This window comes from Aegilops tauschii, chromosome 3 (assembly GCF_002575655.3).
Source record: "Aegilops tauschii subsp. strangulata cultivar AL8/78 chromosome 3, Aet v6.0, whole genome shotgun sequence".
NCBI lineage: Eukaryota > Viridiplantae > Streptophyta > Magnoliopsida > Poales > Poaceae > Aegilops > Aegilops tauschii.
This window is the reverse complement of record NC_053037.3, coordinates 466,140,898-466,212,986: the sequence shown is the minus strand read 5'-3', so window position 1 is coordinate 466,212,986 and position 72,089 is coordinate 466,140,898. Positions and strand designations below refer to the sequence as shown.

At 46.7% G+C, this 72,089-nt stretch overlaps 3 protein-coding genes and 1 pseudogene across 5 annotated transcripts; 1 reads left to right on the top strand and 3 right to left on the bottom strand.

Annotated features, from left to right (window-relative positions):
- Positions 1-18,620: 18,620 nt before the first annotated feature.
- On the bottom strand, positions 18,621-29,860 carry LOC109780232 (F-box protein PP2-B10-like; annotated as a pseudogene).
- Positions 29,861-30,227: 367 nt separating this feature from the next.
- Positions 30,228-30,656, top strand: LOC141043029 (uncharacterized). Its single transcript, XM_073511946.1, has one exon. The coding sequence runs from the start codon at positions 30,228-30,230 to the stop codon at positions 30,654-30,656; it is 429 nt and encodes a 142-aa protein (XP_073368047.1).
- An 18,914-nt stretch (positions 30,657-49,570) lies between these two features.
- On the bottom strand, positions 49,571-53,639 carry LOC109780314 (jasmonate-induced oxygenase 2). 3 transcript variants are annotated; one of them, XM_020338907.4, is made up of 4 exons: positions 53,422-53,639; positions 52,412-52,971; positions 50,605-50,941; positions 49,571-50,043 (listed from the first exon to the last, which is right to left on the bottom strand). In XM_020338907.4, the coding sequence occupies exons 2-4, from the start codon at positions 52,939-52,941 to the stop codon at positions 49,774-49,776; spliced, it is 1,137 nt and encodes a 378-aa protein (XP_020194496.1). In that variant the 5' UTR covers positions 52,942-52,971; positions 53,422-53,639; the 3' UTR covers positions 49,571-49,773. The 3 variants fall into 3 exon arrangements, with proteins under 3 accessions (XP_020194496.1, XP_020194495.1, XP_020194494.1); XM_020338906.4 differs by having other exon boundaries at positions 52,412-52,968; positions 53,418-53,638; XM_020338905.4 differs by having other exon boundaries at positions 53,418-53,637.
- A 5,474-nt stretch (positions 53,640-59,113) lies between these two features.
- Positions 59,114-66,109, bottom strand: LOC109780316 (calcium-dependent protein kinase 3). Its single transcript, XM_020338908.4, has 7 exons — positions 64,514-66,109; positions 63,097-63,240; positions 62,855-63,007; positions 61,625-61,740; positions 61,343-61,510; positions 59,630-59,860; positions 59,114-59,542 (listed from the first exon to the last, which is right to left on the bottom strand). The coding sequence occupies exons 1-7, from the start codon at positions 65,181-65,183 to the stop codon at positions 59,393-59,395; spliced, it is 1,632 nt and encodes a 543-aa protein (XP_020194497.1). The 5' UTR covers positions 65,184-66,109; the 3' UTR covers positions 59,114-59,392.
- Positions 66,110-72,089: the final 5,980 nt, after the last annotated feature.

Below are 72,089 nucleotides of genomic sequence, written 5' to 3'. Positions count from 1 at the left end.
AAATATGTATAGAATATGTTGATCCTGTATTAAAAATGTTAATCTTGTATTTGAAAAATGTTAATCAAGCATTTAAAAAATATTAAATGTATATTTTTTTAGGGAACCTATGAAAGCTTTATTCAACAAAAGCATTCTTGGGGCAATCTGCTAGAGACTACTCACCAAAAACAAAGGAGTATTCAGTAACAAATGATCAAGCATTCAAAAAATATAAATCTTGTATTTGAAAAATGTTGATCAAGCATTTAACGTTTATAAAGTGTATGGAAAAAGTTGACCACATATTCGAAAAATGTTAATGTTGTATTAAAAAAATGTTCAACGTGTATTAGAAAAATGTATTAGATATGTACCAGAACATGTACAATGTGTATGGAAAAAAAGAAGACAACAAAAAAGTATAAGTTTTCAGAAAATGATAACCATGTCTTTAATTTTTTAACTGATATATAAAAAATGTTTCCAATGTATACGAACAATGTTGAATGTGTACGGAATTTTTTTTACATGTGTTGAACAAAAAAAGTAAGGCGACGAAAACCGAAATATAAAAAAGAAATAAAAAATAAAAGGCAAACAAAGCAAAAGAAATAAACAGTGAAAGATAATAAAAAAATAAAGAAAAGAAAAGAATCAGTGAAAACCGATAAATAACAAAGTAAACCGGTGAAAAACAATAAATCAGAGAGAGAGAAAAACCAAAAACCATTCAATAAATATAGAAAACCGAAAGAACAAGAAGAAAAATGAAAAGAAAAAAATCTACATGAACTTGCGAAGCGAATGGGACGAACGCATCGAGTGTAATTACGGGCGAACGGAATTGGTTGGGCCTATGCTGTAGCGAGTGGGGGGAAGCCTTCAGCGAGCCGGTCATACATCTCAATATAAGCGAGATATAGCCCTGGCCCAACAGCCAAGAATTTTCACTCCCCTCGCCATGCTGCGAGGTGGGGAAAACCCTCCATCTTCGTGTTGGAAATATGCCCTAGAGGCAATAATAAAATGGTTATTATTATATTTCCTTGTTCATGATAATTGTCTATTGTTCATGCTATAATTGTGTTATCCGGAAATCGTAATGCATGTGTGAATACATAGACCACAACATGTCCTTAGTGAGCCTCTAGTTGACTAGCTCGTTGATCAACAGATAGTCATGGTTTCCTGACTATGGACATTGGATGTCATTGATAACGGGATCACATCATTAGGAGAATGATGTGATGGACAAGACCCAATCCTAAGCATAGCACAAAGATTGTGTAGTTCGTTTGCTAGAGCTTTTCCAATGTCAAGTATCATTTCCTTAGACCATGAGATCGTGTAACTCCCGGATGCCGTAGGAGTGCTTTGGGTGTACCAAACGTCACAACGTAACTGGGTGACTATAAATGTACACTACAGGTATCTCTGAAAGTGTCTGTTGGGTTGACACGGATCGAGATTGGGATTTGTCACTCCGTATGACGGAGAGGTATCTCTGGGCCCACTCGGTAATGCATCATCATAATGAGCTCAAAGTGACCAAGTGGTTGGTCACGGGATCATGCATTACGGTACGAGTAAAGTGACTTGTCGGTAACGAGATTGAACAAGGTATTGGGATACCGACGATCGAATCTCGGGCAAGTAACGTACCGATTGACAAAGGGAATTGTATACGGGATTGATTGAATCCTCGACATCGTGGTTCATCCGATGAGATCATCGAGGAACATGTGGGAGCCAACATGGGTATCCAGATCCGCTGTTGGTTATTGACCGGAGAGTCGTCTCGGTCATGTCTGCATGTCTCCCGAACCCGTAGGGTCTACACACTTAAGGTTCGGTGACGCTAGGCTTGTAGAGATATTAGTATGCGGTAACCCGAAAGTTGTTCGGAGTCCCGGATGAGATCCCGGACGTCACGAGGAGTTCCGGAATGGTCCGGAGGTGAAGAATTATATATAGGAAGTCCAGTTTTGGCCACCGGGAAAGTTTCGGGGGTCACCAGTATTGTACCGGGACCACCGGAAAGGTCCCGGGGGTCCACCGGGTGGGGCCACCTATCCCGGAGGGCCCCATGGGCTGAAGTGGGAGGGGAACCAGCCCCTGGTGGGCTGGTGCGCCCCCTTGGGCCTCCCCCTGCGCCTAGGGTTGGAAACCCTAGGGGTGGGGGGCGCCCCACTTGGCTTGGGGGGAAGCCACCCCCCCTTGTCCGCCGCCCCCCTTGGAGATTGCATCTCCCAGGGCCGGCGCCCCCCCAGGGGCCCTATATATAGTGGGGGGGGGAGGGAGGGCAGCCACACCACAGCCCCTGGCGCCTCCCTCTCCCTCCCATAACACCTCTCCCTCTCGCTGAGCTTGGCGAAGCCGTGCCGAGATCCCCGCTACTTCCATCACCACGCCGTCGTGCTGCTGGATCTCCATCAACCTCTCCTTCCCCCTTGCTGGATCAAGAAGGAGGAGACGTCTTCCCCAACCGTACGTGTGTTGAACGCGGAGGTGCCGTCCGTTCGGCGCTCGGTCATCGGTGATTTGGATCACGACGAGTACGACTCCATCAACCCCGTTCACTTGAAGCTTCCGCTCGCGATCTACAAGGGTATGTAGATGCACTCCTCTCCCTCGTTGCTAGATGACTCCATAGATTGATCTTGGTGATGCGTAGAAAATTTTAAATTTCTGCTACGATCCCCAACAGTGGCATCATGAGCTAGGTCTATGCGTAGTTTCTATGCACGAGTAGAACACAAACTTGTTGTGGGCGTAGATGTTGTCAATTTTCTTGCCACTACTAGTCTTATCTTGTTTCGGCGGCATCGTGGGATGAAGCGGCCCTGACCGACCTTACACGTGCGCTTACGTGAGACAGGTTCCAGCGACTGACATGCACTAGTCACTACTGGAATCAGCTAATTTGCCATCTGCCAGCTCTTTGCCGTCTGCTAGCTGACGGCAAAGAAGCTCTTTACCATCAGCTACCCAGAAGCTGACGGCAAAGAAGCTCTTTACCATCAGCTACCCAGAAGCTGACGGCAAAGAAGCTCTTTGCCATCTGCGGGCTCTTTGCCGTCCGCCAGCGGACGGCAAAGAATCTTTGCCGTCCGCTGGCAGACGGCAAAGAGAGAGGTGGCCCCCACCCCCCGCCCGTTTGGGAAAAACTTAATGCCCCACCTCTTTGCCGTCTGCCAGCAGACGGCAAAGAGGCAAAAGGGCGGACGGCAAATAGTGGCGGACGACAAAGAGGAGACTACCTAACGGCCCGTACCCCCCCGCCCGTTACTCTCTGTTCTCTCCCTCTCTCTCCTCGCCGACGCGCACTACATCCCACCACACATCCCACCCCACAGCCGCCGCGCGCCGCGCGCCGCGCACCGCCGCCCCCAGCACTCGCCGCCGCCCGGTGCCCCGGCCCCACCGCCCCGGGGCCCCGTCGCCACCCCGCCCCGGGGCCCCGTCGCCCCGGCCCCCCTGCGCCCCACCGCCCCGGGCCCGGCGCCGCCGCCCCAGGCCGCCCCGCACCTCTCCTCCACCGGCCACCTCCTCCACCGCCCCGCCCCCCTCCTCCACCGGCGACCTCCTCCACCGGCCCTGCCTCAGGTGAGCTCTACCCCTTTTTTCCTTTTTTTTCTTCTGTTTTTTTAGTTTTAGGTTTAGTTTTAGTTTAGTTTTAGGTCCGCAAACAACACACTAAAAAAAGTTCGTACATAAAGTCTAGTTCGTACATAAATACTAAAAAAACTACTCGGCGTCGCTATCGAGGTCAATCACGGCCGGGCCGTTGCCGCCGTCATCGTCGCTGCTGGACCGGTTCGCGACGTCGTCCCAGTCCACCGGGACGTCGTCCGAATCCTCTTCCTGCTCCGCCGCCGGCGCCTGCTGCCACTCCTGCTGCCACTCCGGCGGCGCCATCGCCGCCTGCTGCGCCGCCTCCTCCTGGGCCTCCAGCGCCGCCGCCGCGGCGGCCTCCTCCGCTGACTACGCCAGGATCGCGAGGAGCCCGGGCGTGTCCTCCGGGTCGCCGTCCTGCTGGAGCGCCGCCTGCTCCGGCGGGATCACAACGTCGGCCGGGGCTGCTGGGGCGGGGTGGGAGCGGGTGCCCTGCGCGGCTGGGAGGGCCCGGCTCCACCAGAGAGATCACCGACAGGGAGCCCTCGGGCGGCGCGCTTGAAGGCGCCGATGACGTCGTCGAACCGCTTGCCCTTCCAAAAATGGCGGCGGCCCTTCCGGTTGTAGCGTCCCCCGGGGTGCGCGCGAAGCTCTACCGGCGTCGCCGGTACGCCCTGCGTGGGGAATCCGTCCGCGGAGATCCTCCACGGCCGCGGCCGCTTCGCCGCCGGCGGCACGTAGAGGCAGAACCGAGCGAGGTCCTCCGTCTGCCCCAACGTGAGGCTCGACGGCCAGTGGCCACCCGGTGCCGCGCCGTCAATGTCCGAGTCGCTGGACGCCATCCCGCGAAGAGAACGCGCGTGTGAAGAGGGAGAGGAGGGATGGACGGGCGGTGTGACCAAACTCGCCGTGCAGGGCGGGTTTTATAGCGCCGGGAATTAATGCGGCAGGGAGGCGCCGGGCCGCGGAAGATGAGATGGCGGCGTGCGGAAGACGAGATGGCGGCGTTGACCGCGAGGCATCGGGGCACGCGGGGCAGGCGAGGCGGCAGCCGGCAGCGCGGCAGGCGTGCAGCGCGGCAGCGGGAAGCGGGGGGCAGGAGGCGTCGGGGCACGCGGGGCAGGCGAGGCGGCAGCGGGCAGCGGGGGGCAGGCGGCAGCGCCTCAGCGGGGGCGGCCGACGCGACGCGACGCGGCGGCCGAGGCGGACGTGGCGCCGCAGGCCGAGGCGGAAGCGGGGGCGGCCGATGCGGCGGGCGAGGCGGAAGCGGACGGCAAAGGCACTAGAAAGTTTGCCGTCCGCGGCGGACGACAAAGGCCTGCCGTTAGCCACTTAACGGACTGAGAGCACAATTATTGCCGTCTGCTCTCTTTACCGTCCGCGGCAGACAGCAAAGGGCCTTTGCCGTCAGCCGCCAGGAAGCAGACGGCAAAGCAGTTGTTTACCGTAGCCTACTTTGCCGGAGCCTTTTGCCGTCCGCGGCTGACGGCAAAGGCCTTTGCCGTCCGCCGTTCATGCCTTTGCCGTCCGCCATGGCAGACGGCAAAATAGCTGATTCCTGTAGTGAGTTGCATAAGGTGGCTAGCGGGTGTCTGTCTCTCCCACTTTAGTCGGAACGGATTCGATGAAAAGGGTCCTTATGAAGGGTAAATAGAAATTGGCATATCACGTTGTGGTTTTGGCGTAGGTAAGAACCGTTCTTGCTAAGAAACCTATAGCAGCCACGTAAAAACTTGCAACAACAATTAGAGGACGTCTAACTTGTTTTTGCAGCATATGCCTTGAGATGTGATATGGCCAAAAAGGATGTGATGAATGAAATATATGTGATGTATGAGATTGATCATGTTCTTGTAATAGGAATCACGACTTGCATGTCGATGAGTATGACAACCGGCAGGAGCCATAGGAGTTGTCTTTATTTTTTGTATGACCTGCGTGTCATTGAATAATGCCATCTAAATTACTTTACTTTATTGCTAAACACGTTAGCCATAGAAGTAGAAGTAATCGTTGGCGTGACAACTTCATGAAGACACGATGATGGAGATCATGGTGTCATGCCGGTGACGAAGATGATCATGGCGCCCCGAAGATGGAGATCAAAAGGAGCAAAATGATATTGGCCATATCATGTCACTATTTGATTGCATGTGATGGTTATCATGTTTTACATCTTATTTGCTTAGAACGACGGTAGCTTAAATAAGATGATCCCTCGCAATAATTTCAAGGAAGTGTTCCCCCTAACTGTGCACCGTTGCGAAGGTTTGTTGTTTCGAAGCACCACGTGATGATCAGGTGTGATAGATTCTAACGTTCGAATACAACGGGTGTAAGCCAGATTTACACACGCAATACACTTAGGTTGACTTGACGAGCCTAGCATGTACAGACATGGCCTCGGAACACGGAAGACCGAAAGGTCGAGCATGAGTCGTATAGAAGATAGATCAAGATGAAGATGTTCACCGATGTTCACTTGTCCGTCTCACGTGATGATCGGACACGGCCTAGTTGACTCGGATCATGTTTCACTTAGATGACTAGAGGGATTTCTATCTGAGTGGGAGTTCATTGAATAATTTGATTAGATGAACTTAATTATCATGAACTTAGTGTGAAATCTTTACAATATGTCTTGTAGATCAAATGGCCCACGTTGCCCTCAACTTCAACGCGTTCCTAGAGAAAACCAAGCTGAAAGATGATGGTAGCAACTATACGGACTGGGTCCGGAACCTGAGGATCATCCTCATAGCTGCCAAGAAAGATTATGTCCTAGAAGCACCGCTAGGTGAAGCACCAATCCCAGAGAACCAAGACGTTATGAACGCTTGGCAGCAGCGTGCTGATGATTACTCCCTCGTTCAGTGCGGCATGCTTTACAGCTTAGAACCGGGGCTCCAAAAGCGTTTTGAGCAACACGGAGCATATGAGATGTTCGAAGAGCTGAAAATGATTTTCCAAGCTCATGCCCGGGTCGAGAGATATGAAGTCTCCGACAAGTTCTTCAGTTGTAAGATGGAGGAAAATAGTTCTGTCAGTGAGCACATACTCAAAATGTCTGGGTTACACAACCGCTTGACTCAGCTGGGAGTTAATCTCCCGGATGACGCGGTCATTGACAGAATCCTTCAGTCGCTTCCACCGAGCTACAAGAGCTTTGTGATGAACTTCAATATGCAGGGGATGGAAAAGACCATTCCCGAGGTATATTCAATGCTGAAATCAGCGGAGGTGGAGATCAAAAAGGAACATCAAGTGTTGATGGTGAATAAAACCACTAAGTTCAAGAAAGGCAAGGGTAAGAAGAACTTCAAGAAGGACGGCAAGGGAGTTGCCGCGCCCGGTAAGTCAGTTGCCGGGAAGAAGCCAAAGAATGGACCCAAGCCTGAGACTGAGTGCTTTTATTGCAAGGGAAGTGGTCACTGGAAGCGGAACTGCCCCAAATACTTAGCGGACAAGAAGGCCGGCAACACCAAAGGTATATGTGATATACATGTAATTGATGTGTACCTTACCAGTACTCGTAGTAGCTCCTGGGTATTTGATACCGGTGCGGTTGCTCAAATTTGTAACTCAAAACAGGAGCTGCGGAATAAGCGGAGACTGGCGAAGGACGAGGTGACGATGCGCGTCGGGAATGGTTCCAAGGTCGATGTGATCGCCGTCGGCACGCTACCTCTACATTTACCTACGGGATTAATTTTAAACCTCAATAATTGTTATTTAGTGCCAGCTTTGAGCATGAACATTGTATCAGGATCTCGTTTAATGCGAGATGGCTACTCATTTAAATCCGAGAATAATGGTTGTTCTATTTATATGAGAGATATGTTTTATGGTCATGCCCCGCTAGTCAATGGTTTGTTCTTAATGAATCTCGAACGTGATGTTACACATATTCATAGTGTGAATACCAAAAGATGTAAAGTTGATAACGATAGTCCCACATACTTGTGGCACTGCCGCCTTGGTCACATTGGTGTCAAGCGCATGAAGAAGCTCCATGCAGATGGACTTTTGGAGTCTCTTGATTACGAATCATTTGACACATGTGAACCATGCCTCATGGGTAAGATGACCAAGACTCCGTTCTCCGGAACAATGGAGCGAGCAACCAACTTATTGGAAATCATACATACTGATGTGTGCGGTCCAATGAGTGTTGAGGCTCGCGGTGGCTATCGTTATGTTCTCACTCTCACTGATGACTTGAGTAGATATGGGTATGACTACCTAATGAAACACAAGTATGAAACCTTTGAAAAGTTCAAGGAATTTCAGAGTGAGGTTGAGAATCAACGTGACAGGAAAATAAAGTTTTTACGATCAGATCGTGGAGGGGAATATTTGAGTCACGAATTTGGCACACACTTAAGGACATGTGGAATAGTTTCACAACTCACGCCGCCTGGAACACCTCAGCGAAATGGTGTGTCCGAACGTCGTAATCGCACTCTATTGGATATGGTGCGATCTATGATGTCTCTTACCGATCTACCGCTCTCATTTTGGGGCTATGCTTTAGAGACTGCCGCATTCACTTTAAATAGGGCTCCATCGAAATCCGTTGAGATGACACCGTATGAATTGTGGTTTGGGAAGAAACCTAAGCTGTCGTTTCTAAAAGTTTGGGGATGCGATGCTTATGTCAAGAAACTTCAACCTGAAAAGTTCGAACCCAAGTCGGAGAAATGCGTCTTCATAGGATACCCTAAGGAAACCATTGGGTATACCTTCTACCTCAGATCCGAAGGCAAGATCTTTGTTGCTAAGAACGGATCCTTTCTGGAGAAAGAGTTTCTCTCGAAAGAAGTAAGTGGGAGGAAGGTAGAACTTGATGAGGTGATACTCACCCCTTCCGAACCGAAAAGTAGCGCAGCGCGGGAAGATGTTCCTGTGGTGCCTACACCGATTGGGGAGGAAGTTAATGATGATGATCATGAAGCTTCAGATCAAGTTACTGCTGAACTTCGTAGGTCCACAAGGACACGTTCCGCACCAGAGTGGTACGGCAACCCTGTCATGGAAATCATGTTGTTAGACAACGGTGAACCTTCGAACTATGAAGAAGCGATGGCGGGCCCGGATTCCGACAAATGGCTAGAAGCCATGAAATCCGAGATAGGATCCATGTATGAAAACGAAGTATGGACTTTGTCTGACTTGCCCGATGATCGGCGAGCCATAGAAAATAAATGGATCTTTAAGAAGAAGACAGACGTGGATGGTAATGTGACCATCTATAAGGCTCGACTTGTCGCTAAGGGTTATCGACAAGTTCAAGGGGTTGACTACGATGAGACTTTCTCACCCGTAGCGAAGCTGAAGTCCGTCCGAATCATGTTAGCAATTGCCGCATTCTATGATTATGAGATATGGCAAATGGACGTCAAAACGGCATTCCTTAACGGCTTTCTTAAGGAAGAATTGTATATGATGCAGCCGGAAGGTTTTGTCGATCCTAAGAATGCTAACAAGGTATGCAAGCTCCAGCGCTCCATCTATGGGCTGGTGCAAGCATCTCGGAGTTGGAACATTCGATTTGATGAGATGATCAAAGCGTTTGGGTTTACACAGACTTATGGAGAAGCCTGTGTTTACAAGAAAGTGAGTGGGAGCTGTGTAGCATTTCTCTTATTATATGTGGATGACATACTATTGATGGGAAATGATATAGAATTCTTGGAAAGCATAAAGGCCTATTTGAACAAGTGTTTTTCAATGAAGGACCTTGGAGAAGCTGCTTATATATTAGGCATCAAGATCTATAGAGATAGATCAAGATGCCTCATTGGTCTTTCACAAAGTACGTACCTTGACAAGATATTGAAGAAGTTCAATATGGATCAGTCCAAGAAGGGGTTCTTGCCTGTATTGCAAGGTGTGCAATTGAGCACGACTCAATGCCCGACCACGGCAGAAGATAGAGAAAAGATGAGTGTCGTCCCCTATGCCTCGGCCATAGGGTCTATTATGTATGCCATGCTGTGTACCAGACCTGATGTAAACCTTGCCGTAAGTTTGGTAGGAAGGTACCAAAGTAATCCCGGCATGGAACACTGGACAGCGGTCAAGAATATCCTGAAGTACCTGAAGAGGACTAAGGATATGTTTCTCGTTTATGGAGGTGACGAAGAGCTCGTCGTAAAGGGTTACGTCGACGCTAGCTTCGACACAGATCTGGATGACTCGAAGTCACAAACCGGATACGTGTATATTTTGAATGGAGGGGCAGTAAGCTGGTGCAGTTGCAAGCAAAGCGTCGTGGCGGGATCTACATGTGAAGCGGAGTACATGGCGGCCTCAGAGGCAACACAAGAAGCAATCTGGATAAAGGAGTTCATTACCAACCTAGGGGTGATTCCCAATGCATCGGGCCCGATGACTCTCTTCTGTGACAACACTGGAGCTATTGCCCTTGCCAAGGAGCCCAGGTTTCACAGGAAGACCAGGCATATCAAGCGTCTCTTCAACTCCATTCGTGAAAATGTTCAAAATGGAGACATAGATATTTGTAAAGTACATACGGACCTGAATGTAGCAGATCCGTTGACTAAACCTCTCCCTAGAGCAAAACATGATCAACACCAGAACTCTATGGGTGTTCGATTCATCACAATGTAACTAGATTATTGACTCTAGTGCAAGTGGGAGACTGTTGGAAATATGCCCTAGAGGCAATAATAAAATGGTTATTATTATATTTCCTTGTTCATGATAATTGTCTATTGTTCATGCTATAATTGTGTTATCCAGAAATCGTAATGCATGTGTGAATACATAGACCACAACATGTCCCTAGTGAGCCTCTAGTTGACTAGCTCGTTGATCAACAGATAGTCATGGTTTCCTGACTATGGACATTGGATGTCATTGATAACGGGATCACATCATTAGGAGAATGATGTGATGGACAAGACCCAATCCTAAGCATAGCACAAAGATCGTGTAGTTCGTTTGCTAGAGCTTTTCCAATGTCAAGTATCATTTCCTTAGACCATGAGATCGTGTATCTCCCGGATGCCGTAGGAGTGCTTTGGGTGTACCAAACATCACAACGTAACTGGGTGACTATAAAGGTACACTACAGGTATCTCTGAAAGTGTCTGTTGGGTTGACACGGATCGAGATTGGGATTTGTCACTCCGTATGACGGAGAGGTATCTCTGGGCCCACTCGGTAATGCATCATCATAATGAGCTCAAAGTGACCAAGTGGTTGGTCACGGGAGCATGCATTACGGTATGAGTAAAGTGACTTGCCGGTAACGAGATTGAATAAGGTATTGGAATACCGACGATCGAATCTCGGGCAAGTAACGTACCGATTGACAAAGGGAATTGTATACGGGATTGATTGAATCCTCGACATCGTGGTTCATCCGATGAGATCATCGAGGAACATGTGGGAGCCAACATGGGTATCCAGATCCCGCTGTTGGTTATTGACCGGAGAGTCGTCTCGGTCATGTCTGCATGTCTCCCGAACCCGTAGGGTCTACACACTTAAGGTTCGGTGACGCTAGGGTTGTAGAGATAATAGTATGCGGTAACCCGAAAGTTGTTCGGAGTCCCGGATGAGATCCCGGATGTCACGAGGAGTTCCGAAATGGTCCGGAGGTGAAGAATTATATATAGGAAGTCCAGTTTCGGCCACCGGGAAAGTTTCGGGGGTCACCAGTATTGTACCGGGACCACCGGAAGGGTCCCGGGGGTCCACCGGGTGGGGCCACCTATCCCGGAGGGCCCCATGGGCTGAAGTGGGAGGGGAACCAGCCCCTTGTGGGCTGGTGCGCCCCCTTGGGCCTCCCCCTGCGCCTAGGGTTGGAAACCCTAGGGGTGGGGGGCGCCCCACTTGGCTTGGGGGGGAAGCCACCCCCCTTGGCCGCCCCCCCCTTGGAGATTGCATCTCCCAGGGCGGGCGCCCCCCAGGGGCCCTATATATAGTGGGGGGGGAGGGAGGGCAGCCACACCACAGCCCCTGGCGCCTCCCTCTCCCTCCCGTAACACCTCTCCCTCTCGCTGAGCTTGGCGAAGCCGTGCCGAGATCCCCGCTACTTCCACCACCACGCCGTCGTGCTGCTGGATCTCCATCAACCTCTCCTCCCCCCTTGCTGGATCAAGAAGGAGGAGACATCTTCCCCAACCGTACGTGTGTTGAACGCGGAGGTGCCGTCCGTTCGGCGCTCGGTCATCGATGATTTGGATCACGACGAGTACGACTCCATCAACCCCGTTCACTTGAACGCTTCCGCTCGCGATGTACAAGGGTATGTAGATGCACTCCTCTCCCTCGTTGCTAGATGACTCCACAGATTGATCTTGGTGATGCGTAGAAAATTTTAAATTTCTGCTACGATCCCCAACACTTCGTGGGCGTATACAGAAGTTTTATTTGGGCGGTTTCTTCCGTTTTCATCGGCAATGTCTTGGCGGAGGGTGGGGTGTCGACGGGAATAAAGGAACTCTACAACTTCCCCTGATGTGGCGAAGTGCCACGGAGCCAGAGAGTTTGTGCCTCTGCATGTTTGGTGTGTCCGTTCTTGCAAATTTTATGTTTATGTCCATCAAATATGTTTACATCTATTTGATGAGTTTTTTTCATGGAAAAACTTCTAATCTATTCATCTATAATCATGACAGTATAACGAACATAGGAAACAGTAAAAATTACATGATAAGTTTGTGTTAGTGTTTTCTGTCTCTTTTGTTGATGCAATTCGTTGTAATTTTTGAGTCATGCTTTGGTGCTTTATTGAAGATCCCGTGGTTCGACATCTGTACTTTTAGGGGGTTATCTCAGGTCCTAGTACATTCAACACGCATGGCTTCCCATCCTTTACAACGGGCAACACAAGAGGTTTTCTGAAATCTATGAAGGTAGTCAAGTTCGTGCAGGTGTACCAATAGTGGTGTCGCTATTCTGGTCTCACTGCACTCCGCACTGGTGCTAGGAGCACCACCAAGGTGGTAGTACACGGGAGTATTTGCGTTTGCACTGCGATGGCGATGGCGACCAGCTACCTCTACCTGGCCCAGAACAGGCCGTGGGGATGTCTCTCCCGTTGTTGTGCCTGTCTCTGCATGCGCCTCTGCTTTGTCGTTTGCCTTGTTGTTGTTGGCACCCCTGCCCGCCGGTACAAGTACCGAGCAGTACGAGTATAGTCACCCACTAGGTAGAAAGTGCGGCTTGCCGCACCCGGCAGCACCGCTGCCGGGTACAACGCCCCTTAGCGCGGTGTCTGCTCATCGCATTGTCCCAACGCTTAAACATAACATTTTGTGTTTCCAAAGAGAATTAGAGTGATTGCTCAAGATGGATTAGTCCAATACAGTAAATTTACATCAGAAATAGAGCATTGACATTGCTCGGGACGTCTGTTTCCAGCAGAGAATTTTGTTAAAGTATTGCCAAAGGTAAGGCAAACATGACACATTTGGTCATTACAACATTGGTCCAATTCATAATGCTCAATATAGACAAAAGGACCCAATTTATGTTTGGGCGCAAAGTCTGCCTATCTAAAGGAATGATCCACCGTCTGGTATTTATCAAGGATGTAATCCAATACAAAGTACTGTACAAAGCAGGACATGGATCAATAGAAATCATCAAAATCCGGGAGTGGTTTGATAGAGAGCATCAAGATCTAGTAGAAGACATCAAGATTTACGATATAAGACAATCCAGGCAAATAACTGGTTTGCATAAAAATAATGTACAAAGCATCAAGATTAATAATAACATAGTAAGGGCAGCTTGTCACGCGTGGCCTATAAAAATTCAGTACAAAGCCTTCTTAGTCTGCACAAAACATATATCATCATATACCAGAATAGTTGCATTCTGCAATGCTAATCCATGCACTAATGTACCATGCTCAATATCACAATAGAAATTTCAATCAAAAATATACTACAGAGATCTAATTCATGGCATTGACACATCCCAGGACACAGGATTTCATTCAAGTGGCTTTTAGGTCACTTCCATTCTGCAAAATATGAGGGAAAGAGAAAGGATGTAGGTCATCGGCGGTTAGTACGACGACGTCCTTGATGGCGCCATCTGGTATATGGTGATGGTGGATTGTGGTCTTCATGGACAGTAACTCACCAGGTAAGGTAACCATGACCTCGTCTGACTCAATCGGTGACCTGCAAGCCAAGACAATGGAAAGAGTAACTGTCAGAGAGAGACAGAGATGCTTTGTAATGAGATGTGACGCCCCCGATTTGACCGTACACTAATCATGCACGCAAATGTGTACGATCAAGATCAGGGACTCACGGGAAGATATCACAACACAACTCTAAAACATAAATAAGTCATACAAGCATCATAGTACAAGCCAGGGGCCTCGAGGGCTCGAATACAAGTGCTCGATCATAGACGAGTCAGCGGAAGCAACAATATCTGAGTACAGACATAAGTTAAACAAGTCTGCCTTAAGAAGGCTAGCACAAACTGGGATACAGATCGAACGAGGCGCAGGCCTCCTGCCTGGGATCCTCCTAACTACTCCTGATCGTCGTCAGCGGCCTGCACGTAGTAGTAGGCACCTCCAGTGCCGTGGGTGTCGTCGTCGACGGTGGCGTCTGGCTCCTGGACTCCAGCATCTGGTTGCGACAATCAGGTAGATAGGAAGGGGGGAAAGAGGGAGAGAAGCAACCGTGAGTACTCATCCAAAGTACTCGCAAGCAAGGAGCTATACTACATATGCATGGGTATATGTGTAAAGGGGCATATCAGTGGACTGAACTGCAGAATGCCAGAATTAAAAGGGGGATAGCTAGTCCTGTCGAAGACTACGCTTCTGGACATCTCCATCTTGCAGCATATAGAAGAGAATAGAGTGAAGTCCTCCAAGTAGCATCGCATAGCATAATCCTACCCGGCGATCCCCTCCTCGTCGCCCTGTTAGAGAGCGATCACCGGGTTGTATCTGGCACTTGGAAGGGTGTATTTTATTCAGTATCCAGTTCTAGTTGTCATAAGCTCAAGGTACAACTCCGGGTCGTCCTTTTACCAAGGGACACGGCTATTCGAATAGATAAACTTCCCTGCAGGGGTGCACCACATAACCCAACACGCTCGATCCCAATTGGCCGGACACACTTTTCTGGGTCATGCCCGGCCTCGTAAGATCAACGCGTCGCAGCCCCACCTAAGCACAACAGAGCGGTCAGCACGCCGGTCTAATCCTAAGCGCGCAGGGGTCTGGGCCCATCGCCCTATGCACACCTGGGGCCACTGGCAGGGGCACTGGGGTGGCCCCAGGCCAGCCACGTCGGCGGCCGGCGCCGGAGCAACGCCGGCGACCAAACGCACGGCGGCGCGGCTCGGGAGGGGTACGGGTTTCACATACAGGGGGTCTTCGGGGGCGTGGCTGGGCGCGTTCGACGCGGCTCGGCGTCGCGCGTCCAACTGCGGTGGTCGGAGGGGCTGGAACGGCCGGGGACGACCGCTACGAGCTCGCCGGCGGCGAGGTGCTACGGGCGTCCGACGGAGGCTGCGTTAGAGCGCGCGAACGGCCGAACTAAGTAGCTAGGCGGGTGCGGCACGGTGCGGTCGGGCTAGCGGGCCTACGCCCGTGACCATTTGGTCACCGGAGACCCGCCGGCGGCGAGCTCCGTGGCGCGGCGTTCGGGCGCGCGTGGGGGAGCAGCTACGGAACGCGGGCGAGCTAACGGAGAGGGGGAGGGGAAGCGGGAGCTCACAGCGGAGCCGTAGGGAGTGGCAGTGAGCTCGGGGAGGGCGCGGGGTAGCCGGAATCGGCGACGATCGACGGCGGCCGTGCGGGGAAGACGCGCTCGGGGAGGTCGGTGCAGTGGCGCTCGGCTCGTTCCCGATGGCGTAGTCGACGTAGTCGACGGCGGGGAGGCGTTCGGGCACGTCGTCGGGGCAATCGGGGCACGGTGGCCGCGAGTTCGACGGTGAACGACGGCGAGCACGCGCGGGCAGAGGGGATCGTAGGGGAGAGGGAGGTGGATCTGGCGGGGGAGAGGCGCAAAGGCCGAGGGCTGAGCGGGGGCGAGTGGGAGAGAGGCTCGAGGAGGCGGGGGGGGGGGGGGGGGGGGAGCTGGCGCCCTTATCCTCTCCGGCGTCGGTGCCGGCGAGGTGGTCGGGCGGGAGCGCGCCCCTGTTCCGACCCCGGTCGGGGGAACAGGGAAGGGGACGCGTGGGAGAGGTGGGCTGGGCCGGGGGTCGGGGGTGCGGCCCAGTTTGGGCCGGGGGTTCGGTCCAGGTGGGCCACGGGTCCAGTGGGGGGGTGGGCTTCTCCTTTTTTTTCTTTTTCTCTGACTGTGTTCTGTTTTCTGTTTTCCTTTTATTTGTTTATTTTCTTTTCTGTTTTATTTCATTTAAAAGTATTTAGGTATTTTATAAAAATGTGTTTTCTCCACCATAATTACCAGTGTAATATTTGGCACCCACTGAACATTTTTGTTTGAGTTTTTGAAAACTTTTATTTTTCACTTTAATTATATTTGAAGTTTGAACTAGGAGTTTGAAAAGGAAGGTGATTCAAATGTGATCAGCCCTGTTTAGCAACATGATTAGCTTAATCACAGGGAGTTACTGTAGCATGATTCCCAGGGTGTTACATGAGAATTGTGGTTCTAGGAAGCAAAACCAACAGGAGAGATAAGAAGGAAGAATACTGGTAAAACAACATGAGAGATAAGAAGGTAGAAGTAGTCAACAACAAACTATAGCATTATTAATCACAGAACTATTCTTGGCCAGTACAACTAAATGCATGTTTTACCAATGTAAATAGAGAAACACATTTGCCGTATATATACACCATAATCATGAGGTAGTAGCGATGGATTGTTCCAAAGAGGGGCCTCAGTCAAACCAAATCAGGAGCTCTACGTTCATAAATTAGTTCAAATGAAAATTATAGTACATGCATGGTAACAATGGCAGAAGGGGGAAACATCAACAAAAGCAATTATTTATGCTGGTAAAACATGCCAATTGTAATGACCAAACTCGAGAGTACTGTAATGAATACCAATTAGAAACGGTGGGCTATATTGAGAGAAAATGGGGAAGGTCTACACATCTGCACAGGTCAAGCAAATCACATCTGAATAAAAATCCTCCCAGAGTTCATATAAAGGGTGTGGAAGCTACCACAACTTCCTGATGTACTAATAATCATCTAATACAAATAAACAATGCAGAAAAACCTCTTTTACGTGAACCATAGAGAATAGTGAGAGATGGATGGTGATAGTAGAGAACAAATTACCGGCAGTGGAGATTAGGGTTTGCGTGGAAATCTTATGTTGCAGAAGGAGTGAGTGGGGTTATCTGTTGAGCTGGTCAGGATCTCTCCGCACCCCTGTTGTACGCCGATGAGGCAGACGGGCCATCGAAGATGCCCTGCCAAGTATGAATTTTGACTGACCGAATGTAGTGGCATACAAATAATAACTTGAACGAGGTTGCGACGGTTTGCCTCTTGATTTGGGATGTGATGGCGAGGAAGGAAGGGAGAGTGGGGGAGACGAGCGAGACACCAAGAAGTTGTTACCTGTCGAGAAGGGGTAGACATGTGTTTCTCCTCACTGACCGATAGTACTCAGGCCACCAGCAACATGCCGTCGAGGGCACTGTCCTCGATCTTTGCCTATGGATGTGCCCCCTCCATTGCAAACTCGTTGCTAAGCTTCTCCTGGGAGATGAGGAAGAAGGAGTCAAAGCACGGTACCAACAAACTGGCTGTCAGCTGAGAGTGGTACGCAAGGAGCAACTGAACCTGTGGGGCATCATGTCGTACTCAATCCATCGATCTGCTCCTGCGAGGAAACGACTGAACCGGCGGGAGTAGACCACGGAGGCTGAGCCGGTCCCTCTCCATAATCGAGAACGCCGTTGCCTACAGAAGTATCACTTAATCACTGAACTCAGTGTGTTCCAGTCACTTAATCACTTAAACAAATATAAAGTTGCTCAATTTAGCAACATATCTCAATAGGGAAATACCTCATGTGAAGAACATTTATTTCAGATATGTCATTGATGCATGTATCATCTGCAAGCTTTACCACCGGCCAGACCCCTAAAAGCAGAAATAAATAGAAGTAAGACAACATAATAACTTAATAAGGGAACTTCTTTATCTTGGTATTAGAGAAAATAAAATCCTACATAAATGGAAGAGGACAACATAATGAAACAACAAAATCCTACAAATGGAAGAGGACAAGGTAATTGTATCCCCTGCTTGAGAAATAATTACTCCCTCTGTCCCCCAATATAAGATGTTTTTGATAGCTTGCAAAAACATCTTATATTGTGGGACGGAGGGAGTACTTATTAAAGCCAAACATCAAACATCAAGCACAATATGGTACTATAATTGTTTTTTCAACAATGATGTATCACACCAACAAAATGCATGCATCGATGAGATATCTACATAATAAATATGAAGATAATCAACCAGTTCTTTCATTGTAGAAATACATGAAGTATGCTCTGCTTTATGGACAAAAACGTCCACATCTGGACCAAAACATCACCTAGATATAATCAGCTAAGAAATTGGCTATTTTTAATGCACAAAAAGCAAATGCAATCAACTTACTATGAAGGCACAAAAAACCTCAGGTCGCCCGAAAACTTGGTCATACCGTATATATACTCAACTTGCATATTGTTTATGTATATACATATTACAGCGAGGAAAGGGTAAAAAATAGAGGAAGGTTTTATTTTCTAAGCTACTAATATGGCAAGAAGATAATTGGGATGACACTGTAACTATATTATAGATTTTCTGTGCCAGCAAGATCTCATCGGTATAAAGAGAATGTCAAAAGAATTGCCCGGTATTGTACATTCATGGCACGACATCCCGGCCTACCCACGCCCTAAGGGTTATCCCACCATGGATCCCCATCTTTCGCGCCCTAAGTTCACTTAGAACCAACTAACCTGGTACTAAACTAAACATCTAAATCATCTCTTCAGAGAGCAGACACAGAATAATCTACGTGCTAGAAATAGGGAAATGGGACATCTGTTAGCTTCCACTGCCCACCTTTCTTACGTCTGATCTCTATGCCCTGCACGATGAGGCCCCTCTTCCACTGCCCACCTTTGGTCTCCGTCAGGCTGAAGGACACCTCGCCGTCATCGCCCCCCTCATTGAAAAACTTGCCCAACTCTAGCTCCATCCAGCCGTCGGCTCTTTTCTGAGGCAGCGTGACATTCTCTCTGTGAGATACTACGCGGTTGTTCCACCTCGCCCAATAGTTCTCTAGCACCACATCCTCCTCGTTGTCCTCATCCCCGTCCTCCCCCTCGTCTTGTATGCAAACCTTGCGGGTTAAGTTGGTTGCTCCGGAACTGACCGATGCCTCCTAGTCGGGAAAATCCAGACCATAGTTTCTTTTGGTCGACTTGAAGACCATGTAGGCAGCATAGGTTGTGTCTTGGGAGAGCATCTTGCTATTTATCTTCCCACGGATCTCTAACCAGCAAACATCCCTGAGTTGAGCACCTTCGGAGAACCTGTCGTAGACATAGGGTCAGAACTTGCAAAAGAAGGCAAAAACCAATCAACAGCGTAAGTTGTGAAGGAAATATGCCCTAGAGGCAATAATAAAGTTGTTATTTTATATTTCCTTATATCATGATAAATGTTCATTATTCATGCTAGAATTGTATTAACCGGAAACTTGATACATGTGTGGATACATAGACAAAACACCATGTCCCTAGTAAGCCTCTACTAGACTAGCTCGTTAATCAAAGATGGTTAAGTTTCCTAACCATAGACATATGTTGTCATTTGATGAACGGGATCACATCATTAGGAGAATGATGTGATGGATAAGACCCATCCGTTAGCATAGCATATTGATCATTTAGTTTTATTGCTATTGCTTTCTTCATGTCATATACATATTCCTTCGACTATGAGATTATGCAACTCCCGGATACCGGAGGAATGCCTTGTGTGCTATAAAACATCACAACGTAACTGCGTGATTATAAAGATTCTATACAGGTATCTCCGAAGGTGTTTGTTGGGTTGGCATAGATCGAGATTAGGATTTTCCACTTCGAGTATCAGAGAGGTATCTCTGGGCCCTCTCGGTAATACACATCATAAGAAGCCTTGCAAGCAAAGTGACTAGTGAGTTAGTTGCAGGATGATGTATTACGGAACGAGTAAAGAGACTTGCCAGTAATGAGATTGAACTAGGTATGAAGATACCGACGATCGAATCTCGGGCAAGTAACATACCGATGGACAAAGGGAATAACGTATGTTGTCATGACGGTTCGACCGATAAAGATCTTCGTAGAATATGTAGGAGCCAATATGAGCATCCAGGTTATGCTATTGGTTACTGAACGGAGAGGTGTCTCAGTCATGTCTACATAGTTCTCGAACCCGTAGGGTCCGCACGCTTAACCTTCGATGACGATTTTGTATTATATGAGTTATGTGATTTGGTGACCGAATGTTGTTCGGAGTCCCGGATGAGATCACAGACATGATGAGGAGTCTCTAAATGGTCGAGAGGTAATGGTTGATATATAGGACAATAGTATTCGGACACTGGAAGTGTTCCGGAGGGTACCGGGTACATATCGGGTCACCGAAAGGGGTTTCGGGCACCCTTGGCAAAAGATATGGGCATTATGGGCCAAGAGGGGAAATGCACCAGCCACAAGGGGCTGGTGCGGCCCCCATATGGGCCGGCCTAAGTGGAGAAAGGAAAAGGGGAGGAGGAAAGGAAATAGAGGGAATAGGATTCCCCCTTCCTTCCCCCTCTCCCCTCTTTCCTTCCCACCTCCGAAAATAAGGAAAGGGGGGAGGCCGAAATGGAGGAGGCCCCCAAGTAGGATTCCTCCTACTTGAGGCGCCCCAAGGCTGCTCCCCTCCCCCTCCCACCTATATATACATGGGGAGGGGCGCCTAGAACACACACCAACAATTGTTAGCCGTGTGCAGCGCCCCCCTCCACAGTTTACGCCTCCGGTCATATTCTTGTAGTGCTTAGGCAAAGCCCTGCGCGGATCACTTCACCATTACCATCACGACGCCGTCATGCTGACGAAACTCTCCCTCGAAACTTTGTTGGATAAAGAGTTCGAGGGATGTCATCGAGCTGAACGTGTGCAGAACTCGGAGGTGCCGTACGTTCGGTGCTTGATCGGTCAAAACGAGAAGAAGTTCGACTACATCAACCGCGTTGTCAAATGCTTCCGATTTCGGTCTACGAGGGTACGTGGACACACTCTCCCCCTCTCGTTCCTATACATCTCCTAGATAGATCTTATGTGAGTGTAGGAATTTTTTTGAAATTGCATGCTACGTTTCCCAACAGTGGCATCCGAGCCAGGTCTATGCATAGATGATATGCAGGAGTAGAACACAAAGAGTTGTGGGCGGTGATAGTCATACTGCTTACCACCAACGTCTTATTTTGATTCGGCGGTATTGTTGGATGAAGCGGCCCGGACCAACCTTACATGACCACGTTCATGAGACCGGTTCCACCGACAGACATGCAACTAGTTTTGCATAAAGGTGGCTGGCGGGTGTCTGTTTCTCCAACTTTAGTTGAATCGAATTTGACTGCGGCCGGTCCTTGTTGAAGGTTAAAACAACAAACTTGACGAAACACCATTGTGTTTTTGATGCGTAGGTAAGAACGGTTCTTGCTAGAAGCCCGTAGCAGCCACGTAAAACTTGCAACAACAAAGTGGAGGACGTCTAACTTGTTTTTGCAGGGCATGTTGTGATGTGATATGGTCAAGACATGATGTGATATACGTTGTTGTATGAGATGATCATGTTTTGTAAAAGTTATCGGCAACTGGTAGGAGCCTTATGGTTGTCGCTTTATTGTATGAAATGCAAACACCATGTAATTGCTTTACTTTATCACTATGCGCTAGCATTAGTTGTAGAAGCAATAGTTGGCGAGACGACCACGACGCAATGATGGAGATCAAGGTGTCGAGCCGGTGATGATGGAGATCATGACAATGCTTTGGAGATGGAGATCAAAAGCACAAGATGATGATGGCCATATCATATCACATATTTTGATTGCATGTGATGTTTATCTTTTATATGGATCTTATTTTGCTTAGTACAGCGATAGCATTATAAGATGATCCCTTAACCAAATTTCAAGGTATAAGTGTTCTCCCTGAGTATGCACCGTTGCGAAAGTTCTTCGTGCTGAGACACCACGTGATGATCGGGTGTGATAGGCTCTACGTTCACATACAACGGGTGCAAGACAGTTTTGCACATGCGGAATACTCGGGTACAGACATGGCCTCGGAACACTGGAGACCAAAAGGTCGAACGGGAATCATATAGTAGATATGATCAACATAGAGATGTTCACCATTGATGACTACTCTATCTCACGTGATGATCGGACATGGTTTAGTTGATTTGGATCACGTATCATTTAGATGACTTAAGGGATGTCTATCTAAGTGGGAGTTCTTAAGTAATTTGACTAATTGAACTTAATTTATCATGAACTTAGTCCTGATAGTATTTGCATATCTATGTTGTAGATCAATAGCTCGCGATGTAGCTCCCTATTTATTTTTTATATGTTCCCAGAGAAAACTAAGTTGAAAGATGATAGTAGCAATGATACGGACTGGGTCCGTGATTTGAGGATTCTTCTCATTGCTGCACAGAAGAATTATGTCCTTAATGCACCACTAGGTGACAGGCCTATTGTAGGAGCAGATGCAGATGTTATGAACGTTTGGCAAGCTTGATATGATGACTACTTGATAGTTTAGTGCACCATGCTTTACGTCTTAGAACTGGGACTTCAAAAATGTTTTGAACGCCACGGAGCATATGAGATGTTCCAAGAGCTAAAATTGGTATTCCAGACCCATGCCCGTGTCGAGAGGTATGAGATCGACCTCTGACAAGTACCTTGCCGACAAGATGGAGGAGAATAGCTCAGCTGGTGATCATGTGCTCATAATGTATGGGCACTACAATCGCTTGAATCAAGTGGGAGTTAATCTTCCAGATAAGATAGTGATTGACATATTCTCAAGTCACTATCACCAAGCTACTAGAACTTCGTGATGAACTATAATATGCAAAGGATGACGAAAATGATTCCTGAGCTCTTCGTGATGCTGAAATCGGCGAAGGTAGAAATCAAGAAAAAGCATCAAGTGTTGATGGTTAACAAGACCACTAGTTTCAAGAAAAAGGGCAAAGGAAAAGAAAGGGAACTTCAAGAAGAATGACAAACAAGTTGCCACTCCCGTGAAGAAGCCCAAAGCTAGACATAAGCCTGAAACTGAGTGCTTCTACTGCAAAGGGAATGGTCACTGGAAGCGGAACTATCCCAAATAAGAAGGATGGCAAAGTGAACAAAGGTATATTTGATATACATGTTATTGATGTGTACTTTACTAGTGTTCATAGTAACCCCATGGTATTTGATACAGGTTCAGTTGCTAAGATTAGTAACTCGAAACAGGAGTTGCAAAATGAACTGAGACTAGTTAAAAGCGAGGTGACGATGTGTGTTGAAAATGGTTCCAAGGTTGATATGATCACCATCACACACTCCCTCTACCTCCGGGATTAGTGTTGAACCTAGATAAATGTTATTTGGTGTTTGCGTTGAGCATGAATATGATTAGATCTTGTTTATTGCAATACAGCTATTCATTTAAGTTAAATAATAATTGTTATTCTGTTTACATGAATAAAACCTTCAATGGTCATACACCCAATGTGAATGGTTTATTGAATCTCAATCGTAGTGATACACATATTCATAATATTGATGCCAAAAGATGCAAAGTTGATAATGATAGTGCAACATACTTGTGGCACTGCCGTTTAGGTCATATTGGGTGTAAAACGCATGAAGAAACTCCATGCAGATGGACTTTTGGAATCACTTGATTATGAATCATTTGATACTTGCGAACCATGCCTCATGGGCAAGATGACTAAAACTCCGTTCTCCGAAACAATGGAGTGAGCCAATGACTTATTGGAAATAATACATATCGATGTATGCGGTCCGATGAGTGTTGAGGCACATGGCGGGTATCGTTATTTTCTGACCTTCACACATGATTTAAGCAGATATGGGTATATCTACTTAATGAAACACAAGTCTGAAACATTTGGAAAGTTCAAGGAATTTCAGAGTGAAGTGGAGAATCATCATAACAAGAAAATAAAGTTTCTACGATCTGATCGCGGAGGCGGATATTTGAGTTACGAGTTTGGCCTTCATTTAAAACAATGTGAAATAGTTTCACAACTCACGCCACCTGGAACACCACAGCGTAATGGTGTGTCCGAACGTTGTAACCGTACTTTATTAGATATGGTGCGATCTATGATGTCTCTTACCGATTTACCACTATCATTTTGGGGTTATGCATTAGAGACAGCTACATTCACATTAAATAGGGCACCATCTAAATCCGTTGAGACGACACCGTCTGAACTGTGGTTTGGCAAGAAACCTAAGCTGTCGTTTCTTAAAGTTTGGGGTTGCGACACTTATGTCAAAAGGCTTCAGCCTGATAAGCTCGAACCCAAATCGGAGAAGTGCATCTTCATAGGATACCCTAAGGAAATAATTGGGTACACCTTCTACCACAGATCCAAAGGCAAGATCTTTGTTGCCGAGAATGGAACCTTTCTAGAGAAGGAGTTTCTCTCGAAAGAAGTGAGTGGGAGGAAAGTAGAACTTGATAAGGTAATTGTACCTTCTCTCGAATTGGAAAGTAGCACATCAGTGAAATCCGTTCTCGTGATGCCTACACCAACTAGAGAGGAAGCTAATGATGATGTTCATGAAACTTCGGATCAAGTTACTACTGGACCTTGTAGGTCAAACAGAGCACGTTCCGCACCAGAGTAGTACGGTAATCCTGTCCTGGAAGTCATGCTATTAGACCATGGCAAACCTACGAAATAGGAAGAAGCTATGATGAGCCCAGATTCCGATAAATGGCTTGAGGCCATGAAATCTGAGATAGGATCCATATATAAGAACATAGTGTGGACTTTGGTTGACTTGCCCGATGATCAGCAAGCCATTGAGAATAAATGGATCTTCAAGAGGAAGACGGACGCTGATGGTAGTGATACTATCTACAAAGCTCGACTTGTCGCAAAAGGTTTTCGACAAGTTCAAGGTGTTGACTACGATGAGATTTTCTCACTCGTAGCGATGCTTAAGTCTGTCCGAATCATGTTAGCAATTGCCACATTTTATGAAATCTGGCAAATGGATGTCAAAACTGCATTCCTTAATGGATTTCTTAAAGAAGAGTTGTATATGATGCAACCAAAAGGTTTTGTCGATCCTAAAGGTGCTAACAAGGTATGCAAACTCCAGTGATCCATCTATGGACTGGTGCAAGCATCTCAGAGTGGTGAAGCCTGTATTTAAAAGAAAGTGAGTGGGAGCTCTGTAGCATTTCAGATATTATATGTGGATGACATATTGTTGATTGAAAATGATATAGACTTTCTGAATAGCATAAAAGGATACTTGAATAAGAATTTTCCAATAAAAGACCTCGGTAAAGCTACTTATGTATTGGGCATCAAGATCTATTGAGATAGATCGAGACGCTTAATAGGACTTTCACGAAGCACACAGCTTGACAAGATTTTGAAGGAGTTCAAAATGGATCAGTCAAAGAAGGAGTTCTAGCCTGCATTGTAGAGTGTGAAGTTGAGTAAGACTCAAAGCCCGACCAGGGCGGAAGATAGAAAGAGAATGAAAGTCATTCCCTATGCCTCAGCCATAGGTTCTAAAAAGTATGCCATGCTGTATACCAGACATGTTGTGTGCCTTGCTATGAGTTTGGCAAGGGGGTACAATAGTGATCCAGGAGTAGATCACTGGACAGCGGTCAAAATTATCCTTAGAGGACTAAGGAAATGTTTCTCGGTTATGGAGGTGATAAAGAGTTCGTCCTAAAGAGTTACGTCGATGCAAGCTTTGACACTGATGTAGATGACTCTAAGTCTCAATCTAGATACGTATTGAACGTGGGAGCAATTAGCTAGAGTAGCTTCATGCAGAGCATTGTAGACATAGAAATTTGCAAAATACATACGGATCTGAATGTGGCAGACCTGTTGACTAAACTTCTCTCACAAGCAAAACATGATCACACCTTAGTACTCTTTGGGTGTTAATCACATAGTGATGTGAACTAGATTATTGACTCTAGTAAACCCTTTGGGTGTTGGTCACATGAAGATGTGAACTATTGGTGTTAAATCACATGGCGATGTGAACTAGATTCTTGACTCCAGTTTAAGTGGGAGACTGAAGGAAATATGCCCTAGAGACAATAATAAAGTTGTTATTTTATATTTCCTTATATCATGATAAATGTTTATTATTCATGCTAGAATTGTATTAACCGGAAACTTGATACATGTGTGGATACATAGACAAAACACCGTGTCCCTAGTAAGCCTCTACTAGACTAGCTCGTTAATCAAAGATGGTTAAGTTTCCTAACCATAGAGATGTGTTGTCATTTGATGAACGGGATCACATCATTAGGAGAATGATGTGATGGACAAGACCCATCCGTTAGCATAGCATATTGATCGTTCAGTTTTATTGCTATTGCTTTCTTCATGTCAAATACATATTCCTTCGACTATGAGATTATGCAACTCCCGGATACCAGAGGAATGCCTTGTGTGTTATCAAACGTCACAACGTAACTGGGTGATTATAAAGATGCTATACAGGTATCTCCGAAGGTGTTTGTTGGGTTGACATAGATCGATATTAGGATTTGTCACTCCGAGTATCACAGAGGTATCTCTGGGCCCTCTCGGTAATACACATCATAAGAAGCCTTGCAAGCAAAGTGACTAATGCGTTAGTTGCAGGATGATGTATTACGGAACGAGTAAAGAGACTTGCCGGTAACGAGATTGAACTAGGTATGAAGATACCGGCGATCGAATCTCGGGCAAGTAACATACCGATGGACAAAGGGAATAACGTATGTTGTCATGACGGTTCGACCGATAAAGATCTTCATAGAATATGTAGGAGACAATATGAGCATCCAGGTTCCGCTATTGGTTACTGACCGGAGAGGTGTCTCAGTCATGTCTACATAGTTCTCGAACCCGTAGGGTCCGCACGCTTAACGTTCGATGACGATTTTGTATTATATGAGTTATGTGATTTGGTGACCAAATGTTGTTCGGAGTCCCAGATGAGATCACGGACATGACGAGGAGTCTCTAAATGGTCGAGAGGTAAAGATTGATATATAGGACGATCGTATTCGGACACCGGAAGTGTTCCGGTGGGTATCGGGTACATATCGGCTCACCTGAAGGGGTTTCGCCCCCCCCCCCCCCCCCCGCCAAAATATATGGGCCTTATGGGCCAAGAGGGGAAACGCACCAGCCACAAGGGGCTGGTGCGCCCCCCATATGGGCCGGCCTAAGTGGAGAAAGGAAAAGGGGAGGAGCAAAGGAAATAGAGGGAATAGGATTCCCCCTTCCTTCCCCCTCTCCCCTCTTTCCTTCCCTCCTCCGGAAATAAGGAAAGGGGGAGGCCGAATTGGAGGAGGCCCCCAAGTAGGATTCCTCCTACTTGGGGCGCCCCAAGGTTGCTCCCCTCCCCCTCCCACCTATATATACAAGGGGAGGGGGCGCCTAGAACACACATCAACAATTGTTAGCCGTGTGCGGCGCCCCTCCACAGTTTACGTCTCCGGTCATATTCTCGTAGTGCTTAGGCGAAGCCCTGCACGGATAACTTCACCATCACTGTCACCACGCCGTCGTGCTGAAGAAACTCTCCCTCGACACTTTGCTGGATCAAGAGTTCGAGGGACGTCATCGAGCTAAACGTGTGCAGAACTCGGAGGTGCCGTACGTTCGGTGCTTGGTCGATCGAAACGAGAAGAAGTTCGACTACATCAACCGCGTTGTCAAACGCTTCCGCTTTCGGTCTATGAGGGTACGTGGACACACTCTCCCCCTCTCGTTCCTATACATCTCCTAGATAGATCTTGCGTGAGCGTAGGAATTTTTTTGAAATTGCATGCTACATTTCCCAACAAGTTGAAGACAACCATCTAACACAGAAGCAAAATTCCATGATTTATTCAGTATATTTGAACCGACCACACCAAGAACAAGATAATAGCACAGAAACATTCATAGTACAAAATACTCAAAAGAACTCGGTGTGAACAAACAAGGTACATCGACTCACATTCTTTGCACAAAGTGTGGACTATGTGTTGTTCATAGAAACAGAGTTGTAAAGGACCTTTTCTTTTGAAAGTAAGGAAAACAAGTCGGCTTATGTGTAATGTGAAGCAACGAGGACTTGGCATGTACAGCCAAATGAAATTGACCTCAATTTAGTCTTTGTCAAGCAGTTTCTAGATCACCAAAAGGTGAAATTGACCGCGCCAGAATCCCATTTTTGGGTTTCGGGTTTTGATTGACCGGACCATCCTACCAGTTACACAGATGTAGGCTGCAGCAATTAACTCGTCAGATCAATTGCAATCGAACGAGTGAGACCACGAAACAACAGCACCACGCAGACGAACCTAGAGTCTTAGAGTGGGATCCAGGTCCAGTACTGCGGCGTGTCGCCCCACACAATGAACAAGTTCCTGGCGGACAGCATGTAGCACTTGGTGCCGGTCTCCCTATCCAGCCACACGCTCTGCGGGCGCACATGAATCTCGGCCGCCGCGGCTGGATTTTGCCGTCGCGAGTCACACAGCTGGGCGGAGGAGGCGTCGGGGTTGCACTCCCACACCGTATCGTATGATGGGGTGGTGGCCCGCGCTCCTTCCGAGCATAGGGGAGGAGGAAAGGACGAGGCGGCGGGGGCGACCGAGCTCGGCGGGGAGAGCGGCGGCGGACAGCTGGGCGGCAGGAGAAGAACGGCGAGGCGGGGAGGACAGGACCACAATGGGGAGGGGATGAAGGAGAGGGGCGTGAGCTTGAGGGGGAGTGGCAGCTAGGGTCCTGTCCCGATTCGTCGCTCTCATTGCTTTTACCCATAGGAGCCAGCCACAGGCGAGGCGCCACGCAAGGTGGACGACCTGAAATGCCCAAAACACCCTCGGCGGGCAACAAAAATTTCAGTCGGTGGCACGCCACGCGCCCTGACACATCCACGCACTGGAAGGACGACCCGCCACAGTCGCCGACGGGCGAGGCCCACAACGACCGGGGCCCGCGTGTCAATGGGTTACGCTGAGGCAGAGAGAGTGCAAAAGGGCAGTCTACTATTCATTGTAGCAATGTTTTACTCGATCGGACGGCCAGGATCTGTCCATCCGGAGATCTGACGGCTAGGATTCATTCAGGAAGAGGATCCGACGACCGAGAATCCAAACGCCCGAGGAAGCTTCATTTTACCGTGGGCTCTAACAATGGGATACTACATTGACTCGCTGTGGTGGTATCGGCCCGAGCTAAAAACTGACATGCTGCATGGTCACGCTTTGTTCTCTAGCTAGCAGCATGCAAACTATTGCCTCTCTCGTCTGCGCTTAGTTTTACGTACCACTGCTGTCCTACAGTGATTTTCCGGTGCCTGTTCAGGGCTCAGGAAGCCAGGGTCAGATGGAGACGCCGGTTTTGAGTCTGCAGCAAGAACAACTCTACATCTCTGCTCCCGCTCATGGTGTTTCTTTTGGCGCACTGTGTACGTACTTACGTGTACAATGCACGTACTTAATCAATGAAGCTGTCAACGTGTTGGTATTATTATCATCATGCAAAGCGGAGAAACGTTTGTATCTCATGATGACTGTACCATACATGAGCCATCAATTGTCGGTTGGCAAAACAAGTAGAGTATACTTATGGATTCCAGTACAGTAGTACATGATGATGGCTAACATTCTAGGCCGTCAGCCCAATTTTAGATTGCTTGAACCCGAACAACAAGGACTTGTATATAAGTATAAACACTACCACAGGCTAGCCATGGAACAAAAAGTTAAAGGACGGATCATGAATGAAATCGTGATCTCGGGAGTGTGAAAGTTAGGCGCACCTTCCAACATTGGATTGTACTCTTAAAACTGTCTTCTGGAATGTCCGCGGATTAAATTGCCGGGCCAAACGTACCGCGGTCCGCTCCGTCATCACGTCGTTCTCTCTCAACATTGTGTGCCTCCAAGAAACCAAGTTGGATTCTTTCTCGTTGCCGATTGTCATCGAGACCCTTGGTCCCTGCTTTGAGGACTTCTTCGTCCTCCCTGTGATTGGCACGCGCGGTGGCATTCTCCTAGCGTGGAATCGCAACGAAGTCTCCATCTCTAGCCCCTACATCGGTCAACACCACATCACGGCCCTCGTTTCGACCACAGCCGGAGCGCATCCTTGGTGGATCTCCGGTGTCTACGGGCCACAGGAGGATGATGAGAAGATCCTTTTTCTGCAAGACCTCCAGGAAACTCGCGACACTTGTGCTGGCCCCTGGCTCCTAGGGGGCGATTTCAACCTCGTCTCCTCCTCTGAGGACAAGAGCAACGGGCGCATCAATAGGCGCACCTCGAGCCGCTTCCGACGCTTCATCGCCGACATGGAGTTACGTGACGTGTACATGCATGGCCGTCGCTACACTTGGTCGAACGAGCGCGACTCCCCCACCCTTGTGCGTAACGATCGGTTTCTCTGCATCTCAGACTGGGATACTTCGCAGCCACACTGTCTTCTCCGGTGCCTTGCCACGACCGTCTCCGACCACTGCCCTCTCTTCTTGGACTGCTCGCCGCAACATGCTGGCCCAAAACGGTTCCACTTCGAACGTTTTTGGATCAAGCTCGACGGCTTTTACGCCGCTGAGGCGGATGCATGGGCCGGCGTCGACGACCCCGATCCTTTCCGGCGCGTCTACCTCCGTCTGAAGCTAACCGCACGCCGCCTCCAGAGCTGGGGCGCGCGCACTACCGGCCACGTCACTCTGCAACTCATGATAGCCAGAGAGCTCACTGTTGGAAATATGCCCTAGAGGCAATAATAAAATGGTTATTATTATATTTCCTTGTTCATGATAATTGTCTATTGTTCATGCTATAATTGTATTAACTGGAAACCGTAATACATGTGTGAATACATAGACCACAACATGTCCCTAGTAAGCCTCTAGTTGACTAGCTCGTTGATCAATAGATGGTTATGGTTTCCTGACCATGGACATTGGATGTCATTGATAACGGGATCACATCATTAGGAGAATGATGTGATGGACAAGACCCAATCCTAAGCATAGCACAAGATCGTGTAGTTCGTTTGCTAAGAGCTTTTCTAATGTCAAGTATCGTTTCCTTAGACCATGAGATTGTGCAACTCCCGGATACCGTAGGAATGCTTTGGGTGTACCAAACGTCACAACGTAACTGGGTGGCTATAAAGGTGCATTACAGGTATCTCCGAAAGTGTCTGTTGGGTTGGCACGAATCGAGACTGGGATTTGTCACTCCGTATGACGGAGAGGTATCTCTGGGCCCACTCGGTAATGCATCATCATAATGAGCTCAATGTGACTAATGAGTTAGCCACGGGATCATGCGTTACGGAACGAGTAAAGAGACTTGCCGGTAACGAGATTGAACGAGGTATTGGGATACCGACGATGGAATCTTGGGCAAGTAACATACCGATAGACAAAGGGAATTGTATACGGGATTGATTGAATCCCCGACATCGTGGTTCATCCGATGAGATCATCGTGGAACATGTGGGAGCCAATATGGGTATCCAGATCCCGCTATTGGTTATTGGCCGGAGAGATGTCTCGGTCATGTCTGCATGGTTCCCGAACCCATAGGGTCTACACACTTAAGGTTCGGTGACGCTAGAGTTGTTATGGGAAATAGTATGTGGTTACCGAAGGTTGTTCGGAGTCCCGGATAGGATCCCGGACGTCACGAGGAGTTCCGGAGGTAAAGATTTATATATGGGAAGTCATCATACGGTCACCGGAAGTATTCGGGGGTATGCCGGTATTGTACCGGGGCCACCGAAGTGGTTCCGGGGGTCCACCGGGAGGGTCCACCTGCCCCGGAGGGCCTTATGGGCTGTAGGTGGAAGGGAACCAGCCCCTAAGTGGGCTGGGCACCAACCTCCCCCTAGGGCCCATGCGCCTAGGGTTGGGGGAAACCCTGGAGGGGGCGCCCCCCTTGACTTGGGGGGCAAGCCACCCTCCCTGGCCGCCGCCCTTCCCACCAGATGGGATCTAAGGGGCCGGCCCCCCTCTCCCTTGCCCCTATATATAGTGGAGGGGTGGGAGGGCAGCCGCACCCCTGGCCTGGCGCAGCCCTCTCCTCCTCCAACTCCTCCCCCTCCTCCGTAGTGCTTAGCGAAGCTCTGCCGGAGAACCATGAGCTCCATTGCCACCATGCCGTCGTGCTGCTGGAGTTCTCCCTCAACTTCTCCTCTCCCCTGGCTGGATCAAGAAGGAGGAGACGTCCCCGGGCTGTACGTGTGTTGAACGCGGAGGCGCCGTCCGTTCGGCGCTAGATCGGATCTTCCGCGATTTGAATCGCCGCGAGTACGACTCCATCAACCGCGTTCTTGTAACGCTTCCGCTTAGCGATGTTCAAGGGTATGAGGATGCACTCCCTCTCTCTCGTTGCTAGCATCTCCTAGATTGATCTTGGTGACACGTAGGAAAATTTTGATTTATTGCTACGTTGCCCAACAGTGGCATCATGAGCTAGGTCTATGCGTTGATTCTATGCACGAGTAGAACACAAAGTAGTTGTGGGCGATGATTTGTTCAATTTGCTTGCCGTTACTAGTCTTATCTTGATTCGGCGGCATTGTGGGATGAAGCGGCCCGGACCGACCTTACACGTACTCTTACGTGAGACAGGTTCCACCGACTGACATCCACTTGATGCATAAGGTGGCTAGTGGGTGTCTGTCTCTCCCACTTTAGTTGGATCGGATTCGATGAAGAGGGTCCTTATGAAGGGTAAATAGCAACTGGCATATCACCGTTGTGGCTTTTGCGTAGGTAAGAAACGTTCTCGCTAGAAACCCATAGCAGCCACGTAAAACATGCAACAACAATTAGAGGACGTCTAACTTGTTTTTGCAGGGTATGCTATGTGATGTGATATGGCCAAAAGGATGTGATGAATTATATATATATATGATGTATGAGATTGATCATGTTCTTGTAATAGGAATCACGACTTGCATGTCGATGAGTATGACAACCGGCAGGAGCCATAGGAGTTGTCTTAATTTATTGTATGACCTGCGTGTCAATGAAAATGCCATGTAATTACTTTACTTTACTGCTAACCGTTAGCCATAGTAGTAGAAGTAATAGTTGGCGAGACAACTTCATGAAGACACGATGATGGAGATCATGGTGTCATGCCGGTGACGAAGGTGATCATGCCGTGCCTCGAAGATGGAGATCAAAAGGCGCAAGATGATATTGGCCATATCATGTCACTTTATGATTTGCATGTGATGTTTGTCATGTTTACATCTTATTTGCTTAGAACGACAGTAGCATAAATAAGATGATCCCTCACTAAAATTTACAGAGATGTGTTCCCCCTAACTGTGCACCGTTGCAAAGGTTCGTTGTTTCGAAGCACCACGTGATGATCGGGTGTGATAGATTCTAACGTTCGCATACAACGGGTGTAAGCCAGATTTAAACATGTGAAACACTTAGGTTGACTTGACGAGCCTAGCATGTACAGACATGGCCTCGGAACACAAGAGACTGAAAGGTCGAACATGAGTCGTATAGTAGATACGATCAACATGGAGATGTTCACCGATGATGACTAGTCCGTCTCACGTGATGATCGGACAGGGCCTAGTTGACTCGGATCATGTATCACTTAGATGACTAGAGGGATGTCTATCTGAGTGGGAGTTCATTAAATAATTTGATTAGATGAACTTAATTATCATGAACATAGTCAAAAGGTCTTTGCAAATTATGTCGTAGCTTACGCTTTAGTTCTACTAAAGATATGTTCCTAGAGAAAATTTAGTTGAAAGTTGATAGTAGCAATTATGCGGACTGGGTCCGTAAACTGAGGATTGTCCTCATTGCTGCACAGAAGGCTTATGTCCTTAATGCACCGCTCGGTGTGCTGAACCTCGAGGGTCGTCTGTAGATGTTGCGAAACATCTGACATACACGTTTTGATGACTACGTGATAGTTCAGTGTGTGATGCTAACGGTTTAAAATTGTGGCACCAAAGACGTTTTTGAAACGTCGCAGAACATATGAGATGTTCCAAAGACTGAAATTGGGATTTCAGACTAGTGCCCACGTCAAGAGGTATGAGACCTCTGACAAGTTTCTTAAGCCTGCAAACTAAGGGAGAAAAGCTCAATCGTTGAGCATGTGCTCGGATTGTCTGAGTACTACAATCGCTTGAATCGAGTGGGAGTTGTCTTCCAGATGAGATAGTGATGGTTCTCCATAGTCACTGCCACCAAGCTATTAGAGCTTCGTGATGAACTATAACATATCAGGGATAGACATGATGATCCTTGAGCAACTCGCGATGTTTGACACCGCGAAAGTAGAAATCAAGTAGGAGCATCAATTGTTGATGGTTAGTAAAACCACTAGTTTCAAGAAGGGCAAGGGCAAGAAGGGATACTTCATGAAACGGCAAATCAGTTGCTGCTCCAGCGAAGAAACCCAAGGTTGAACCCAAACCCGAGACTAAGTGCTTCTGTAATGAGGGGAACGGTCACTGAAGCAGAACTACCCTAGATACTTGGTAGATGAGAAGGCAGGCAAGGTCGACAGAATTATATTAATGTGTACTTTACTAGTACTCCTAGTAGCAGCAGGGTATTAGATACCGGTTCGGTTGCTAAGTGTTGGTAACTCGAAATAAAAGGCTACGGAATAAACGGACACTAGCTAAAGGTGAGATGACGATATGTGTTGGAAGTGTTTCCAAGGTTCATGTCATCAAGCAGCGCATGCTCCCTCTACCATCGAGATTGGTGTTAAACCTAAATAATTGTTATTTGGTGTTTGCGTTGAGGATAGACATGATTGGATTATGTTTATCGCAATACGGTTATTCATTTAAGGAGAATAATGGTTACTCTGTCTATTTGAATAATACCTTCAATGGTCTTGCACCTAAAATGAATGGTTTATTGAATCTCGATCGTAGTGATACACATGTTCATGCCAAAAGATATAAGATAGTAATGATAGTACACATACTTGTGGCACTGCCACTTGAGTCATATTGGTATAAAACGCATGAAGAAGCTCCATGTTGATGGATCTTTGGACTCACTTGTTTTTGAAAAGATTGAGACATGCGAACCATGTCTATTAGTATATATGCATGAAGAAAGTCCATACAGATGGATCGTTTGGACTCACTTGATTTTGAATCACTTGAGACATGCAAATCATACCACATGGGCAAGATGACTGAAAGGCCTCGTTTTCAGTAAGATGGAACAAGAAAGCAACTTGTTGGAAGTAATACATTTTGATGTGTGCAGTCCAATGAGTGCTGAGGCATGCAGTGGATATCGTTATGTTCTTGCTTCACATATGATTTGAGTAGATGCTGAGTATATTTACTTGATGAAACACAAGTCTAAATTATTGAAAGGTTCAAGTAATTTCAGAGTGAAGTTGAAAATCGTCGTGACAAGAGAATAAAATGTCTGTGATATGATCATAGAGATGAATATCTTAGTTACGAGTTTGGCACACAATTAAGAAATTGTGGAAATTGTTTCACGACTAATACCGCCTGGAACACCATAGTGTGATGGTGTGTCCGAACATCATAACTGCACCCTATTGAATATGGTGCATACCATGATGTCTCTTATCGAATTACACTATCGTTTATGGGTTAGGCATTAGAGACAACCGCATTCACTTTAAATAGGGCACCACGCAATTCCGTTGAGACGACACCGTATGAACTATGGTTTAGAGAAACCTAAGCTGTCGTTTCTTAAAAGTTTGGGGCTGCGACGCTTATGTGAAAAAGTTTCAGGCTGATAAGCTCGAACCCAAAGCGGATAAATGCATCTTCATAGAATACCCAAAACAGTTGGGTATACCTCCTATTTCAGATCCGGAAGCAAAGTGATTGTTTCTAGAAACAGGACCTTTCTCGAGGAAAAGTTTCTCTCGAAAGAATTGAGTGGGAGGATGGTGGAGACTTGATGAGGTTATTGAACCATGACTTCAACTAGTGTGTAGCAGGGCATAGGAAGTTGTTCCTGTGGCACCTACACCAATTGAAGTGGAAGCTTATGATAGTGATCATGAAACTTCGGATCAAGTCACTACCAAACCTCGTAGGACGACAAGGATGCATGCTACTTCAGAGTGGTACGTAATCCTGTCTTGGAAGTCATGTTGCTAGACAACAATGAACCTACGAGCTATGGAGAAGCGATGGTGGGCCCGGATTCCTACGAATGGCTCGAGGCCATAAATTCCGAGAGAGGATCCATGTATAAAAACAAAGTATAGACTTTGGAAGAACTACTTGATGGTCGTAAGGATGTTGGGTGCAGATGGATTTTAAAAGGAAGACAGACAATGATGGTAAGTGTCACCATTAAGAAAGCTCGACTTGTCGTTAAGATGTTTTCCGACAAGTTCAAGGAGTTGACTACGATGAGATTTTCTCACTCGTAGCGATGCTAAGAGTGTGTTGGAATTATATTAGCAGTTACTGCATTATTTATGAAATCTTGCAGATAGGATGTCAAAAAACCATTGTTTCCTCGACGATTTTCTTGAGGAAAGGTTGTATGTGATACAACCAGAAGGTTTTGTCAATCCTGAAAGATGCTAACAAGTATGCAAAGCTCCAGCAATCCTTCTAAGGACTGGAGTAAGCATCTCGGAGTTGGAATGTACGCTTTGATGAGATGATCAAAGATTTTGGGTTTATACAAAGTTTATGAGAAACTTGTATTTCCAAAGAAGTGAGTGGGAGCACTATAGAATTTTTGATGAGTATATGTTGTTAACATATTGTTGATCAGAAATGATGTAGAATTTCTGGAAAGCATACAAGGTTATTTGAAAAGTGTTTTTCAATGGAAAACCTGGATTAAGCTACTTGAACATTGAGCATCAAGATCTATAAGGATAGATAAAAAACGCTTAACAGTACTTTCAAATGAATACATACCGTGACAAGATTTTGAAGGAGTTCAAAATAGATCAGCAAAGAAGGAGTTCTTGGCTGTGTTACAAGGTGTGAGTGTTGAGTAAGACTCAAAACATGACCACGACAGAAGAGAGAGAAAGGATGAAGGTCGTCCCCTATGCTTTAGACGTAGGCTCTACAGTATGCTATGTTGTGTACCGCACCTGAAGTGTGCCTTGCCATGAGTCAGTCAAGGGGTACAAGAGTGATCCAGGAATGGATCACATGACAGCGGTCGAACTTATCCTTAGTAACTAGTGGACTAAGGAATTTTCTCGATTATGGAGGTGGTAAAAGAGTTCGTCGTAAAGGGTTACGTCGATGCAAACTTTGACACTAATCCGGATGACTCTGAGTAGTAAACTGGATTTGTATAGTAGAACAGTTATTTGGAATAGCTCCAAGTAGCGCGTGGTAGCTGCATCTACAAGATGACATAGAGATTTGTAAAGCACACATGGATCTGAAAGGTTCAGACCCGTTGACTAATAACCTCTTTCACAAGCGATATATGAACAAACCCCATGGGTGTTGGATTCATTACAATTATATAGTGATGTGAACTAGATTATTGACTCTAGTGCAAGTGGGAGACTGTTGGAAATATGCCCTAGAGGCAATAATAAAATGGTTATTATTATATTTCCTTGTGCATGATAATTGTCTATTGTTCATGCTATAATTGTATTAACTGGAAACCGTAATACATGTGTGAATACATAGACCACAACATGTCCCTAGTAAGCCTCTAGTTGACTAGCTCGTTGATCAATAGATGGTTATGGTTTCCTAACCATGGACATTGGATGTCATTGATAACGGGATCACATCATTAGGAGAATGATGTGATGGACAAGACCCAATCCTAAGCATAGCACAAGATCATGTAGTTCGTTTGCTAAGAGCTTTTCTAATGTCAAGTATCGTTTCCTTAGACCATGAGATTGTGCAACTCCCGGATACCGTAGGAATGCTTTGAGTGTACCAAACGTCACAACGTAACTGGGTGGCTATAAAGGTGCATTACAGGTATCTCCGAAAGTGTCTGTTGGGTTGGCACGAATCGAGACTGAGATTTGTCACTCCGTATGACGGAGAGGTATCTCTGGGCCCACTCGGTAATGCATCATCATAATGAGCTCAATGTGACTAATGAGTTAGCCACGGGATCATGCGTTACGGAACGAGTAAAGAGACTTGCCGGTAACGAGATTGAACAAGGTATTGGGATACCGACGATGGAATCTCGGGCAAGTAACATACCGATAGACAAAGGGAATTGTATACGGGATTGATTGAATCCCCGACATCGTGGTTCATCCGATGAGATCATCGTGGAACATGTGGGAGCCAATATGGGTATCCAGATCCCGCTATTGGTTATTGGCCGGAGAGATGTCTCGGTCATGTCTGCATGGTTCCCGAACCCGTAGGGTCTACACACTTAAGGTTCGGTGACGCTAGAGTTGTTATGGGAAATAGTATGTGGTTACCGAAGGTTGTTCGGAGTCCCGGATAGGATCCCGGACGTCACGAGGAGTTCCAGAGGTAAAGATTTATATATGGGAAGTCATCATACGGTCACCGGAAGTATTCGGGGGTATGCCGGTATTGTACCGGGGCCACCGAAGGGGTTCCGGGGGTCCACCGGGAGGGTCCACCTGCCCCAGAGGGCCTTATGGGCTGTAGGTGGAAGGGAACCAGCCCCTAAGTGGGCTGGGCACCAACCTCCCCCTAGGGCCCATGCGCCTAGGGTTGGGGGAAACCCTGGAGGGGGCGCCCCCCTTGACTTGGGGGGCAAGCCACCCTCCGTGGCCGCCGCCCCTCCCACCAGATGGGATCTAAGGGGCCGGCCCCCTCTTCCTCACCCCTATATATAGTGGAGGGGTGGGAGGGCAGCCGCACCCCTGGCCTGGCGCAGCCCTCTCCTCCTCCAACTCCTCCTCCTCCTCCGTAGTGCTTAGCGAAGCTCTGCCGGAGAACCACGAGCTCCATTGCCACCATGCCGTCGTGCTGCTGGAGTTCTCCCTCAACTTCTCCTCTCGCTTGGCTGGATCAAGAAGGAGGAGACGTCCCCGGGCTGTACGTGTGTTGAACGCGGAGGCGCCGTCCGTTCGGCGCTAGATCGGATCTTCCGCGATTTGAATCGCCGCGAGTACGACTCCATCAACCGCGTTCTTGTAACGCTTCTGCTTAGCGATCTTCAAGGGTATGAAGATGCACTCCCTCTCTCTTGTTGCTAGCATCTCCTAGATTGATCTTGGTGACACGTAGGAAAATTTTGATTTATTGCTACGTTCCCCAACACTCACGGCCCGGCTCGATGCGATGCAAGATTACCGCCCTCTATCCCAGTCTGAAACATGGCTCCGTAGCAACCTCAAGCGCACCTACCTCGGGCTTGCTTCACTCGAGAGATCCATTGCTCGCGAGCGCGTGCGCTTCTCCTGGCTCAAGGAGGGCGAGACGAACACAACATTCTTCAAAATCCATGCTGCTCACCGGCGCCAAAAGAACGTCATCCACTCCCTTCGGGTCAATGACACAACGGTAAATGACGAGCAGGTCATGGCCGAGGCCGCCTTCGATCATTTCTCCTCGCTCTTCGGTTCCTCCTCGCCACGCGAATTCGCCCTTGATCTTGATCAGTTCGACGACAGATCATTTGACCTCACTGACCTCGAGCTTCCTTTCTCCGAGTTCCTGTGGTACGGCAGAAAGGAAACCCGCAACGGCCATGGTCCCGTCAACTGGCAACGTGTTTGCCGCCCTCTCGAGCTCGGCGGACTTGGCATCCAGGACCTCCACCGCCAGGGCATCGCCCTGCGAGTCCGGTGGCTCTGGTTACAGCGCACGGATCCCTCCAAGCCTTGGGCGCATCTCCACCTCCCGAGCGACCACGATGTCTCTGCCATCTTCAGGGCCTCCACATCCTGGGCCGCGATGACGGCCAAACATGCCTTTTCTGGACCGACCACTGGCTCAACGGTCACACCATCTCGGATCTAGCTCCGTCTCTGCTCCCCCTGGTTCCACGTCGCCTGCGGAAGCGCATTGTCGCCGACGCCCTTCAGGACCGTCGCTGGATCGCTGATCTACGCGGTGCACTCAACCCCACCGCCCTGACCGATTACGTCCGCCTCTGGAGATTACTCCGGTACACCACCCTCTCCACCCGCCCGGACCGCCTCCTCTGGCGATGGACTGCCAACGCCAAGTACTTGTCCAAATCCTGCTATCGAGCACTCTACTCCGGCTCCACTTCTGCGCCATTCTGGCGCCTCACCTGGAGATGTTGGGCTCCCCTCCGCGTCAAGATATTCACTTGGCTCGCGGACCTTGACCGTTGCTGGACGTCTGCTAGACTTGCTCGACATGGCCTGCCGCACAATGATCGTTGTGTCCTTTGTGACCAGGCCGAGGAGACCATGCAGCACATCCTCATTGGCTGCCCTTTCTCCCGACAAATTTGGCACGACGTTCTTGCTTGGGCCCGTGCTACTTCACCCCCCCTTCTGGCAATGAAGCCTTTCTTCCATGGTGCTCGGCCACAATCAGGAGATCCCCTACCGGCCACCGCAAGGGCCTAGCCATGCTGGCGGTGCTCATGGCATGGTCTATTTGGCGCTACCGCAACAGTTGCGTCTTCGACGGCGAGAACCCCTCCCCCTCGCGACTCTTCTCGTCGATCCAGGAAGAAGCCCGCGCCTGGGCTAGGGCAGGCGCGCGTGATCTTGGCGCCTTGCTAGCATAGGCCCTCTCGTGTAACGGGCCGAGCACCCCGTCACCAATGCTCTGCGGCTCCATGCCCCCCCCCCCCCCCCCCCCTCCCCCCTACTCTCCTTCCTATCAATGAAATGATACGCGCTTTTGCGTATTTGCGGAAAAAAAAGGCGCACCTTCCACAGACAAGACGGCCAAAACATATAATTAGCGGCTGCGGTGGTTATGTGAAACTTGTTTTTAGATGGCCCCGGCTTCATCAAATCTAATAGATAGATAGATCTCCAAAGCACCAAACGATGCGTTGGAAGCAGCATAATTATTGCACTAGCCAGCACGGGAATGGACAACACGCCGGTACCAGAATGGGGAGAGAACCCGGAGAGGAGAAACCAACTCGACTTTTCTATTCACGGTGAGAAACCAACTCAGCTTAATTTGGCGCCGAATTGAGCAGAGCTTGTGATGATGGAAAGCACGAGTACTCCTCAAGACATAGCCGCTAGTTGTATCCATGGTTCCCAGTAGCATACGCGTGAGAATGTGGGAAAAGAGACCGAAATAGCTTGGCCCTGAGAAAGTTCGTAGGAAACAATCAAGTGAAAGCAGTACGTAGTATGTTGTGATCGACTCCGTGGAGCGATTAGCGTGATCTCTGAGTACTCTTTGGAGAGGCGGCAGAGAATCTACTCCCCGGCCGGCCGGGCGCATAAAAGTGCGAACCTTGGGGTACGTAGGTTGGTCCGCAAGGCACAGTCCTCGGATGCTAGAAGCCGAACTTCCACGAGATTCTCAAGCAAAGCCGCCTCCGTCACGCCGCGAACCCGAGCGACGTCAATATGCAGTTCAACGAACGAGGTTCGCGATCTACTCCTACTTCCGTACGGTGGAGGAGCGTGATGTGGCGTGTAGGTGTAGCACTACTTCTTTTATTACTTGCACGCATCGGTCGCTTTACTTTGAGAGGACAGACAACAAAAGGGGGAGGGGGAGCACGAAAAGAATTGGAAAGAAAATGCACGTGGGTTACACCCGAAACCACGGCCTTTTTTAACATTTCCCTCCAGCAGTCGTGCTGCTGATGTTGATGAGATCTCTACTTCTTTTTTGTTGAGGAAAAGATCTGTGCTTTTCTCTTTCTTTCTTTATTATTTTGTCTTTTTTGGTCTGCCTTTTTTTAGGAAAAAAAGGCCAAAATAAGTTACGGTATGCTTCCCTCATGTGATGTGTTTTGGGCTTGGAGACAAATCTGGGCCAATCCAACTTTCGTCCCGTCCAGGCCCAACCTTTTCCTTTTTGCAAATGGACTAATTTCATAGGCACCAGCCGGGTGCGCCTATGTATCGCTTTCACACATCCTCCGTGCTTTAGGGCCAACATGCGATGCGTTTATACAGGAACACTAATGAAAAGGGAAAAAAGGGAGCCCCATGGTTCGAACCCTGCTTGCCTCGCTACGAGCGGGTACTGTTAGCTATCGGGGCTAGCGCATGGGATGTGCTGTAACAGGTCGTATATAGAAAATGTTTATCATGCACACAAAAATATACTGTATATACAGAAAAATACAAATGTGTATGAAAAAAGTCGATCACATATTTAGAAAAAATGTTAATCAAGCATTTAAAAAATACTAATCTTGTATTTGAAAAATGATAATCAAGCATTTGAAAAAATTTCATTGTGTATTAAAAAATTAATCCTGTATAAAAAAAGATTAGTCAAGCACCTTAAAATATTAAATGCTTATAGATAAATGTTGATCATGTATTAGAAAAAATTAATATTGTATTTCATAAATTTTAAATGTGTATTCAAAAACTGATGATCATGCATTAAAAAAATCTTGTATTTGAAAAATATTTATCGAGCATTTAATAATTGTTCATAATGTGTATGGAAAAATGTTGACTATATATTCAAAATATGTTAATCTTGTATGTAAAAACTGTTAATCAAACATTTAAAAATGTTAATAAATGTGTATAGAAAAAAACTGTAACCATGTATTCAATTTTTTTAATCTTGTATTAAAAATGTTAAATGTGTATTAGAAAAATGAATTAGACATTTGCCAAAACATGTACAATTTGTATGGAAAAAAGAAGACATAAACAATATAAGTTTTCATAAAATGATAATCATGTATTTAAAAAATGTTAACTGATACATAAAAAATGTTTCTGATGTATACGAATATTTTTGAATGCGTATGGAAAAAACGTTAACATGTCTTCAACAACAAAGTAAGCCAAAGAAAATGAAAAATAAATAAATAAATAAAAAGAAAGGGAAATAGCACAAAAGAAAAGAAAGAAATAAACAAATAAAACCAAAGTATAATGAAGGACAAAAGAAAAAGAGTGAAAAAGAAATTTATATTGAAGAAAAAAACCAGAGAGAGAAACCGGAGAAAAAACCCGGAAAAATAAACCGGTTGTGAAAAAAGAAAGGAAAGAAACAAAAAAAGACAAGAAAATTTAAAAGAAAAGAAAAGAAACAGTGAAAACCGATAAATAACAAAGTAAACTGGTTGAAAACAATAAAATCGGAGAGACAGAAAACCCGAAGAAAACCATGAAAAAATATAGAAAAGAGAAAGAATAAGAAAAAGATGAAAAGGAAAAAAAGAAAACCTACACGAACTAGCGAAGCCAATGGGTAGAACGCAGCGAAGGTAGCTGCAGGCGAACGAAATGGATTGGGCGTGTACTGTAGCCAGCAGGGAGGATCCTTCAGCAAGCCGGTCATACATCTCGCTATAAGCGAGATATAGCCCTGCCGCAGCTGCCAAGAATTTTCACGAGTTCCCCTCGCCGTGCTGCGAGGTGGGGAAAACCCTCCATCTTCGTGGGCGTATACAAAAAAAATTATTTGGGCGGTTTCTTCCGATTTCATCGGCAATGTCTTAGCAGAGGGTGCGGTGTCAACAAGAATAATGAAACTCTACTTTTTCATTTGATGTCGCGAAGAGCCACAAAGCCAGAGAGTTTGTGTCTCTGTGAGCTTGGTGTGTCCAATCTTGGAGATTTTAAGTTTATGTCCATCAAATACGTTTACATTTATATGATGAGTTTTTTTTTCCTTTTTTTATGGGAATGATGAGTTTTTTTCATGGGAAAACTTTCGATCTATTCATCTATAATCACGACAGTACACCGAACACAAGAAATAATAAAAATTATATGATAAATTTGTATTAGTGTTCTATATCTCTTTTGTTGGTGCAATCCATTGTAATTTTTGAGTCATAATTTAGTGTTTTGTTGAGGATCATGTGGTTCGACATCCCCTACTTTTACGGGATTATCTTCGATCCAAGTACGTTCAACGCTCATGGCTTTCCATCCTTTATAAAGGGTGACACACAGGGTTTCTGAAATCTATGAAGGTCGTCAAATTTGTGCTGGTGTATTAATAATGGTGTCGCTATTCTGGTCCGAATGCAATCTTTTCACTAAAGCCTTGACAGTGTTTTCTGTTGAAAAAATAGATACCACAAAGAAAATGGTTCTCGGTAATTGCATTTGTAGTTTTTTAGATCTATGGCCTGAAGCATTGTACCTGTAGTTTCGTCGAGTTTGAATAAAATTACGGGATATTCTGAAAGCAATCAGGAACTACACTTATTTCTTCTCTAAAAAAAATCACATGTCGCCTAACATAAATTTTATAGGAAATTCCACCTTTTATCCTTTGCGAGTTTGTGTCAGTGTTTACCTTAAAGAATCTAACATGTTTTGCCCTAATACTAGATCAATGAAGGCGCACGTTGCCACGCCCGTCGGCTATGACGATAGAATGATAGGAATTTATATCGTGAAAGTAAATAAAATATGAAGTGCGCTCATTCTTTTCAAGGTAGAAATGTAGAGGCGTTAGACAAAATGTTTCTTTTTTCAAGGGCAAGGCTACAAAGGGCACACCTATTCACTTGTTTTTTTTTTGCGAAAAGCAAACACCAACATATCGGTTGCATTTTTTTGGAAATTGATTGCACTATCGGTTCATCTTCCCCGAGCGCCTCGACTAGATCTCAAGCGAATAGTTTTTTTAGGAACGCAGATACACGGGCTGAGAAATCATGCCCAGTTTACCCGAGGCCTCGGTTTCGTCTTCTGGAGCAACAGCCCATGAGGACAGCTGGGCCATTAATTAAAAGGAGACTAGAAGATCCCTATATACACCAAATTGACGACCAGAAATGCTCAAATCAGAAAATGAGCGGCCAGAAATGAGAGGGTGTGAGACGACATGGATTAGGTGTGGTTTTACTGTTTCAAATTGTTACACATTTCTATGCGATTTTTTTCAAATTCATGAACATTATTTGAAATTCAGAAAAATAACTCACATTCATGATTCTATTTAAATTTTAGCATATTTTTTGAAATTCCAGGCCACCTTTTCAATTTGTAATTTTATTAAGTCTGGGATTTTTCAAATTTATGAACATTTTTCCAAATCAAGGAACATTTTTTGAATGCGTGAACATTTTTTGAAATTCAGAACATTTACTGAACTATAGAACAATTTTCAAAATTATGATTTCTTGAAAATGTGGATTTCATTTTTATTTGTTAGCATTTTTTGAAATCTTGAATAATTATTCGAATTTGGGAACTTTTTTCAAAATTAAAAGATGAAAAAAAACAGACGTGCCCCGCCCGCACAAGGCCCATCCGGAAGCCGGGAGGTGGGGTGTGGGGTTGCTGCGAGGTGAATGGGACTCTCGCCCACTGCATGGGGTAGGGGTCGGGTCGGGTTGCAGAGGGCCTGGTCGAAAGCTGATGTGTTTTTTGCATGCAAATTTTCGCGATGGAATGACATTTGCAGAGGTTTGGGAAAAAATCGATGCTCCAAAAAGATTGTTTTACGAAGCATTTTATAGAACCAATTTTGTCCTTTTTGTCGAGACCACCATGAGTGGCATTTCATCACAAGAATTTGCACGCATGTGAAGCACACATCGATGTTTGTGGCCATATTTTTTCTGAATTTATTTAATATATTTCTCAGATTTTACAGCTGCATAGGGTTTATCTGAGCTCGAGCTCATAAGAGCACTTTCGACGGTATATGAGGTCTCCTGGCAAATAGCATATCCTGGGTTGTGTATGTTTACTTGTGCTCCAATTGTGTAAATGGCAATAATATATGTTATGGCCGGATAGAGAGAATGCAGTTACTGTGTTCAGCCTATTACTACAAATGTTGGCCCAGCAATGATCTTGTCGCGGCGACCGTAATGCAAACTCCGTTTCCTGCATTTGCGCCTGATAAATTGGAAGTGGTATGAATAATCAACAATTCGATCCTTCCTCCAAAGACAAATTCGAACCGGTTTCCCTCAAAGAAATGGGATAGTATCTCCCCCGATCGAACCTTTGACAAACCAATCAACTCAAAATAATCAACTGCAGTACCTTTTCTTCTAGAAACTTGGTTTAAGTAGCCCAATGATATGCTCTGATTAGCCTGCTGGCTTTCGAATGTATTTCTTTTTCCTTAATTAATAAATCACAAAAAAAAAACTACTCTATGCTACCATGACGGTTAGTTGAAAAAGTATCCAGCTAGCCGCCACCTTTTAACAAGTCTGAGCATAGAGTAACCGCATTGTCAGACCATCCTGAAGGATCTCCGAAATGGTTGACCATGGATAAATTAGTCAATCTGGCTATCCAGGACACCTGGTGTTTGTACCTTATAATTAACCTATTTTTTTAGAAGAATATACTAGTTAATCTTATATGCAGCATATCTATGGTCGTGGCACCGTGCAATTGGGCGAGCACACATGCTTGCGTCTGCGATGACGATTTCGAAATTAGTCAACTGATTGATACTCGTCGAATTTACAGGTGTACCAGATTCGTATCTGGGGTACTCTCAAACGATCATGATTCTGAACTCGGACAAAAACCACAAAAGAAAACTACTATATTCAAACCTGAATGATTGGACAAAAGAGTTTTCTGGTAGTCTTGGTGCATGCCATGGTGTTGCTTTATTCCATCTTCGTTACTGGTGGTTGCTTTATTGTATCTTCAGAATAGATTCAACCCTCAGGTACTGGATTATAGCAGCCGGTGACCATGTTCTGCAAGTTCGCCGGGTAATTGCAATAGGAAATCCCATGTTCGTAACATGCTCTTCTTTGGAAGAAAAAATGGGGTACACGTTGGTCCACTACATGGCACGAAGCAAGCATGTCCGTACATTCAAAAATGTTCGAGGGAGTGCTGGGTATTCCTCTAGCAAAAAGCTACTCCTCCCGTTCATAAACATAAGGTATTCTAACTTTTTCTGAATTAGATGTATACAGACATATTTTAGTCCGTATGTAGTCCATATCAAAATATTCAAAACATCTTATATTTGTGAACAGAGAGAGTAAATGACAAGTTTGGAGAAAGCTCCTAGGGTCCTGTTATGTATTAGGGGTCTATTTGGGACCGTTCCGCTTTTTAAAATTCAGCTTCGATCTAGAAAACTCAAGCCGAATGAGATAGATCAACGATGTCCTGCTAAAATAACTAGAATCTAGGGTACAACTCCTATCTTTTCGTGAAATTCTTCTAGATGTGCTCCCAAAACTCTAGTTCAAAATGTCTTCGTGGAGTTGGGAAAAATTACCCATCTCCGCCACTGGTAAGTGGATACTCCTTCGTTTTCTCCCCACGTCACGCAACCCCCAATAGACGTTTCCCACCGATTTTTCTTTCTTATAGTTGTCGAGCTGGAAGACAAACCGAATAAACTACTCTACGGTGTGGCTGCAACTCATAGATGAAACTGCTCTAAAGGGGATTTGACGGAGTGTAGCTTGTTTCGATGGAGTGGAGTAGTCCCAAAACCCTGGATGTATTTCTTTGTGGACTCTATTATTATTATTTTGGAAAAAGAAGAAAGAAAGAACCCAGCCTCTTCAGCGGCCGATGCACATGGCCTTTATTATTGCAATGCGTCAACATCCAAATAGTGTGAAACAAAAGGCTTAAAAAATACTTCCTCAGTTTTTATTTGCTCAGCTTATTAGCTTTGGCGAAAATCAAACTTTGTAAATTTTGACAAAGTTTATAGACAAAAGTATTAACATATACAATAACAAATCAATACCATCAGATTCATTATTGAATATACTTTCACATCATACAGATTTGTTATTTTAACTATTCATATATTTTTCTATAAACTTGGTTAAACTTTATGAAGTTTCACTTTAGTCAAATCTAATATGCAGAGTAATAAAAACGGAGGGAGTACATATAAGGTTAGCCTAGCAAACTGAAAGAAATATTATAAAATACTCTCACGCTTCAATAATCCGGACCACCGCGCAAAGGTTGGACATATCCAGGGCAACTGATTCCTATTGGCTGCATCTAAAAGCCGCGAGCTCCCACACCGCCGCATGTTAAAGATAAGATCACAAGCGGATTCAATTGGTAGTTTTGTAGATAGCCTAAAAAATAAAACGGAAGCTCTCACGATGTTAAAAACACAACCATTTCTATAGTTACATATAGCTTATACTCTCACTCGGATTTGAGCCTTAAGTTTAGGATGGATCCCTATCAACTAATTTCCGAACAAATTCGTTATTTTTGTAGGATGAGGTAACCAAGTTACTTTCACCACTGAGCATTGCCTCCATAGTCGGAGTGAATTGGAACCTGGCAAAGCGTATTTACTCGTGATAAGATTTAAACTATTTTGAACTAAAATTTTATAAACTTCATATGGGGCCATTACATTTTACAAAAAAACACTTCATTTTTTTAGTAACAAACACTTCATTTTTTTTGTGCGGTAGCAACAACTCCTGCAACCTTTTCACATGGTTTTTCTTCTTCTTTTTTTGCGTGATCTCAGGCCACCTTGCATAAAAATTCTTGATGAACTCACTAGCTCAACACACTTGCTAGTAGCCACTGAACAGATAAGCTAAACCCCCCAACGAGAAAAAGAATGGATACAGATAAGCTAAAAGAATGTTTGGATGCTCTTTCCAACAGTGAAAGGCACGGCACAGTACGTAGCACTGGGCCGGATATATATGCATGCGGCCATGCAGCAGCATGCATATCTGAAGCGAGCCGTGAGTGATGGTCGAGTCACAATTACAACACGTGTCGATGGGCGACTTATCGGTCGATCGGCCGGCCGGCGGGGCTAAAAAAAAAGCTATAGTAGGCATCATCGTAGGCAGGATCCAGGCAAAGTGGTCGTGCTTTTGGGTCATTTTTCCTCTGTACGTGTTGTGGCCCGATTTGCTGCCCAACTTTAGCCCTGCTTTCTTCCACTGTAGAGTGTACTAATTTGCATGTCTGTCTGCTCAGTGGTCTTTCCTTTTTCCCATTGCGCACGTGTGCGACTTTGGTCCGAATCCCCGGGTGGCAAACGTCTCGTCCTTGTCCCGACACCTACACATATAGCTGAGCTTTGCTGTCAGCTGCTGGGCATTCTCACCGTCGATGAGCATGGCCGTCGATGAGCTGGGTCATGGGTCGTCAACTCATCCATGGAGAACCGACCGAGAAGTGACAGGTCACTAATTTTTCACTGTAGTCCATGTGTGGCTAGTCGTTATGTACAGTGGAAAGTTAGATTGAACATGCACCTCAGAGCAGTTGGTTTGGAGTAAGTGGCCGGCCAATGTTCCAAGTTCCAAGTGCAGCTGTTTCATCCATTTTCTTGAACAGATATGTGATGTGCATGTCCCCATGGCTGGCGTGACGGAATCCCGACGTCGTCACGTCCGCTTCCAACTTGAAGCTAGCGCCCATGCAGGCAGTACATGCTTATATTCGGTGATATCTCAAGTGATATTCCAGATGTGAAGCTCGGTACATTTCGTACCATGCATGCATGCATGGAAAGCGCATATATTGATATGCATGATGCGGTTCTCGAGATTAGTTCAGTGCTCAGTTGTACGCAAGAACGACGTCGGTTTTTAGAAAGAAGGTGATAGATGGGAACAAGATGTCAATATAATCAGCATATATTCTTAGCATATCGTCCATTAATTTCGATTGGGGTACACATATCATACAGGACATACTACACGAGTCGGCATGCAGTTTAGCCACACGTACACATATCATATGTAGGGGCTAGCGCTCATACATGCATGAGTTATTTGCCATCAGATTAATCATACACGCTGCAAGACCCGGTTAATTAATTGACTATTATTTGTTTCCAGTTCCAGGGACGGCTTGGCCCTTGAAACCCTCCAGCTGCGCCTTGCCCCTGGGCCCGTTCTTCCTTATGTACACCCTGTACTCGTCGAAGGTCATCGGGGGGTAGAGGGACGGCCGGTCCGGCCTCACCAGCTCCGCCGCCGGAGCTATCGGGACATCGCCTTTCGGGTTGTAGAAGAGCGCGAGGGAGATGCGCTCCTCCTTGGCGTTCACGATCACCCGGTGCTCCACGCTCTTGTACACAGAGTTGCTCAATATCTGCATCCACAATTAGTTACACCAACAAATAAATCAGCTCATGATCTATTCGCACATATAAGTACGGAGCAGTGTGTATACGTTGCTGACAATATGCATGGTTCATGGCTCACGCACATGGAATGTCTAGCTATATGCCGATGAATTAATTGTCCGTGCCGTGCATGCATGCATGCATGTGCGCGCTTGTTGTTCGGTACTACGTACATGGATCGTGGTGTGATCCGCCGGCCAGAACATGCATGAGTGTATGTCCGAGGGAGTTACGTAGTTGCTTCAGAAGACAAAAGTACGTACGCAATGCCGTAACGGGGTGATCACAATAATCGGCGTATTTTATGGCCGGCCGGCCACCGTCCATGCATGTGCGCGCGCGAGCTCTCATGCCGGGCTGCGCGCAAGTCTGAGTCAACTCCGGGAACAGATTATTTAACTGCCGACCGTGTGGCCAAGAGATCTTTCCGATCGGTTTTGTTTCTCGAAGCCGAACGGCACATGCATGGATAGACGCTTGCATGCATGCACATGCAGACTAATTATACGTACGATGAGTATATATACCTGGATCTGGTCGCCGACGTTGACGATGAAGGCGTCGTCGCGGACGGGCTGCACGGTGACCCACTCGCCGTCGGCGCGGCGGACCTGCAGGCCGCGGACGTGCTCGTCGGCGAGGAGCACGGTGAGGACGCCCGGGTCGGAGTGCGCCGAGAGGCCGAGCGTGAGGTCCGGCTGCGGGCACCGCGGGTAGTAGTTGGCGCGCAGGCACGCGCCGCACTCGGCCCCGCCGAACGCCTCCTGGAACCTCGCCTCCTCCAGCCCCAGGCTCGCCGACAGCACCTTCATCAGCACCTCGCACAGCCTCGTCACCTCCCGCCCGTACTCCTCCGACACCTCCCTGCAACCACACACATGCATACATATCACATCAGTGAGAGTACGTGTACGTGTACGGGTTTTCTCAAGCTAGACGTAGACGACGAAAGTGGCCTTCTGTTAACTTGTGCTACTGTCTTTGAAGTACAACCAAAACAGTGATTCTGCACGTGTACATCCATCTGTTGTTTTTAGAATTGTTGTTTTTAGGTCAACCGGGTACATCCATCTGTTGCTATGCTTAGCTGGCAAGCTTGGAATAGTAGTCATCACACTCTTGCCGGCCTGACGCTTTTGCATGAAAGAACCTTTCGCCTACTTTCCGTCCCATGCACGTGTTGGATTTCATATATGCTGACAAAGGTGTACGAAATGAATCTCCTTTTGTAATTGCACTTGTACACCCTATTTTTTAAGCAACAATGGCTATTACCACTTTTTATGTACTGATGATTGCAGTACATATGTAGATGTAATAGCCATATATATGGTGTCCTGTCTAATACTCCGATATACGGTTTTTTTTCGAAAATTACTCTGATATATTTCTCGCTGCAATCAATGTACTGTTCTTAGATAAAAGCTGGCCAAACTCTGATCATAAAGTTCTATGGAGATTGGGTTAAAAATATTTGGACATGTTTGGTGGTATGTCGTTCCAACACATATACATATTATATTTTGTTGATTATATATTGTTCTCCCTAGCCCGCCGGTGGTAGGGGAGGTGTTGTATGTTCATGTTGATTGTCGTTCAATTCTCTCCAGGAACGAATTATAGTATCCCACGCCCGTTTGAGTTAATTAAATTCTCCGAGGAGACTCACCCCCGTCATGTTAGGCTTATAACTAATTTCAAGGGAGTTGTAAATCATACAAAAAAGTTAAAGTTTTATCCCTTACTATGTAAATGGTCCCAATAATGCTCTAGTTCCCTATGGGATTTATGCTTTGAGCTTGAAAACACAACTCCGACGACAATATTGTTTTCGACTATAATTGTTAAAATCCAACTAAACCATGTTTCACAAAAGTACATGAGTACAAATGTACGCATGGTTTAATGTGTTTGTTCACTTACTTCAGTCCTATATATGTAGTTTATAATTAAATATACGATGTTCTAACTTTTCTCTAAATCGGATGCATACAAACATGTTTTAATTAATGTGTTTGTTCACTTATTTCAGTCCTATGTATTTTATATTTAAATATCCAAAACATCATATATTTATGAAAGAAAGGGAGTACAAGATACTGACGGTCAAAGTTCTCAAATTTTGAATTAGTCAAGTTTATAGGAGTTGCAATGAGTACACAAATGGTGTTTGTCAAATTTCTAGTAGGATCAACGGTCGTCGTGTAATTACTTCTCAGCCGCCGAGCGAGGGCACCATGCATGCAGATGAATCAGCACATGTGCAAGTCCACTAGCCAGGAAGAATCGTGTGGAAAATCAAAAGGCGGGGATCATCGGGATTCGGGAACATACTTGCAGATGGCGGGGTTGGTCGGCCAGTACTTATCGGGGCTCTTGGCGGCCTCCGGCGCGAGGTGGAGGAAGTAGTAGTCCCCCCAGTCGAGGGGCCCGCCCTTCTGGACGCCCACCCGGCTGCCGTACCCCTCGTACGTCCGCGGCTGGTTGGCGTACTGCTGCTTGGCCGAGATGGGCAGCCGGAAGAAGCCGCGCCAGGCCTCCCGCACCGCGCGCATCAGCTCCGGCGCCACCCCGTGGTTCACCACCTGGAAGAACCCCCAGTCCCGGCACGCCGCCGCCACGGCCTCGGTGATCAGGCCGTCGATGCGGCCGTCGCCGGCCGCGAGGAGCTCGCCGAGGTCGATGACCGGAATGCTGTCGTCGGAGGGCTCGCGGAGGGCGTTGGCGGCGGCGGCCAGGTGCTGCTGCGCCGGGCGGTCGCGCGGCGGCTTGACGTAGCAGCCCGGGATGGCGGCCAGGCCGCTCTCGGCGACCGCCTGCACGCGCACGATCGGCTCCGGCCACTCCTGCATGCAGTCCGCCATCGCGCTCGCGCTGCCGCTGCGTGCCACCTGCTGCCGATGGAACAGTGAAAGGGTGAGTAAAAGTGGGCACAGAAAAAGGCAACCCGACGACTATGCGCAGTGCGCACGCACACCGGCTGCCGGCCTGAGCCGCGTCTCGGCACATGCACGCAAAGCACACGAACACGACGGGAGCATAGCTAGCTAGCTAGCCAATTAAACGAGTGATGAACCACGAGGGGAGGGGAGGAGAGGAGACGGATGGAAGAATTAAACGGCCGGGGACAAAGCACGAGCACTGCTCATGGGAATGCTACGGACGGCCGACGACGTCTCGTGGACGGTCGACCTCGATCGTGCATGGCACCGATGGCGAGAGGAAGGCATGGGCAGCCACTAGCTTGATGGTCCATGGCGCCATAGCCATTACACACGGTGACTAGCAGGAGGACCCGAGCTACAGCACAAGGGATCAAGAAGCTAGGAAAGGTACGTACGTACGGCGTGCTGGACCGGAGACAGTTAAGCCGCGATCGAGTGTCGTGCTCGAGCTTGGAGGAAGTGGAGGTGTGGAATGCGCGCCGCGGCTGCTTAACTCTTCGCTGAGCCGGCGCTCGGCAGGGGTATATATAGGAGGGGGAGAGAGAGATTAAAGCCCGGATCAGCCGCAAGCTCTTGCGGTTTGTTGTTTAATTTGTCTTTTCCATAGAGGAACGGCTGAGCCGATCTGATCTGGGTGGCCGGCCGGCCGCAGCGCGCACAGCTGGGCCACAGCACGGGCCCCAGACCGGGAGGGAGCGGCGGAGGGAGAAACGTGGTTTTTGTGGGGGAATTGGGATTCGTTCGCGGTCGAGCGAGATGGGGGCCGCCTAGCTTGATGGCGACCGGCCGGCCGGGAGAGGAACAACGCAGCTGGCGATACCGCGCTGCAAGCTAGCTCCCGCTCGCTCGGATCAAACTTGATTAAATGTTGTTCAACTCACGGCGGCAGTCGCACGAACGAGCCAAACAGTTTGTGCCGCCACGTTTTGAGGTTTGACAAGACAAAGTCAAAGAGGTGCGGGATCATCGTTTTGTTTACACAGGGAGTAATCCGTAGCACTCCATTATTAACAAAAATAGATGAAATAATGTCGTTGAACTTGAATTTATCGAGATTGGTCGTCAAATCAGAATCGAAATAGTACTATTAAATTTATTTCTTTTTTTAAGGCCGAACATAACCCATTTCCATTCACTGAATAACAAAACAGGATTACTAAATCTCAGTCGACTGAGATTTAACGAAGTCTCAGTCGATGCCATATTCGTTAGATCTTACATGGAGTCCGTGTAAAATTTTCTTTCTTTCTTTTTATATGTTCTATCACTTGACTGAGACTTCGCTAAGTCTCAGTCGACTAAGATCTAGCCACACCCGTAACAAAAATACGACACCGATCTAAGAGATGTTCAGGAGCCGGGCAAAGGGAGAGTGAGTTCAAAGCCTCACCAGGAAACCCACTTCGGGTGCTCGCAATCGAAACATCCACTCTAGTTGTGCAAATCAGTAACTCCACATTGATCACGCAATGCAGTGGATGCATTGATTGCAGGCCACACTCCAGTCATTTGCACAGCCGCGCAGATCCTCATTGTGCTATTGGGGTTCTCTCTAAGCATCATCGCGCCACACTCCAAGGCACCTTGGTCTTCCTTCTTCACTAAACCTGCCTAATATATAAGATTGACATAGGAGGAAAACACAATTTCAAATGACGTTCTAGGGTGCTTGAATTCACAGGTCACTCGGTTACGACAATTCCAAATTGCCCAACAAACCACAACCAATCCAACCGTACAAAGCTTCTCACCGTCACATATGAACATGTAACACCAAGAGAAGAACTGCGAAAGGTTATTAGGACTCGGTTCAAAATACCAAGCCCATTGTGTGCCATCCAACTCTAGCAAGTGGACAAAGGAAAAACAAGTATTGAGAAGTTTCCTCTCGTTACAACAAGAACATTTTGGGTTGTCAGCCCAATTCCTCTTTTTTCATAACATCCTTAGTCAAAACAACATACTCCAACAGTATTTTCAAAGGGATTTTAGCTCTCTAAATCCATTTAAAGTCACAGCCAACAGTATTTCTTTCAAAATATTCGTAAAAAAATTAGTAGTAAAAGTCTTTTTAGAGCCAAGGGACATGGACAATTGGTCAGGCCTAGGTTTAAGATTTAAACCAACAATAGTAGAGCACACTTCATCCCATTGGTTACTCAAGGAGGGTAGAGAAGCCTTCTAAAAAAGGCATTCACAGGCATGTTGACTCCTAGTGAGTGTTCGCAAGGTAGTGTTTATCAACTATGTTAGCAACACTATGTTTTTTCCGCGAAAAGGCCTAAGGTCATATATTAAATATCACATTTCCTGATTGTCAAAAATAGGTATCACATGTCCTCAGAAATACACCATACCTTACAAGAAATACAAAGAACCATTCAAAATCTTGAGGATGTCGAAGTCTTCTTCCTCCAGCGTCCAATGACGGCGCACTGTGAGCATAGCTCGATGCCGCATCTGGGCATCCACCTGGACGGAGCAAACTTTTTGAAACCCAAGAACTTGTGGAAGCAGCGGCCAAGAAGTCATCGATGCAGACCAGGAAACGCCGGCGGCCGGAATCCATGAAGTAAATCACCGCCCCGGAGCAAATAAATTCTGATAAGAGCCTGTAGAATATTTGAAGACCACGGAAGCCAGCCGAATCTATAGGTATCCATCAGAAATCTAAATCGATCGGATCCGGAAGACCTGCTGGAGATTAGTAAGTTGTGCTTGGTAGCCAAACAAACAAGTCGCCTGAAAAACATTTCCACCAACGTGGTTCCTGGACCACCCTCTCCCACCGCGCCCCTCCTTCACCCCAAACACGCAGCACATACACACTGCAATGCTAAACCGGACAAGACATGCTATGTGACGATGTGAAGAACTTCATTCAACGCCTCGCCTTGTATTCCATGTTGATCTCATAATTGTGAAAAAAATGTGAAAAGGTCATGAGGTAGGACAACATCCACTCTCGGTAGAAAGCATCAATTAATCTTGAGCTTTCTTTGATTGCATTTTTTTAAGCTCTCTGACAGCCACACTTGACGACAGAAAAGCAATGATCGATGGTCCCCGATATAAAAGAAAGAGAGAAAAATAAGCAGAATTAATGGACACAGTTCGGCGCGTGATTGCCCATACTCTTGCCCTCTTGTTTTGAGCTTTCTTTTTCGGAAAAACAGCCGCACGATGCATCAATTAATTTGGCGCGAGGGCCGCCGAAAACGAGTAACAAACAAAAATACGTATGCAGTAGTACTACCGTACCAGCTTTCGCTGAGTACCTAATTAAGTGTCTTTGTTAAGTAAGTACGGTACAACTATACAAGGAAAACGCACGCCTTACTTTTGCCCTAGCACTCATTTGGTCTGGTGGTAGAAGCTCCAAGATCATGGTTGTTGAGCCTCTCGTTATCTGGACATCATGGAGCAAAGGATGTCGCGGTCGGCAGTCCAATCTCGACACCATATGATTGTCAATATAATTTTCTTGAACTAATGGGGAAATAACTTGCAGACTTTCCGGAAGTGGCATGCACCCCCTCGTGTCGTGTCGTGCTGCTCGTTGGTCGCCGCATGGGACAATTGGCAACTACGTACACCGATCTGATCGGATGATTGTTGCCGCTACGTGTCGCCGACTGGCTTTGCTTTTTTGTGAACTAGTTTTAGAAAAAACGGGCTCTGCAAATGCCGACTTGATGGCGGATGCATGCATGGCGCCAAGGCCGCAACATAATGTGGTATGGCATGTGGGTATCTACCGGTGTGATGGGGACATAGAGATTGGGATAAAGCCAAAACCGACAGCGGGAGGAGATCCGTGGCAGTAGACGCGACTTTCATCTTGTCGTGGTGCTGCGCATGCTTGTACCGTTCTACTACCGCTTAGTTATGTTTTTATGCTATTTTTCTACTATAACAAATAAATGAGAAAACAACGTGTTTAATTATTTTCATGAGACATTCCTTTTTGCTTCAATTTCTGTGTGAAGTGCGCGCGAACAATGTTTCGTTTTTTATCGTCGGATCGGGCTGTTGAATTACTACTCCTACTTCTTTTCTGTTACTACTCTCTCCTTTCCGGTTTATAGGGCTCAATTCAAAAATCTCACCAACCAAGGTAGATGATGAGTGCTGGAATACTTTTTGTAGTTTGCAAAAGCACCCAACTAATGCTCTTGTTTTCCTCAACAAATTATGTTTACCAATGCATTAATTACAATGCATGCATGCATAAAGTACATGCATTGGTCAATTTTCTCTTAATACTTGCATGTAATGATTTAATGTATCTTAGAATCTGAACTTATGATGAGGAACAACCAAATTGAACCTTATAAAATGGAAAAACTAAAATTTTAAGATAAGCTTATAAACCGGAAAGGAGGGAGTACTACACGAAACGTAACAGACAGACGAGGCCGTGGGTGTCTATCTAGTGGAGCTGTGGCACACCACCCGACAAATCACGACCAACCTGCTTGCTCTCGGTTGGCGATCCAACGCACCGTGTCAGTCATGCACTTGTGTCTTGATGTGGCAAATAACCCTGGGAGGACCGTCGGCTCGGACCCCTCCACAACGCCGCAGTTTTTATCTTGTCCGTTAATAAAGGTTCCATTTACATGACATGGTTGGGGAGATTAATTATGCCGGCGGCCCTGACATGCCGCCAACGCGACGAGACCCGCCCTCTCCAACTGTCGGCAGGGGGCATCATCATCCCGCCGCCGCACCGCCGCAATGGCAGCCGCGCCCCTTTCATTTTCACGGCGTCGCTCTCCCGCAGCCGCGAGCGAGCGAGCAGGAGCAGGTAGGCAACGGACCATCTCCCCTCCCGTCACAAAATCCAGCACGTGGGCGCGGCATGTGCGCCCGGAGGCACCGGTAAGGTAATAAGCGCGGCCGCACTCCACAGCGCCGCAAACTCGCGCGGCGCACCCCCAGCCGTCCGTCCGGGTGCGAACAGAGGGAGACGCGCTGCCGACGCGACGCGGCGCTTTCCCCCGCCGGCGATTTAGCGGCGCGCCGCACGCGCCATCGTCCCGAATTCTCTACTGCTACTGTGCTCCGTATCTTTCGCCTCGCTATCGGCCACGCGCGCGCTCGGGATCGCAATCGCATCGATCCAGCCAGCAGATCGCCGCTCTTGAGGCACAATTCAGCTGGTGGAACAAACTCGGGGCGACAGTGACCCCGACCTGATCGTTTTACGTGGCTGACTCTACTCCGACACTACTCTATTTCTAGGGCAGCCAGGGTCCGTGGATCTGGCCACGTAGCTCGGCTCGGATATCTATCTATCTATCTCCAGCCGCTTTTTGGATGACCAAGTGTCAAGTGTGTGTGTGCCGCGCAGGCGCTCCACGTAGCCGCCCACGGCGCTGTCGATCCGGGGGGTTGCGATCGCCAAACCAAAAAGACGATGGATTTTATATGATGCCGTGGCGGAAAGCGGGGCCGCCGCCGCCGCACTGGTTTATTATTGCGGCGGCGGCGGCGAGAGAGGGGCGACAGAGCCGGGTTCCGTTGGGAAATATGCATTTTGTTTGCTGTCGCTGTATCTTACCTCCGGATGCATGCGCTTACTAAAAACGCTTAACATAACAGAGCCGTGAGCCTCCCGGCTCGATCTTGTCCCCCGAATTCAACTGCATCACTCGTTATCCTGCTGCAAGTACCCCCACCCTACCTATTATGCTCTGCTGCTGATGCTCAGCTTCTGGGTTCTGATTATCCAGCAGCATTGCGAAACCCTGCTTCGCACGTGGTTTTTAACTCCTGCGGCATGGCATCGGTCCCATGCTTATGGGTTACGAAAGCATCGATCGGGTCAGAACAACTTGGGTGAAAATGGAACGGCATCCGCCATTATTTGTACCTTGTGTACTAGCTGCACATTGTCTCGTCTCTTTCGGTACCACCTTGCTTTTGTTTTCAAGAACACGATAGCACCTTCTTTTTAACACAGTACAATCACCGATTGCTCACATACACACACATACACTTAACCCGATGAACGCACGCACGCATACCATATCCCTATGAGCACCTCCGAGATAGTGAGCCAGCACAACATCTTATTTCAGACACATTTACGCCAAATCTAGAAACTGTATTTGTGTACGGCAAAACATTGTACAACACTTAACATCAGTGGTTCAGAAAAGCAGGCGCACTGCTCTTGGTACATCCGTCAGCGCGTGCGTGCGACTGCCACTGATCCAGGAGAACTAATTACACATGTGAGCCAATCAGAGGGGGTTCCACCTATCTAAATTTCCACGCAAAACGACCATGACAAAAACTAAAGGAGCTGCTGCTTAGTGGGGCCCAAATGCCTAACTACATGCACAAATAAACACCATGGCTTTTACTCCACGCCCAATTTGACGGAACCGTCCTTCACAAGCTTCATGCTAAGGCTGTTGAATCTGCCTCTCGAGTAGTGCCGTGATGCCTTTCTCCAGTCTGTGCCCGTCTTCATCATCGCCACGAATTCGTCGTAGCTAATTTTGCCATCCTACAGTTGATGCCAGGAAAAGCAGATGATCTTTTAGTCAATCAGAAACGATGCTGGCTTTACGAGGTAGTACAAGAGAATCATCACCTTATCGGTGTCAACTTCTTGCAGTATGTCATTCACAACTTCCATGCTATCAGCTGCTCCGTCATCCTTCAGAGCCTCTCGAAGCTCGTCCGGCTCGATGTAACCATTGCCATCCTTGTCGAAGAATAAGAAGGCCCGCCGAAGGTGCTCGTCATTTGCCATCCTTTGCAGATGAAGAGAGACAGCTAGAAATTCGGCATAATCTAGTACTCCTTTACCGTTTGTATCCACCTGTTTGCCAACCATAGGTGGTCAATAAAACGTGCTGAGTATACCATACGAACTAATGCGAGTAAATCCGGGAATTTATCCCAGTTTTGTCTACTGCCCTCCCTGTGCCAAATAGTTATACTGCTCCTAATTGCAACCATCAACTCAAACAAACATAACCCCTCACATGATACCATGGACAAATAAATTGACAATCTCAATCCACCCAAGATAACATAATGATGCAAGGTAAAATTACCAGGCAAACATCAAACAGAGAGGCAATAAGTTATTTCAAGCACGATGATAAAGTGAGTCGACACACTGTCAATAACTGGACAAGGCCGCTACATGTAAGTATGCAGATGATACAAACTAAAACAGTTACTCTATGTCTGATGCAAATGATGCAAACCAAGACCATTATGGTTGCTAAATGGAATGAGTACTCAATACTAGCTTCTCTAGCTTTTGTTAGCTAGAAGGGAATGAGTCACATGAACCTAGGCCAAGTGGCGAGCTAGAATAAATATCCAATGGGAATTTTCATTTCTAGTCTGGCGAGAAATGTCAAACACATCAAGCTGTACACTGAATGTAAAATACATGAGCAGCTAAGGGGCTAAGTCAAATATTTGCAGCAAATCACCACCAGATATAAAGTTTGACATGTTGAACAATGGAATAGCATCTAAAAACCAACTGGCAGAAGGAAAATGGACAGCCCAAACAGCACATTTGATGAGAAAGGTTGTGTACCATCATGGAAAAGCACTAAGAAACAGCTGTTGAGGTCACAAGTTTGAGCCCTCCTATTTTAATTTTAACTTGTTTATGAAACTGCTGATCTAATTGAAATAATTCGACCACATTTATTTACCCTACTATGGAATATAAGAGGGACCAATACATAAATGGCCTACCAATGGATGCAAAAATGAAACAGTCATCGTAGTGATTAGAACATTTGTTAGCTGTGGGATCATTTAACATTCCACTGAAATTCCGTGATGATCTGGCAAATGAAAATGAAAGACCTAGAGGGCAAGGACACCTGAGGCTTAAGATGATATTGCCTTTTCTACGTGATTCTTTGCTGTATATCAAATCTTTTGGAGCTACACATAGTTTAACCAAAACTATCACAAAAACATATGGCTGTTTATTTCGTACACTTAAAAGTTTGGTTTGACACAAATTTCGTGGCAGATGAACCCTTCACCATATATGAGACAATTTTGGCACATAATTGAATGTCCAGTGGGCCAGATGACCGCACTTATTGACATACCTATCACGGATGTAAAGTTTTAACAAATTCTCATGAAAACTCCATAAAAGCGTAGTTTGCTTTCATGAATTTACTCCTTTAGATAGCAATGCTCCCCAAATATGTGGTTTGTTAGACACCAATTGATCTTCTAGGAAAATAGACACATGTCTTGTCTCATGTTTTTTAAATAAAGAATAGAGAATAAAGTTTAAATTCTTTGCAATACTTACAGCTTCAATAAGCATCTGCACTTCTGATTCCGCAAGGTGAGAGCCAAATTTTGCTATCCCACTCTTCAATTCTTCACAAGAGACAATGCCATCATTGTCAGTATCCATTGCCTTAAACATCTCCTTTATATCCTCAACTTCCTCAGCTGACAAATGATCAGCGATGACCTGGTAAAAAGTTATACGCCATATATGTCACACGACAAGTAAATTGCCATGGCAATGACTTGCAAAATAGTTGAGCAGACCAGGATGGAAAGGTTAAATGAGCTAGGTGCATACTCTTAGAGCTCTTCTTTTGAATCTATTCATTCTCGAAAATTGCTTAAGCCTTGACTTGACAATATCGCCAAGAGGAACATTTGGAGCTTTCTTAGCATTTTGAAGCCAATGGTGCTCTGTGAAATAAAAGTTGATGTCATGAAATTACTTACACGGACGTATAACAAACCAGGGGAAAACAGATGAACAAGAATTCAGAAATACTGACAAAAAAGACAAGATGCTTAAGAAGCATTTCCACACTCGAAAAGAATATGAGCTGACGTAACTTCAAGTTACAAAGCAGACCACAATTCTGATCCTAATATTCTTTCAGGCTGTAGTACAAATAATAAAATGCCCAAGCGCATCCGGATGACTGAAATTGGTCTATGTTTTGTTTAACATGTGCGCTTAGGTGAAGAAGTGTCTGATCTCAAAACTCTGAATTCTGAAACAACAGAACTGATTAATCCCAAGTTTTAAGATGGAGAATTTCAGGTGCTCTTCTGTTCAAGTTTATGCTTATAGATTCTGCAATGCAGAAAACTATCTGGCACAAAAAAAAAGTCGTGCTTCAGATAGGCAGATAAAATCAACACACAGACTTCAGGGTTGGTTACCAAGTCTGTATTTATGAAGTAGGAGTAACTTCAAAGTCAAATATTACCTCCGTCCCAAATTACTTTTCTTAGATTTGTCTAGATACGGATGTAGCTAACACTAAAGTGTAGACAAATCTAAGACAAGTAATTCGGGGCGGAGGGAGTACTTTATATCAGATTTACTCATGTAGTACATGACAACTTGAAATTCAATTACTCCAGAGTTATAGATGTATCACATGGAAAAACTTGAAACTTCACAGTTACTTCAGAGCCACCATGATCATCAAATCAGGAAGCTAATTAATGCACATGGGCCATGCTGTTTTGGTCATTCCACATTGCATTAACGGCTAAAATGGATGGTAAATGCTAAAATGCAACGGCAGTGGCAAAACCATAAAAAGAACTAACGGAACTGTGGAATTTTCATAATTAAATAGAAAGTAATGGCACGGCTATAATTCCAGACGAGACTAGTGGCACTGACATAAATTTCCATGGGTAGATTCTGACATGATGCTATATTTCTGGAAGGAACAGAAATGAAAAATGTGGAGTTTTACAGTGGCAATTACTGACCACTGAACTGAATAGTTTCTGCATGGAAGTAAGAAAGAAGCATAACAGTGTGCCATGTACATACCAAGAACCTGCTTTGCAGTTAACCTGAGCTTTGGATCTGGTTCCAACATACGTCGAACCAAATCTTTAGCATTTTCCGATACATTAGGCCAGGGTTCCCGCTTAAAATCGATATTTCCACGAAGAATAGCTTGTGCTACCCCTTGTTCGGTCTCTGCAATATTTTCATGTAAGCTTTCATGAAGAAGAGTAAAGATAAAGGCATAAAGCCAATGACAGAGAAGGTTTGAGTTAAGGTAGTACCGGCCCAAAATGGAGGAACTCCACATAGTAAAATATATAAGATAACCCCGGCACTCCATATGTCTATTTCCGGTCCATAGTTTCTCTTCAATACTTCGGGAGCCATGTAATAAGGGCTTCCAACAATTTCTGAAAACTTTTCACCTGAAAAGTAACACATAAAGAAAGATTCAGATGAAAATAGATCACTTTCTGTACGAAAAGGCACACTGTGCAATCGCTGTAAATCAACAACATTGCTAGCGACGCTACAAGGTTGTATTTTTGGAGCGGACTATGGCACGACAGACAGAGCGCGCAAACCGCCCAGTGGTCCATTTGACGTCAGCAAAGCACATCAACACCCGTAGCACACGGCAGCACAACGTATGATGAGACAATGTGGGAGCGCATCGCGAAGGAGACCATTTTCCTACCGTTCGCACTGGTGTTTCCTTGTTATTTTATGGTTTTATCTTACATATCTACACCCTAAGTCCCAACCAGTAAGCATACTTGATAAGCTATGATCACTACTGGTGTTTAAGTGTCACTGTCAGGACGAAGTGCTCACGTGGATAGTACTTCCTAGATTACGATTACTTTTCTTATCTATAAGATTTGGTATGGGTTGGTTCCTTACATTATCTCATAGGATTTGGTTTCCACGCATTCTCTACATAAAGGACGGGATTGTATCTTCAAATTAAGTAAAACGGAAGACACACCATCCATCCCCTTGTCCTAAAATCCCCTCTCCTCCATTAAGCCATGCTCTCAGATCCAGACCCTGTCAGTATGGTAGATACATCCAGCATCCCTTCCTAAACTGTAATAATTTCAGAGTTATATAATTTATCCTAAAGTACAGCCCACTAAGCTCATCTCACACTGAAGAACTGAATGTATTCAGTGCAAAATGGCTAAATTTAGCAACAACTGATGTTCCACCACTTGCTTCTTCCGATTCCTAGTAGTAGTAGGCTGATACTAGAGACATCCTAGATCATGGACCTGAAGCACCAAACACAGAACCCACAACACGATGTTCAGCAAACCAAATAATCGAGGCTAAATCAACAGCATAGAGGGTTGACATTGAACTAATGCCATATCAATCCAAAAAGCGGAGTAAAGGTGATGCATATACATTATCCACTTGGTTGGATACTCCAGAATCCTGCCTTCAAAATACTAGCTACAGTCGCATTCGCTAGCCTACCCAAATTCCTTCCGATAATTCTAAGTTCTGAATGAAAGAGACACCAACCAAGCAACGGCCTTCAGCTACCGGGATGTCCATTGCCAGCACTCCACCTACGACTAAGAAAGCCCATTAAACCCATAAATCCCGCCCATGTTTTTTTCCCTTGAGAAATGCAGATTCTCCCAAATTGGGAAACGGATCTAAGATTCCAGTCCAGGGGGGTTGGCTCACCGGGCTTGAAGAAAATGGAGAGGCCGAAATCGATGGCCTTGAGCGGCGAGTTCTCCTTCTTGTTGGCGAAGAGGAAGTTCTCGGGCTTGAGGTCCCGGTGGATGACGCCGTGGCGGTGGCAGAGCTGCACGACCTCGACGATGGTGCGGGTGACGTTGGCGGCGGCGCGCTCCGTGTAGTGGCCCCTGGCGACGATGCGGTCGAAGAGCTCGCCGCCCTCGCAGAGCTCCATGACGAGGTGCACGGCGCCCTCGTCCTCGCACGCCTCCCGCAGGGCCACGATGCTGTGGCTCCGGGGCAGGTGGCGCATGATGGCCACCTCCCGCCGCACGTCCTCCACGTCCACGGGGGTGCGCAGCTTGCGCTTGGAGATGGACTTGCAGGCGAGCTGCTCCTTGGTGTCCCGGTCGACGCAGAGGTACGTCACCCCGAACTCGCCGCGCCCCAGCTCCCGGTCCAGCAGGTACTTGTCGTCGATCCCGCCGATGAAGTCGCACCCCTCCTCGCCCAGCACGGCCAGCCGCTTCTGCCCGCCTCCCCCGCCGGTCCCCGCGGCGCCGCTCCGGGGCTGGTGCGGCTTATTCTTCCTGGCGGCGGCGGAGGCGGGGAAGTGCGAGGACTTGACGTCCTCCCGCGCGGCGGCGGCCGGCGAGCGGCAGCAGTTGCCCATGGCCGCGCGCGGGGATCAGCGGGGCGGGGGGCTAGGGTTTGTACGGCATTGCCCGGCTGGGTTGGAGAGAATTGAAGGGCGCTCGCTCTACTCTACTCTGCCCTGCCAGCGGAGAGAGCCTACACGCGGAGGGAGGCAGGCGGACAGGGAGGGAGTAGAGGAGCAGTAACTGAGTCTGGGTGTGCAACGGTATGGCGGGGGACGCGTAGCGATGGATGGGGTCGGCAGGCAGCTTCGCGCGCACGCCGACGAGGGCAGAGCGGCGGGGGCCGTTCGGGCGCGCGTGTGCGTGACCGGTGGGACCTTGGCGCTTCTGGGTCCGTTTCCGGGTGCGGCTTGCGGTTCGGCGGTGGGGGTTGGGGGTGGGGGGTTTGACTGCGCCCGCGCACGGCGAGAGAAAAGAGGGGGATGGCGTGGCGTCACTCCTTTTGTTTCTCTTTTCTTCCTCAAGATTTGCCGTTGCACACACGCAATGGAGTGGCATATCAGAAAATCAAAATATGTATTTTAACAAAAGAAAAGATATACTATTATGTATTGCGAATTCTTGGAAAGCTTTGGGATCTTACCTGTAATTGGAACTACACATTTGTGTGTGTAAAGCTTTCGAAGTTGGGTAGTAGTAGGACCATGGCTTTCCAAGCATGTATGGCAGGAACTGAAACAAGAAAGCTAAGGTACCACAGTGCAGTGGGCTTTTCAAGAGATTGTTGGATTGAACGAGACATGAGAAAGCGACTGCGTGTGGGATTTATGGAGGATGAAGACCAGTGCACGGAAATATTTTTGATATGTAGACCTAGATATTAACTCGTGAAATCATCGTGTCATTAAGCATTGGCTATGCTATTGGTTCGTGAAATCAGCTTACCATTAATTTTTTGACATCAAAATCAGCTTATCATTTTCCCGCAAAAAAAGGAAAAGAAAAATCAGCTTATCATTAAGTTAGGCTACGAGTTCGAGTGTACCACAACTGTGTGGCTGCATTGAGGACCACCATGTATTGAGGATCTCTTGCCTCAGAAATGTAACTCCGTCATTACGGAATAAACTGTTCTTTTCCTCGCGAACAAATTATTAAGTTAGGTACGTGTGATTTGAAGGTAACTTTTCCTCTCCTCTTTCATTTTCTTCGCGAAAAAAATAGATCTTTTATAAAAGTTTACTTGAAGTACAAAGTATCTTAAACGTAATAAAAATTTCATGGAGATTCCAAGACCATCGAACCACCACTACTGTAGCCAAAACGAGTCGTTGACGTGTCGTTGTCGCCGCTCCTCTAGCGAAGGCGGCTTGACCTTGTCGACGACAGTCGGGAAGTCTTCGTGCACGTGCTCCTAAGGAGCAATGCCCTTGAGCCGCAGTCATCGCCGTCGAACCCTTGCATAAATCTGAAACATCTGACACCAAATCTCGCCACAGGACGAGAAACTCTTACCTTACCGCCCCAAGGAGACGGCAACTCCATCGACTACGTCCAAACGGACGAACTCAAGGGGGGTCGAAGCTCAGAATACAATGTCGAAGAAGAAGCGTCGTCATCCGCCCAAGCGCCGCATCTGTGAGGAATAAAAACCCTAACCTAAACTACTAACCGAAGCGGACGCACCAAGATTCCCATCACCGACCGCTGTAGCAGCAGGCAGAGAGAAGGTGAATCCACAAGCTCACTGATGAAGCCTGAAGGGGAAAGTTTGTCCTAGTTGTCTAGGGATAGGGGAGGAGATAAGAAGTGCAAAACACCAACTCAAGCTTTTTACACAACCACAAACACCCTAGCATCGGCCCGGTGGTTGTCACAATAAAATGTGATAGAAGAACTGTAACGTACAAGCCAACAATAGAGCAACGCCCCAATACAACACTGCACTCCTAAGTGATAGGCACCTCTCTTAGTAGCGCCGCTAGGCCCTGCGCTTAGGCCCCTTGTCCACAATGAACCCTCAACTTTGATCATGTCGAGAAGGCTTCTGAGCCAGGGTATTCATTGTCCAAGATGTCTGCGCTCCACCGTTTGATAGATCTCTAGGTCACAGGCAATAACGACTCAAGGAGGTTGCTTTTCTCGTTGCAACAAAAGAGGGCCAGCTTGTTGCCACCACTTCACAAAGTCCTTCTCAAGAGCATCTCCAATAGTTTCCGTAAACCTCAAATAATTATCGCTTATGGGAAGTTGAAGCAAGGACGTCTTTCCAACGGATCATGTAATCCCCCCCCCCCCCAAAAAAATGGGATTTCGTAAAAAAACCTCCACCATCCCACAAGTATACGGGAAAGATAGTCCTTCCTGTAATTTTTGGCGGGCTGAAACTTCGACAACCGTCAAGCCACATGTCGCCGCCGCCCGTAGTTGCGCCTCCATTGGGCCGCCGCTGCAGGCCGTCCCGCCTCGGCGTCCTCCACCACCGCACCTCCGCCGCGCCGTCGCTGTAGGCCGCTCCACCCTGGCGTCCTCCACTCCCACACCTCCACCGTGCTGCCGTGTAGCCACGTTGCTGCTGCAAGCCGCTCAGCCCAGCCGTTCTCCACTCTCACGCCTCGTCCATTCTGCGCTCTGACGTCCTACCCTGCCCCGCTCCGGTTGTGCTGCCAGGTCGTGCATCGTCTACTCCCCTCCCTGTTGATTGGCCGTGCCGTCACTGTGAGAAGACGTCGTGGAGACGTCCAAGACAATGGTTGCGTCCTCCTACTACCTCCCCTGCGGTGCCATGGTCTGACCCCCACACGACGGGATATGGCCGGAGGCAAGCACATGCCATCGCCTCTGTACCACGCGCCCGTGCCTGAAGGAAATATGCCCTAGAGGCAATAATAAAGTTGTTATTTATATTTCCTTATATCATGATAAATGTTTATTATTCATGCTAGAATTGTATTAACCGGAAACTTAGTACATGTGTGAATACATAGACAAACAGAGTGTCACTAGTATGCCTCTACTTGACTAGCTCGTTGAATCAAAGATGGTTAAGTTTCCTTGCCATAGACATGAGTTGTCATTTGATTAATGGGATCACATCGTTAGAGAATGATGTGATTGACTTGACCCATTCCGTTAGCTTAGCACTTGATCGTTTAGTATGTTGCTATTGCTTTCTTCATGACTTATACATGTTCCTATGACTATGAGACTATGCAACTCCCGAATACCGGAGGAACACTTTGTGTGCTACCAAACGTCACAACGTAACTGGGTGATTATAAAGGTGCTCTACATGTGTCTCCGATGGTACTTGTTGAGTTGGCATAGATCGAGATTAGGATTTGTCACTCCGATTGTCGGAGAGGTATCTCTGGGCCCTCTCGGTAATGCACATCACTATAAGCCTTGCAAGCAATGTGACTAATGAGTTAGTTGCGGGATGATGTAATACGGAACGAGTAAAGAGACTTGCCGGTAACGAGATTGAACTAGGTATTGAGATACCGACGATCGAATCTCGGGCAAGTAACATACCGATGACAAAGGGAACAACGTATGTTGTTATGCGGTTTGACCTATAAAGATCTTTGTAGAATATGTAGGAATCAATATGAGCATCCAGGTTCCGCTATTGGCTATTGACCAGAGACGTGTCTCGGCCATGTCTACATAGTTCTCGAACCCGTAGGGTCCGCACGCTTAACGTTCAGTGATGATCGGTATTATGAGTTCATGTGTTTTGATGTACCAAAGATAGTTCGGAGTCCCGGATATGATCACGGACATGACGAGGAGTCTCAAAATGGTCGAGAGATAAAGATTGATATATTGGACGGCTATATTCAGACACCGGAAGTGTTCCGGGTGATTTCGGATAAAATCGGAGTGCCGGAGGGTTACCGGAACCCCCCGAGAGAACTAATGGGCCACATGGGACTTAGTGGAGAGAGAGGGGGCCGGCCAGGGCAGGCTGCGTGCCCCCTACCCCTCTGGTCCGAATTGGACTAGGGAAGGGGGGTGGCGCCCCCCTTTCCTTCTCCCTCTCCTCCTTCCTTTCCCCCTCCTAGTAGGAGTAGGTAGGAGGACTCCTCCTCTCCTGGTGCGCCCCAAGGGCCGGCCAGCCTCCCCCTTGCTCCAGGGGGGCACCCTAGGACACACAAGTTGATTGTTTCCAGCCGTGTGCAGTGCCCCCCTCCACCTTAATCCACCTCGGTCATATCGTCGTAGTGCTAAGGCGAAGCCCTGCGCCGGTAACTTCATCATCACCGTCATCACGCCGTCGTGCTGACGAAGCTCTCCCTCAACACTCTGCTGGATCGTGAGTTCGTGGGACGTCACCGAGCTGAACGTGTGCAGATCGCGGAGGTGCCGTACTTTCGGTACTAGGATCGATCGATCGTGAAGACGTACGACTACATCAACCGCGTTGTCATAACGCTTCCGCTTACGGTCTACGAGGGTACGTTGACAACACTCTCCCCTCTCGTTGCTATGCATCACCATGATCTTGCGTGTGCGTAGGAATTTTTTTGAAATTACTACGTTCCCTGCTACCTCTTGAGCGCTGCGTTGGTTTTCCATTGAAGAGGAAAGGGTGATGCAGTAAAGTAGCGTAAGTATTTTCCTCAGTTTTGAGAACCAAGGTATCAATCCAGTAGGAGACCACGCTTAAGTCCCTCGTACCTACACAAACAAATAAGAACCTTGCAACCAACGCGATAAAGGGGTTGTCAATCCCTTCACGGCCACTTGCAAAAGTGAGATCTGGTAGAGATGATAAGATAATATTTTTGGTATTTTTATGATAAAGACTAGAAAGTAAAGAAAGCAAAATAAACGGTAATAGAAATAACGGGAGATTAATATGATAGAGAATAGACTCGGGGGCCATAGGTTTAACTACTGGCTTCTCTCAAGACCATAAGTATTACGGTGGGTGAACGAATTACTGTTGAGCAATTGATAGAATTGAGCATAGTTATGAGAATATCTAGGTATGATCATGTATATAAGCATCACATCCGTGACAAGTAGACCGACTCCTGCCTGCATCTACTACTATTACTCCACACATCGACCGCTATCCAGCATGCATCTAGAGTATTAAGTTCATAAGAACAGAGTAACACATTAGGCAAGATGACATGATGTAGAGGGATAAACTCATGCAATATGATATAAACCCCATCTTTTTATCCTCGATGGCAACAATACAATACGTGCCATTTCCCCTTCTGTCACTGGGATCGAGCACCGCAAGATTGAACCCAAAGCTAAGCACTTCTCCCATTGCAAGAAAGATCAATCTAGTAGGCCAAACCAAACTGATAATTCGAAGAGACTTGCAAAGATAACAAATCATACATAAAAGAATTCAGAGGAGATTCAAATATTGTTCATAGATAATCTTGATCATAAACCCACAATTCATCGGATCTCGACAAACACACCGCAAAAGAAGATTACATCGAATAGATCTCCAAGAGAATCGAGGAGAACTTTGTATTGAGATCCAAAGAGAGAGAAGAAGCCATCTAGCTAATAACTATGGACCCGAAGGTTTGAGGTAAACTACTCACACATCATCAGAGAGGCTATGGTGTTGATGTAGAAGCCCTCCGTGATCAATGCCCCCTCCGGCGGAGCGCCGGAAAAGGCCCCAAGATGGGATCTCACGGGTACAGAGAGTTGCGGCGGTGGAAATAGGGTTTCGGCTCCTGTTCTGATGTTTCCAGGGTATATGAGTATATATAGGCGAAAGAGGTCGGTCAGGAGAGCTATGAGGGGCCCACGAGGGTGGGGGCACGCCCAGGGGGCAGGCGCGCCTCCCTGCCTCGTGGCCTCCTCGTTGATTGCTTGACGTCCACTCCAAGTCCTCTGGATCATGTTTGTTATGAAAATCACGTTCCCGAAGGTTTCATTCCGTTTGATATTCCTTTCCTTCGAAACACTGAAATAGGCAAAAAAACAACAATTTTAGCTGGGCCTTCGGTTAATAGGTTAGTCCCAAAAATAATATAAAAGTGTATAATAAAGCCCATTGAACATCCAAAACAGATAATATAATAGCATGGAACAATCAAAAATTATAGATACGTTGGAGACGTATCAAGCATCCCCAAGCTTAATTCCTACTCGTCCTCGAGTAGGTAAATGATAAAAACAGAATTTTTGATGTGGAATGCTACTTAGCATAATTTTCAATGTAATTCTTTTTATTGTGGCATGAATATTTAGATCCGAAAGATTCAAGATAAAAGTTTAATGTTGACATAAAAACAATAATACTTCAAACATGCTAACCAAGCAATTATTTCTTATCGAAATAACATAGCCAAAGAAAGTTTATCCCTACAAAATCATATAGTTAGCCCATGCTTCAATTTCGTCACACAAAACGTTCTCATCACATAACCCCGATGACAAGCCGAGTAATTGGTTCATACTTTTTAATGCGCTTCAGCCTTTTCAACCCTTACACAATACATGAGCGCAAGCCATGGATATAGCACTATGGGTGGAATAAAGTATAATGATGGGGGTTATGTGAGAAGACAAAAAGGTAGAAAGTCTCACATTGACACGGCTAATCAATAGGCTATGGAGATGCCCATCAATTGATGTCAATGTGAGGAGTAGGGATTGCCATGCAACGGATGCACTAGAGCTATAAATATATGAAAGCTCAACAAAAGAAACTAAGTGGGTGTGCATCCAACTTGCTTGCTCACGAAGACCTAGGGCATTATAAGGAAGCCCATCATTGGAATATACAAGCCAAGTTCTATAATGAAAAATTCCCACTAGTATATGAAAGTGACAACATAGGAGACTCTCTATCATGAAGATCATGGTGCTACTTTGAAGCACAAGTGTGGAAAAAGGATAGTAACATTGTCCCTTCTCTCTTTTTCTCTCTTTTTTTTCTTTTTTTTTCTTGGGCCTTTTTCGTTTTTTCTTTGGCCTCTATTTTTTTTCTC

Bases quoted from the DNA above. Each gene is read 5' to 3' on its own strand.
- LOC141043029 (XM_073511946.1), top strand. From the start codon at position 30,228: ATGGAGTTACGTGACGTGTACATGCATGGCCGTCGCTACACTTGGTCG.
- LOC109780314 (XM_020338907.4), bottom strand. From the start codon at position 52,941: ATGGCGGACTGCATGCAGGAGTGGCCGGAGCCGATCGTGCGCGTGCAG. The intron at 50,942-52,411 runs GTATGTTCCCGA...GTGTGGTTGCAG, and splicing joins ACCAACCCCGCCATCTGCAA to GGAGGTGTCGGAGGAGTACG. The intron at 50,044-50,604 runs GTATATATACTC...TTGTGGATGCAG, and splicing joins ACGTCGGCGACCAGATCCAG to ATATTGAGCAACTCTGTGTA.
- LOC109780316 (XM_020338908.4), bottom strand. From the start codon at position 65,183: ATGGGCAACTGCTGCCGCTCGCCGGCCGCCGCCGCGCGGGAGGACGTC. The intron at 63,008-63,096 runs GTACTACCTTAA...AAAATATTGCAG, and splicing joins AGTTCCTCCATTTTGGGCCG to AGACCGAACAAGGGGTAGCA. The intron at 61,511-61,624 runs GTATGCACCTAG...ACTTTTTACCAG, and splicing joins TCAAAAGAAGAGCTCTAAGA to GTCATCGCTGATCATTTGTC.